This window comes from Triticum urartu, chromosome 5A (assembly GCF_056163025.1).
Source record: "Triticum urartu cultivar PI428250 chromosome 5A, HENAU_Tu73, whole genome shotgun sequence".
Taxonomy (NCBI): domain Eukaryota; kingdom Viridiplantae; phylum Streptophyta; class Magnoliopsida; order Poales; family Poaceae; genus Triticum; species Triticum urartu.
In genome coordinates, this window is record NC_141877.1 from 298,440,926 (window position 1) to 298,513,014 (window position 72,089).

At 46.8% G+C, this 72,089-nt stretch overlaps 1 protein-coding gene across 2 annotated transcripts; it reads left to right on the forward strand.

The window, feature by feature from the left end:
- Positions 1–12,679: 12,679 nt before the first annotated feature.
- LOC125508393 (uncharacterized) lies at positions 12,680–40,367 on the forward strand. 2 transcript variants are annotated; one of them, XM_048673099.2, is made up of 4 exons: positions 12,680–12,985; positions 13,371–13,639; positions 16,737–16,810; positions 39,545–40,367. In XM_048673099.2, exons 1-4 carry the CDS (start codon positions 12,948–12,950, stop codon positions 40,109–40,111), a joined length of 948 nt encoding a protein of 315 aa, XP_048529056.1. In that variant the 5' UTR covers positions 12,680–12,947; the 3' UTR covers positions 40,112–40,367. The 2 variants fall into 2 exon arrangements, with proteins under 2 accessions (XP_048529056.1, XP_048529055.1); XM_048673098.2 differs by having other exon boundaries at positions 12,681–12,985; positions 16,575–16,810.
- The last annotated feature ends 31,722 nt before the right edge of the window (positions 40,368–72,089 follow it).

A 72,089-nucleotide genomic window follows, 5' to 3' on the forward strand; every position in this document is an offset into this window, starting at 1 on the left:
GCAACTAGCAATGCTATAAGAGGGGCTGAGCAAAGCGGTAACATAGCCAAACAACGGTTTGCTAGGAAAGGTGGGTTAGAGGCTGAACGTGGCAATATGGGAGGCAAGATAAAGCATGTGGTAGGTATCGCAACATAGCAAAAGAGCGAGCATCTAGCAAGCAAAGATAGAAGTGATTTCGAGGGTATGATCATCTTGCCTGCAAAGTTCTCAGAGTTGACGAAAGCTTGATCCTCGTTAGCATACTCGACAGGTTCCTCGATCACGTACTCGTCTCCCGGCTCTACCCAAGGCAAGAACACAAGCAAAAGAACCGACAATCAATCACGGTGTAATGCGCAAGCAACATGATGCAAAACATGACATGATATGCGAGATGTGATATGCAATGCATATGCGTGCTTCGGAAGGGAAAGATAGAATCATGCCTCAACTTGGCAAACCAAGAGTGCCGCTAGAAAGATGAGATGATTCCGGTCAAAATCGATATAAAGATCGCCAGAATCGGAGACACGGTTTGCAAATGGAAGCAAAACAAGAATGGCACAATTCTGTGATTAACAGCACGATGCCATCTAGAATGCAACAAGAAACTAAGCTACTGCACCCCAACATAGTAACAAAGCCTATGGCAATAATCTACTCAAGATGCTTGACAAAATATGAAAACTGAGCTACGGCTAAATCACACAATAGCAGGTTCAAACAAGCATGGCAAAAGAGCAAAAGATATCAGCATCACAGACTTAGTGAAAATAACAACATGCCAGGAATTAACATCAGGAAGCAATGTTTAGAGAAAGATAACAACATGCTACAGGATCAGATCATAGCAAAGCAAGGCATGGCATGGATCTACTCAAAGCATATAACAAAAGTCCCTTACTGACCATAAGCCAAAAGGGCACAGAAAACATGATGGCACCCATGTAAACATAACAAGTTTCGTTAACAGTCAGACTTCGCAGAAAACTAGACATGGCAAAAACAGAGTTACGAAGGCACATTTGCGAGCTCGATACACTCAACACAAGGCATTACATGACAAGATAAGCATAGCATCAGCAATAAGACAAGTTCATGAAGCTAACCATGGCAAAAACAAACTCATAGCATGCATGGATCAACTACAACAACCTTGGCAAAATTGATTAACATGTAAACAATCTGCCAGGAACATTTTATAGCAAAAGTAGAGCAAGATTGAGTCATGCTAGGGCACTCCATAAATGCAAACAAGGGCATGGATGGATAGAGCTCAACCATATGCCCAAATTATCCTTACTGAACATACTCAAAAGAAGCATGGATCTCTCTGTAGCAACATGAATACATGGCATAAAAATAACGGCAGAGCAAAAAGTTAGTGAAATTCTAAGTCCCTGAAATCAGCAATATCACGAGAGCTACTTTGCATTCTTGTGCTAGTCACCACATTGATCACAAAAATACATGGCATACACCCCTGTAAAGATGGCATGGCATAGCCCAAAACACATGTAGGGCTCAAGTTCATATGCAGCACACGATAATCATGGCAAAAATGACAAATGCTCATAATCTGATAAGAATCAGGAACTAACATTTTATAGCACTCTTGCAACAGCATTTTAGGCATCAAGATGAAGTCAAACAAGCATGGTGCAATGGAACAAAATGAAGAAGCCATCCCGATTAACATTTTGGTATCTCATATGCACAAAACGGACCACCGAGCACAGAGTTATGATGCGATGAACATGGCTAAAAATAACAGAAAAGGACTTGAAAAATTCTTTCAACCCTAGGGTTTGCTGAATCCAGATCTGAGCATGCACGGAGTCCGAGGATGACCAGAATTCGCCTGAGGTGGCCGGAGCTTGGGGAGAGGAAGACGGATCTGGCTGGCCCGTCGCCGGAGAAGGGGTCGGCGGCGAGGCGGCGGACGGGCGCGGTGGCGCCGGGGCGAGCCGGTGGTCGGACGCGGTGGCGGCGGTGCGCCGGTGGGAGGGGACGCGGTGGCGGGCGAAGTCCAGCGAGGGGCGGCGCGGGGCGCGCGGGCGACCGGGCGACGGAGCGAGGACGCGGTGGAGGCGGGCGTCGGCTGGGCCCGCGGGGGCCTGATCTGGGCCCGGCGGGCCTCGGCAACGCGTGGGTCGGCGGCGGTGACATGGCGGCGCGGGAGTGGCTGAGGAGGCGGGGCGGACGCGTCCGGTCCGATCCAGACGTGTTCGGCGGCGCGGGGAAGAAGAGACTAGGGTTTTGGACCCGAAAATTCGGAGGAGTGCACATATTTATAGGTAGAGGGGGCTAGGAGAGTCCAAATGAGGTGCGGTTTTTGGCCACGCGATCGTGATCGAACGGCCGAGAGGATGGAGGGGGTTCAGATGGGATTTGGGCCACTTTGGAGGGGTGTTGGGCTGCAACACACACGAGGCCTTTACGGTTCCCCGCTTAACCGTTGGAGTATCAAACGGACTCCAAATGGCACGAAACTTGATGGGCGGTCTACAGGTGGTGTATCAAGGCCGCTTGGCAAATCTCGGTCCAGTCCGAGAATGTTTAACACCCGTGCACGAAAAGAGGCAAAAGGGGACGTCGGAGGACATGGGAGTGTCGGATTGCAAAACGGACAACAGAGAAAATGCTCGGATGCATGAGACGAACACGTATGCAAATGCGATGCACATGATGACATGATATGAAATGCATGACACGCAAACAAATGACAAGGCAACAACAGCGAATAACGGGAAGACACCTGGCGCAATGGGCTCGGGGCGTTACAACACTCCACCACTACGAGAGGATCTCGTCCCGAGATCTAGGATGGCACCGGAGGGAAAACAGAAGAAGAAGAAGAAGAAGAAGAAGAAGAAGAAGAAGAAGAGGAGGAGAGGTAAAACTAAGTTGCTTCTTTGACAAACGAGTGAAACCAAAGAACCTTGAAAGGTTAAACCACTTCAAGAAAAGAATACAAGGAGATGAACAAAGTTGACAACCTCCGTCAGAAAAGAGAAACAGGGAAGAACAAATTCGGACAACACTCCGGTTGAAAAGAGATGCAAGACTTGATAAGATGAAAAGAACTTGAGCAGAGGGCACAACACTCTGGTTAAATGGATAAGCATGAAAAGAACACAATCCTCACAACTCGAGATTATGAGAGAAGAGAGAAACATCACAATGCCTCCGAATGAAGGAATCAAAGGTAGATCGTCGGAACAAAAGAACGGAGAAGAAAATGACAACTTCTACCACAAATGAACTTGGAAAGCATCCTTGCAAGGAAGGATTGCACGGGGTTGTTAGGGAGTCAACAACAAAAAGAAAAAAAAGCTTGTAGTGGGCTTATGGAAAACATCTCAAAAATTTGGAGTGAAATTCTACCACCGAAAACAATGATTGATAGGGAACAATGAAGAGACGAAAAGAATCCTTGACGAACCACCATGTAGAGCCTCCATGAAGAACTCCGGTAATGAAAGAATGATCAAACGAAAAGAAAGAGAAGTTGAAAGAACAAGGTGAAGCCTTGTGATGATTTAGATGGAGCTTCGCGACGAGATAAGTGAAAATTTGGAACTCCTGATTAAAGATAAAGCATCTCGAACCGAGAACGTGATATGATGAACCACTTCGGAAAGAAGAATTAGATCACTTGGATGAAACAATAATAAGAATTACATTATGCGTATCCTTCACCAATTAAATTGATGACACACAATGGATTGCAAACAACTTATTCACGTTGAAAGGATTAAGAGAGATATGGCGCAAACTTGAGAAGGTCTTCGACGAACCACCGGAAGGATTGAAACAACGATTGAATCTGTATGATAACGAAGGAAGAGAAACTCTTGAACAAACCACCGTAAGAATAAAATGAAAGTCGCAAAGGCACAATTCACCGGGAAGAATTGGAAAACGAATGAAGATACTTGAAGGAATTTAGATACATGAGAACGAATAGCTCACGAGCTGATTAGAGAATACTTGAGCGATGCACCGGTAAGATTTGGAGAAGGACACTTGAAAGCTGAGAATGAATAAACCCGAAATGATGGCCTTCAGAGAATCAAACTGAAAAGACTCCTGAATTCCTCCGGATGGGTGAAAAGAATTCTCATAATCGAAAACAATTATGAGAGGATGGCACGAAGTTAGAGCCATGAATCTTTGAGAGAACGGATATGATTGAAGAGAAACTCTTCTTCGGTCTTCAAATCTGAGAATGACGACGAGAACACCATCAAGAATTGGTGAGGCACTCCGGAATGAAGAATATAAAGATTGAGCCAACGACGAAAGAATTTGAAAGAACTTGGAGAAAGACATATGACTGATGATAATTTATTCTTACGTCATACTTGAAAGGATTTGAGGATAGCTCCGGGAAAAATAGAAGATTCAGGTAAGATCCTGAGAAAAGACCTGTGGGTTAGGGCCCACTCAAAAGATACACCGTTGAACGATTACTTGAAAAGGAGATTGCACCAGTTGAGTTAAATAGCTTGTATGATATAACATCCTCGAAAGAGCTTGAACGAAAGCAGAGTGGAAACACGAATCTTCGAGCTATCTTGAGCACTCCGGAATAAATGAATAGCGAGAGGTGGATGATTTAGAGGTGCACCGGCATGAGAAAACATTTGAAATGAGGAAAGGATATGATCGACAAAGCTTGAATTGGATCCACTAGAGAAGAAAAGAATAAGGAATGACGAACTAGAAGCTCCGTTAGAATCTTCATGAGAATCACCGGGTAAGAACACTGAAAGAAAAGAATGAAGAGACTTCACATCCATAACATGATAGTTTATTAAGAAATCTGAATCCTTGAAGGAGAAAGGGTGGGAGGGCGGGAAAACAAAGGCAGCTTGGGACGGAAGAAATGAGCATCATTGAGAAGAACTGATAATAGATCTTGCGGATGTTGAGATGAACGGACCCGCTTGAAGAGAAACACGCCGGTTGAAAAGGATTGACATGACAATCTCGATGATCAAGAAGGATTGGTATTCATATAGAAGTATGAGAACACCACTTAGGGAAGGTATGGAATCAACATTTGACTTCGAAGCAACTCGAATACCACAACTCAAAACAAACAAAGGATTGGCTTGCAAAATAAGCCGGAAATACCCGCGTGATCCTAAAAAAATTTCGTGAAATTTGGGAAAAGGAGAGTCAAAACTCTACGTCAGGATGCCTCACCAGAGCGACGAAGGGACTAGGGAGTAAAAAGAATCCTACTCCCCGATATATATAATCCTAAGACTCAAAACATTTTCTTCTAGACTCAACAACGTCAGCGATTCGATCAAGCAGGGGGCTCCTAAGTCGGGGAAGGCTCTGATTACCAACTTGTAACACCCACGATGCGGCTATATCTCCCACGTGTCGGAGCATGACTTAGAGGCATAACCGCATAGTAGGCATGTCGCAAGAGGGGTAATCTTTACACATCCCATGTACTGAATAAGAAAGGGATAAAGAGTTGGCTTACAATCGCCACTTCAAACAATACATGAATATCATACATCATCCAGAATACAATCAAGGTCCGACTACGGAACCAAAATAAAGAAAGACCACCCCTATTGCTAGATCCCCGATCGCCCCAACTGGGCTCCACTACTGATCAACCGGAAAAGAAACAAAACAACGAACAAGATCTTCATCGAGCCGGGTTGCTTCACCTGCACTGGTATCATCGGCCCTGCAACTCTTTTGGAAGTATCTGTGAGTCACGGGGACTCAGCAATCTCACACCCGCGCGATCAAGACTATTTAAGCTTATGGGTAGGATAGGGTAGTGAGGTGGAACTGCAGCAGGCACTAGCATACGCAAAAGAGAGTGAGAAGAGAAGCGACGCACGGTCGTGAACTAGAAGTGATCAAGAAGTGATCCTGAAACTACTTATGTTCAAACATAACACAAGAACCGTGTTCACTTCCCGGACACCGCCGAAAAGAGACCATCACGGCTACACACGCGGTTGATGTATTTTTAGTTAAGTCAAATGTCAAGTTCTCTACAACTGGACATTAACAAATTCCCATCTCCCCATAACCGCGGGCACGGCTTTTGAAAGTTCAAAACCCTGCAGGGGTGTCCCAACTTAGCCCATCACAAGCTCTCACAGTCCATGAAGGATATTCCTTCTAGCGGGAAGACCCAATCAAACTCGGAATCCCGGTTACAAGACATTTCGACAATGGTAAAACAAGTCCATCAAGACCACCCGTCGTGCCGACAAATCCCGATAGGAGCTGCACATATCTCGTTCTCAGGGCACACCGGTAAGCTAAGTGTACAGGAGCCAACGTAACCCAAGTTGCCAAGGGACGACCCTGCACGGTGCTCTAGTTTGGACCAACACTCAGAGGAGCACTGGCCCGAGGGTTTAAAATAAAGATGACCCTTGGGAGCGTGACTCCCAAGGGAAAAAGGCTTAGGTGGCAAATGGTAAAACCAAGGTTGGGCCTTGCTGGAGGAGTTTTATTCAACGCGAACTGTCAAGGGGTTCCCATTATCACCCAACCGCGTAAGGAACGCAAAATCAAGGAACATAACACCGATATGACGGAAACTAGGGCGGCTAGAGTGGAACAAAACACCAGGCATAAGGCCGAGCCTTCCACCCTTTACCAAGTATATAGGTGCATTAAAGTAAACAAGATATAATAATAATATCCCAACAATAATCATGTTCCAACAAGGAACAAACTTCATCTTCACCTGCAACTAGCAATGCTATAAGAGGGGCTGAGCAAAGCGGTAACATAGCCAAACAACGGTTTGCTAGGAAAGGTGGGTTAGAGGCTGAACATGGCAATATGGGAGGCATGATAAAGCATGTGGTAGGTATCGTAGCATAGCAAAAGAGCAAGCATCTAGCAAGCAAAGATAGAAGTGATTTCGAGGGTATGATCATCTTGCCTGCAAAGTTCTCAGAGTTGACGAAATCTTGATCCTCGTTAGCATACTCGACAGGTTCCTCGATCATGTACTCGTCTCCCGGCTCTACCCAAGGCAAGAACACAAGCAAAAGAACCTACAATCAATCACGGTGTAATGCGCAAGCAACATGATGCAAAACATGACATGATATGCGAGATGTGATATGCAATGCATATGCGTGCTTCGGAAGGGAAAGATAGAATTAGGTCTCCACTTGGCAAACCAAGAGTGCCGCTGGAAAGATGAGATGATTCCGGTCGAAATCGATATAAAGATCGCCAGAATCGGAGACACGGTTTGCAAATGGCAAGCAAAACAAGAATGGCACAATTCTACGATTAACACCACGATGCCATCTAGAATGCAACAAGAAACTAAGCTACTGCACCCCAACATAGTAACAAAGCCTATGGCAATAATCTACTCAAGATGCTTGACAAAATATGAATACTGTGCTACGGCTAAATCACACAATAGCAGGTTCAAACAAGCATGGCAAAAGAGCAAAAGATATCAGCATCACAGACTTAGTGAAAATAATAACATGCCAGGAATTAACATCAGGAAGCAATGTTTAGAGCAAGATAACAACATGCTACAGGATCAGATCATAGCAAAGCAAGGCATGGCATGGATCTACTCAAAGCATATAACAAAAGTCCCTTACTGACCATAAGCCAAAAGGGCACAGAAAACATGATGGCACCCATGTACATAACAAGTTTCGTTAACAGATTCAGACTTAGCAGAAAACTAGACATGGCAAAAACAGAGTTACGAAGGCACGTTTGCGAGCTCGATACACTCAACACAAGGCATTGCATGACAAGATAAGCATATCATCAGCAAGAAGACAAGTTCAGGAAGCTAACCATGGCAATAACAAACTCATAGCATGCATGGATCAACTACAACAACCTTGGCAAAATTGATTAACATGTAAACAATATGCCAGGAACATTTTATAGCAAACGTAGAGCAAGATTGAGTCATGCTAGGGCACTCCATAAATGCAAACAAGGGCATGGATGGATAGAGCTCAACCATATGCCCAAATCATCCTTACTGAACATACTCAAAAGAAGCATGTATCTCTCTGTAGCAACATGAATACATGGCATAAAAATAATAGCAAAGCAAAAAGTTAGTGAAATTCTAAGTCCCTGAAATCAGCAATATCACGAGAGCTACTTTGCATTCTTGTGCTAGTCACCACATTGATCACAAAAATACATGGCATACACCCCTGTAAAGATGGCATGGCATAGCCCAAAACACATGTAGGCCTCAAGTTCATATGCAACACACGATAATCATGGCAAAAATGACAAATGCTCATAATCTGATAAGAATCAGGAACTAACATTTTATAGAACTCTTGCAACAGCATTTTAGGCATCAAGATGAAGTCAAACAAGCATGGTGCAATGGAGCTAAATGAAGAGGCCATCCAGATGAACATTTTGGTATCTCATATGCATAAAACGGACCACCGAGCACAGAGTTATGACCGATGAACATGGCTAAAAAAATAACAAAAAAGGACTTGAAAAATTCTTTCAACCCTAGGGTTTGCTGAATCCAGATCTGAGCGCGCACAGAGTCCGAGGATGACCGGAATTTGCCTGCGGTGGCCGGAGCTTGGGTTGAGGATGGCAGATCTGGCCACCCCGTCGCCGGAGAAGGGGTCGGCGGCGAGGCGGCGGACGGGCGCGGTGGCGCCGGGACGAGGTGGCGGTCGGGCGCGGTGGCGCCGGGGCGAGGCGGTGGTCGGACGCGGTGTCGGTGGTGCGCCGGCGAGCGGGGACGCGGCGGCGGGCGAAGTCCGGCGAGGGGCGGCGCGGGGCGCGCGGGCGACCGGGCGGCGGAGCGAGGACGCGGTGGAGGCGGGCGGCGGCGGGGCCCACGGGGGCCGGATATGGGCCCGGCGGGCCTCGGCGGCGCATGGGTCGGCGGCGGTGACGTAGCGGTGCGGGAGTGGCTGAGGCGACGGGGCGGACGCGTCCGGTCCGTTCCGGACGTGTCCGTCGGCGCGGGGAAGAAGAGACTAGGGTTTTGGACCCGAAAATTCGGAGGAGTGCACATATTTATAGGTAGAGGGGGCTAGGAGAGTCCAAATGAGGTGCGGTTTTCGGCCATGCGATCGTGATCGAACGGCCGAGAGGATGGAGGGGGTTCAGATGGGTTTTGAGCCACTTTGGAGGGGTGTTGGGCTGCAACACACACGAGGCCTTTACGGTTCCCGGGTTAACCATTATAGTATCAAACGGACTCCAAATGGCACGAAACTTGATAGGCGGTCTACCGGTGGTGTACCAAGGCCGCTTGGAAAATCTCGGTCCAGTCTGAGAACGTTTAACACCCGCACATGAAAAGGGGCAAAAGGGGACGCCGGAGGACATGGGAGTGTCGGATTGCAAAACAGACAACAGAGAAAATGGTCGGATGCATGAGACGAACACGTATGCAAATGCGATGCACATGATGACATGATATGAAATGCATGACATGCAAACAAATGACAAGGAAACAACAGCGAATAACTGGAAGACACCTGGCGCAACGGTCTCAGGGCGCTACAAAGCCATCATGGGTGGCCATCTTCATCATCCCGGCGCTCTCCATGACGAGGAGGGAGTAGTTCACCCTCGGGGCTGAGGGTATGTATCAGTAGCTATGTGTTTGATCTCTCTCTCTCTCTCTCTCGTGTTCTTGATTTGGCATGATCTTGATGTACCGCGAGCTTTGCTACTATAGTTGAATCATATGGTGTTTCTCCCCCTCTATCTTCTTGTGATGAATTGTGTTTTACCTTTGAGGTTTCACTATTATCGGATTGAATACTATTATGGATTTGAGAACACTTGATGTATGTCTTGCGTGGGATAACCGTGGTGATAATGGGGTGTTCTATTGATTCACTTGATGTATGTTTTGGCACTCAACCTGCGGATTCCCGAGGTGACATTGAGGTAATCTATGCATAGGGGTTGATGCATGTTTTCATCCTTGTTTCTCCAGTAGAAATCTTGGGGCACTCTTTGAGGTTCTTTGTGTTGGATTGAATATTATGAATCTGAAGTTGTTTGATGCATATCGTATAATTGACCCATGGATACTTGTGGTGACATTGGAGTATCTAGGTGACATTAGGGTTGATTGATGTGTGTCATATGGTGTTATTTTACTACAAACTCTAGGTCTGTTTGTAACACTTATAGGAATAGCTCAATGGATTGACCGGAAAGAATAACTTTGAGGTGGTTTCGTACCCTACAAGAAATTTCATCTTATGTTCTCCGCGATAGAAACTTTGGAGTGACTTTTTTTCGAACGTTGAGGGATTGCCATATGATTTAATTATGTTATCATCGTTGAGAGAACTTGCACTAGTGAAAGTATGAACCATATGCCTTGTTTTCGAGCATTGCAATACCGTTTTCGCTCACTTTTGTTACCAGTTACCTTGCTGTTTTTATATTTCAGATTACAAAAACCTATATCTACCATCCATATTGCACTTGTATCACCATCTCTTCACCGAACTAATGCACATATACAATTTACCATTGTATTGGGTGTGTTGGGGACACAAGAGACTCTTTGTTATTTGGTTACAGGGTTGTTTGAGAGAGACCATCTTCATCCCATGCCTCCCACAGATTGGTAAACCTTAGGTCATCCACTTGAGGGAAAATTGCCATTGTCCTACAAAACTCTGCACTTGGAGGCCCAACAATGTCTACAAGGATAAAGTTGTGTAGCAGACATCACACCTTGTTTAACTTATATTTGTACTCAGATATTGTTGCTTCCGCTAACTCGTTTATGGTTGAGCATTTGTATTCGAGCCCTCGAGTCCGCTGGCTTATAATATGAAGCTTGTATCCTTTTATTTGTGTTTAGAGTTGTATCGTGATATCTTTCCGTGAGTCTCTGATCTTAATCGTACACGTTTGCGTGTATGATTAGTGTACGACTGAATCGGGGGCGTCACAGAGAAACCGCGTTGGGATGCGGCGCTGCCGCTGGGTGCTATAGCGCGGCGGCTCTCCGGCCGTGCCTCGGCGGGGCATGGACGTGGTCCGTGTGCTGGGCGGCGTAGGGATGGTGATGCACGCCGGTGGGGGTGGCTTGCTCATCCCGATCTGGATTGGTTTGGAGAGCTCCTCGGCGAGCGGTGCGGGCTGTGGTCATCTCGGGCACCGGCGGTGCAGCCTGCTTGCCGTGGCCGCTGGTGGCAGCAGGGTCCGGGTGGCCGATGGTGGCTTTCCTCGCTGCTGGTTCTTCTCGGGCATGGTGGGTGGTGCGTGCTTGTGGCGGCAGCGGCGTCGTAGATACGGGTGTGATGCTTCTTTTATAGGCAGCATAGGGTGGCAACTCTCCTTCTCTTGGGTTCAAGCCGACGGTGCACGGGGTTGGGCAGGTGTTGGTGGTGCCGACCGCGCGTGCAACGGGGAAGGCTTGGAGCTAGGGTTCGTGCTCGGGCGGGCTAGATCTGTGCCTAAGGCAGATCGGAGCTGGTGCTTCGGGTAGGTGAGGTTGGTCTCAGGTCGGGATGTGCTCGCGAGCGGTGTCTTTCTCTCGCGGGTGCGGTGGGAGTAGGTGGTGGTCGTGACATCACTGCTCTTGCCGTCGGATCCGCGCCAAATACCATGGACATGGCGTTGTGCATGCTTGCTTGGGCCGAGGCCAGAGGGTCGAGTCTAGGCTTGCTCGACAACGACCGTTGGCAGTCATCGGTTCGTGCCCCCTTAGCCCACCGGGGCTAGCTGGGGATGCAGGTGGGCGCTTCCTACGGTGGAGGCGCTAACCCAGAATCGATGGCTGATGCGGGGCTAGGAGTGGATGGAGTCGTCGCTCTTCCTACCGTGGTGAGTATGCCGCGAAGTGGTTGGATGGCGGTGTGTCGGACTTGGTATGCCGGGGCGGCGGCCTTGGATGGCGGGCTGCATGTTTGGCTCTCCGACGGGCACTATGGTGGCGGCGGCGGCTTCCCTCTTGGTCCTATGGGCGACGAGGGGTAGCGTCAGGTGGCTCGGGCCCGTCCTCTGTTGTTGGCAGTGACGACGCCCAGATCTAGATCTGGGAACCTGGGATCGTCGCGCTTGTCTTGGTGACCTCGTGTGGCATGGTTGACCTGTGGAGTGAAAGCTCCGCGCTTTTGGCGGCAACGGTGGCGACGCCCGCGGGCGCCAGTCTCTTCTTGAAAAGACGTCGTCGCGATTCTTCTCACGATGTCAGGGTTCCGAGCGAAAGCTCATGTCCACCTTGGACTCGACAGTCGACTTTTCACGCCGTCTTTGAGCATTATCACGGAGTTTAAGTGTGCTAGGGCGTAGTGTGGCGTTGTATCCAATCTTCCATGTGTTCTTCTCTGGTAGCGTAGTTGTTCTGCGTGATCTGATTATCTTGGGATCTACTTTATAAGAGAATCACCTCTTCATCTTGTATCGTTCAGCCGCGTACTCTGTTGAGTTGTTGCTTTATACTCCCTCCGTTCCTAAATACACCATTCATCTTTAAATAAATGTCTCAACTTTGTACAGAGGAAGTATAAGTCTTTGTAAAGATTTTTTATGGACTACATACAAAGTAAAATAAGTGAATCTACAACTTAAAATCCATCTATACACGTCCATATTTGGTTTACAGTGGAAGACTTATATTTAAGAAGATAAGGCGGAGCGAAGCCTGTTTCCAGAAATATGAGCATCCGAAGTATAGCACCTCCCATGTACTGGCCGTACCCGTACCGGCTGTATCGAGCGGAAAGAAAGAACGGACGAGGTGGATGGCCTGATTGGTCGAAGCCTCGCGCATTCCGCGTCCCCAGTTCCGATTTCCGAACCCTAATTTTTTTCTGCCAACCTTTCCGCACCATCCAAACGAGCGCCCAGTCGCTCCACCGCGCGGCCTCGTCCGTCCCCAAATTGCTGCCCTCCTCTCTGTATCACCTCTGCTTCTCCTCGATTGGGTCCTCCGAAACTTGAGCAACAAGATGCTCCACTCGTGGCGAAATCTGGACCATGTTCCCCGGTGCGTCTTTATCTTGTGGATATTTTTGGCGCTGAATTGAGACAAACGTTGAACTTTGGGCCTTTGAACTCTTATTCGTCCTTGCAGTTATATTATTTTGAAGGGTTTCCTCCTCAACATTTGTTTGAATGATTTTTGTTTCAATACATCTGTCCTCGTCCCACCATACGGCTGCCAACCAATATCAAAGCACTTAAGCAAGGGGAAAGATTGGAAAAAACTGCAACTACACTCTTATTTTTCTTTTTTGCTGAATGGATAGATATTTTGGAACGGAGGTTCCCAAGAATGGGGACATATATAGTGAAACGATTGGAGTAGTATGATTACAATTTCAATCCACGTATCTTATTTTAGCCGAATTCTAATTGCTCTTTGGTGATAGATCTGCTTATCAATTCTGGATCATGGCCCGGAACATCATGGGAGTAAAAGACAAGAAGAAATGGGGTAAACCGAATTGGCTCTGCCACATCACCGAAGGGATAAGTAGAGAAGAAAAGAGGTGGGGAACCAAGGAGGTCCTTGTTAGACATCCCGCGGACAATGTAAGATCGACTTTCATCTTTAAGAACAGCAGCCACCGGGATGGTGCTATATACAAAAGAAGCTTTGCTCTTCGAAAATTATGTCGTGTTACTGACCGTGATGAGAGTAAGTGATGCGAATCTCTTTCCTACCACGTTCCAGTTGATTTATAGGATATTTGACAACATTTAGCTAATTGATTAAAAGCTTGAGGCTGAATGTGCATTATTTTTTAGCAGTATGCAATGTAGCTGATGCTTTAGTAGAGTGTTACTATGTTAGTTAAAAGAGAGTAGAAGTCCCAAGTATTTATTTCCGAAGTAGTTTTTTTTAATTCCAACATCTCTTTATTGTAAGCTGGTTGACTTTAGTCCTGAGGCCTTAGATCATATACCCAAAGTTGGTTGTCAACCTTTTATTTCAACATCTATTTTTTGGTGAACTAACACAACCAATGCATGTCAACATGGCTTGCCCATGTGCTGCCATTCTAGGCAAGTTCATTCATGTGTAAGACACTTAACTACATGTTGAAGGTCATTTTTTGTAGTATCTTTGACCTTGGCACTCCACTTGCTGGATCCATGCGGCTTACGATGGCCTATTACTCTAGGATAGACATTAACTCTTGTATGATAGCAGGTAGTATTTTACCTTTTACCTTGCTCTCCTCTGCTTAAAAAGTAACATAATTAATTAAAACTTGACTTATCAAGTATCAACTAGATGAACAATAGGCAAATCCTTTATATCCCTCAGCCAAGAATTAAGGTCTCAGCAAGATTATTAGTTATGCAGTCACACTTAATATTTGGGATAACCCCACACCTAAAAATTCAAGAGCGATTAAATGTTTGCAACAAGAGCATAAAAATGAATGAATCACTTGTGCAAGGGCTAGAAATGAACCTCATCCATAGTAAATTGTGGTGTTGTAGTAGGTATACTGCTACCTTTGCTTGCTGCAAATATCTTGGCCATGTGGTTATCAAATTTATCTTTTTCATATGCCCTAGCTGCAGCCCACATGTGGCCATACTTTACCAAGGAATTCCCCAACCAAGCTTGTGGTAAGTTGCTTAATGCACTTCCTGTGCTTGCCATTAGGGAAAGCGGCCTTCACTACATTCTCCAGATCCATGTTAGTTGGGTCCAGAAAGAAACAATGTGATAGCTTCCCCAACCTTCGACTCCTAGATTCTTCGCACAAAACATCTGTTGGTATTGTCAAAGGGAGTTTGTCTAGTTCAATGGTAGAGCTCTCATTTGACTTGGTTGACATCCCTCGTCTTCCTCTCTTGGATCTTGGCCATATAGAAGTCCCTTTTGCCTTCCTTCGTGTTTAAATGCTGGTAGAAGTCCTCATAAGCCTGACCCCACCCCTTGCTTCACCCATAACTCGCGTTGTTGTCTACACTCTTATCCAGGTGTAGGTGTCTGAACCAGACTTTCTTCTCCAGCGGCATACGCTGAGGAGGCTTGACTCAAGATTGATTGATTAGGGATGGTAATTTCTTTGTGAAGTGAGTTAAAGCGCAAGGTTAGCATTGGTACATGGATGGTAGCGCAATCCACTTCACAGCTGAAGTACGTCTTGTGGTGTTTGGATTGGGAGTTGTTTCAAAACTGCAAACTGCGTTATGCTGTGAGGCCACAACGGGTGCAAAACAGTTGTTTGTTTGGGCTTTAGCTTTTTTCATCCAAAGCTGCTCTCAGACGCCCAAACAAACAGAGCCTAAGTGTGAGACCAGTCTTCTTCCAACTTCTACTACAGTTCTACAACACTCGTTTTAGGGTTCTTCCTCAACATAGGCATTGCCCTCTCGGCAATCCAGCTTTGAGATGCCATACTAGATGTTCTCCCGCTGCTAGTAAGACATATGTGATGCTAGTAAAACATATGTGATCAGGCCCTACACCAGTCACTTGCAAATAAAAGTATAAGTAAAGAATGAGCCAATAAGTACCAAGTAAATGATAATGATAAAGAGCAGTACAAAGATTAGCATTTCACAACAAGATCTGTACCATGACAACTCCATGCTGCACTTTCTCAGCCTTAATGTGTCACATACATCCTTTGGCTTTACAAATGCCGTGAAACCTACCGATTCAGATCTTAGAGACCCCATGTCAAATTCCCCTGATTGCATATTGTTTGATTACTAGTCTAAATGCATCCATTGAAGGGAAAGTGCTACCTTCCTCCATATTTGGGCTATCCATATCACAATCAATGCTCCATGGGTACATGATCATCATCTGGAGTAGCCACACCTTCATTATCATTATCTTCATAATATTGTCTACAACATCAATATTAGTGCCATGAATACTCATGGGATTAGCACTTGTATGGTTCAAAAACGGTATATGAGCAAGCGTGTGGTAGCATTAAGGTACTGGGCTAGGAGTTCGATTATGTTGGGTAGTCCACTTATACAAATAGCCAGTTTCGCCATGTAATAATAAGCGTTAGTATTATGAGCATCTTGATTTTCAACAGATGTTGTTAGAGTTGGCGCCAGTTCATAATGTTATCTTTACTTTCAAATAGTATATTGCATTGTGTCCTAGCAATAATTGTTTTATTTTTCGAATCAGATAAATGAATAAGTCTCGTATGCACTTATGTATCAAAATGAAAATAGGCGATGAGAAAATTGTTTTTTGTCGATAACGAACATCTTATGAAGTTCTTTGAAGATCAAAAAGTTTAACATACTGTTTCGTTAAACGTTTTGCCATACACGAATTGAAGTCTTGTTAACCACTACTCTTATAGTCTGCTTCAGTATTTCCATCATGTAGCGTTGCGTCACTCTCCTCACTTGTTCAATTAGTATTTCTTTTGTTGTTATTCTATAATAGTAACATTGGAGGCATTTCATTAGATAATTGTTTTTGAACTCAGATATGTGCGTGAAAAGCATGATTATACTTTTTAGAGTACATCTTTATTTAATATTTTATATATATATATATATATGAAGCACAACTTGACATGATTATACTTTTAGAGTACATCTTTATTTAATATTATATATATGTATATATGAAGCACAACTTGAGCCAATGATGTTATCGGAGCCAACGGATTGCTTTCCTGACCGAGAAAGGTGCTGCGTGCATTATAAAAGGCCGATGATGCAAATTTTCTCATTAAAATTGGCTAGTGTCTCTATCAACACTAGCTCAGTAGAACTATATGGATATATTGCAGTGCGGGATTATGTGGACTCATTGCTTAATTATATTGTCAACCGTAGCAGGGATGACCCCATTATTGCGCAACAGGTGCACATCATTACCTCAATACCTCATGCAGTTTATTTTTAGCAATTCGCTTATTTTACAATGTAATCTCAATTTCATCACATTCATAGAGAAGATGAATTGAAATATAACATTGTTATGACATACTACAACTAATTAATCTCCTTTTCAGTAGTAGAATTTGGGACTGAATGTTGTATCTCTACCAATATCAAAAGACTCAAAGGGGCAGTTCCAACTAATCTTGACCATCGAACCAGGTCAATCCAACGACCTAGACTGCTTCAATGGCGAGCGCTCAACATGTTCAGTGTGTAATTAATATCATACAAATATAGCACTAAACACATAATTAACGCGCAAAAATATCCTATCTAATATACTGCCTAATATTAACGTGCATTTACTAGTACTATAATATAATCCACTTTATCTCTGATTTTGTGTAGATTGGTATACACAATGAAGATGCTCTTGATTGCATTCTTAGTTTTGTTTGAATGTTTTTTCCTATATAAAAAACATAAGCTTAGGTTATTCAGCGTTTAAGTATGTATAGTGTATACATGAACATTTGCGTATTTTAGTTATATTTTGGTTATGGCTAAATATTTGCTTCTATATGATTAAAATTCAATCCAAAGTTGTTATAATGGCATTTTGCACTGAAAATACATCTCGGGGAACCTGGGTGCGCGCGTACCCAAACTGAAAAACTTTTTTGACAAAATACATGGTCTAGCATAACTCACATTTAAAGTTTCGGGATAAAATGATTTATATCGTATTCCGAGCAAAATACAACAGAATCAATACTATATAAACACTACTATTCACGGTTTCTGTAGCTACACTTTTACTTTTTTACTCATATTACAACATAACTCATTTGTGACTGATACTTTAAATGTGATTATTATGCTAGACCGTTTCTCGCAAAAAAGTTTCACATTTTTTGATCTTTTACTATTTTTTTGCTTAACCGATGCGCGTAGACCCATCCCAGAAATTCACACCGCATTTTGCAACAAGAATTTAGCAGTCACTAGTCATTGCTTAATTATATTATTTTAGATGCCTACACCCAGATAGGAGTGCATACAACATAGAGAAATACAATATGGCAAAGAAGACTTCAAAGCGAGATGTGAGTTAAGCTAGGGGTCGGCCCACTACCAACACGTAGACACGAAGGAAGGTGAAAGGGGCATCTATAAGATGGTTAAGATCTGAGAGAGGAAGACGAGCGATGTCAACAAACTCAAATGCATCAAGGACGGAGCAGATAAGCTCCTGTTGAAGGGCAAGGAGATTAAGCATAGATGGTAGGAGTACCTCAACAAGCTGTTCAATGTAGAGAGTGAGAGCTCTATCATTGAGTTGGACGACTCCTTTCATGATACCAACATGTGTTTTGTGCGGTGAATCTAGGAGTTTGAGGTCATTGAGGCTTTAAAAGGGATGAAAGGAGGTAAGGCGAAGAGCTTTGATTGTATCCCTATTGAGGTGTGGAGAGGCCACTGCCTTCTCTTTATGCTCTTCCTCAGCTGTACTCTGCTGCGGTTGGCAACCCTCGCAAGCTAGCAAATCTGATGTTGATCTTGCAGAAGGACGAGCAACGAAGAATCGACACTTCTGAGATGGCTCTGCGCCGTTCCGCTCCCGCTCCTCCTCTAGCCTAGCCCCCTCCTACTTCTAGGCCTGCCGCCGTCGACCCCCGTCGGTAGCCCTCCTCCCCCGTCGACCATGGCCTCCCCCAGCGGCAGCTCCAGCGACCTCGACCTCGGCTCCGCCGGCTCGTGCCGCTGGCGAGTCCTCCGTGAGATCCTACAGCGAGGTTGCCTGGACGCCTCCTCCCGCCTCGGGCTAGACCCTCATCGCCTCCCTCCCCCTGGTGGTGCCCGCCCCCGCCACGCCGCCCCAGCGCGCCCCAGCCGCCACCTGCCTCGGGCCCCGCAGCGAGGTCCACCGCGTCCATGGAGGTCCGGAGGTCGACGCGGATGGCTTCCAGGCCCCCCACCGCAGGAATAGGTGCCGGGGCGCGCGCCGTGATGCCACCCTGTCGGCCCAGCGGCACCACCGCCGCAGCCCCTCTCCGGAGGAGGCCGCTGGCCTCTGCTTCCTCTGCCTGGACCCCATCAACCCCGTGCACGAGTGCACCAATGACATCCGCCGCCGTCGTTGCCTCTACCTTGGACACGGCTCGCGTGACTGCTGGAAGTTCCGCCGTGGCGTGCTGTGCACCCCCCCGCTGCCGCATTGCGCTCCTCAAGGACGACGACGCCAACACATCTTTCTTCCACCGGCAATGCACGTACCGGCGACAGAAGAATCGGATCCACAACCTCACTGTGGACGGCGTTTTGATCTTTGCCCCCTGCGACATGGCGGCCGTGGCATACGCACACTTCGACGCCTTGCTCGGCTGCGAGACGTCCCGCGAGTGCAGCCTCGACCTCTCCGAGCTGATCCCGCCCACCAACCTCGATGACCTTGACGCCCCTTTCTACGCCGAGGAAATTTGGCAGGCGGTGAAACGCCTCGTACGTAAAGCTCCCGGCCCGGACGGCTTCATCGCCGAGTTCTTACGCGCGTGCTGGCCCATCGTCCGGCAAGATTTCGTCGACGTCTTCCAGTGGCTGTACGAGATGCGTGGTCGGGGCTTTTGCTCCCTCAACCAGGTGCTGCTCACCTTGCTCCCGAAGCGCGCAGACGCTTGTGGCCTAGGCAACTTTAGGCCTATAAGCCTAATCCACCTCGTCGCCGAAATCTTTGCCAAGGTCTTATCGTTACGCCTCGCGCCAAAGCTCCACAACCTCGTTAGCACGTGCCAGAACACATTCATCCACAGCCGCAGCCTGCACAACAACTTCATCCTCGTGCGCCAATCCGCGCTCCTTCTACACTAGCTCGGCACCCCTTGCGTCCTCGTGAAGCTGGACTTGGCTCGTGCTTTCGACACCATTAGCTGGTCGTTCCTCTTCGAGGTCCTCCGCCAGTACGGCTTCGGCTCTCGCTTCCTGGACTGGCCGGCCATCTTGCTCTCCTCGGCCAGCACGAAGGTGATCAACGGAAACCCCGGCCCCACCATCTGGGACAGGTGTGGCCTCCGCTAGGGCGACCCCGTGTCGCCACAGCTCTTCATCCTCGCCGTTGACACGTTGGGCTGCCTCCTCCGCCACGCAACAAAACTGGGCGTCTTGCAGTGGCTGCACCCCCGGCGCCCGATCCCCTTGGTCTCACTCTACGCCGACGATGTAATCCTCTTCTGCCACCCCACCATTGGCGGCATCACCGCCTCAAGAGCATCCTACTGCTCTTCGGCCGAGCTTCAGGCCTCTAGGTCAACCTCTCAAAAAGCTCCGCCACCCTGATCTGGTGCTCTGCTGATGACGCGGCACCCGCTGCCAACCTGCCGGGCTTCCCCCTCGCCGAGTTCCCGATCACCTATTTGGGCATCCCCCTGACTCTACACCGTCCCATGGCTGCACAGTTGCCCGTCATCGACAAAACGGCCAGCATGCTACCCACCTGGATGGCGCATCTCATGAACAAAGCCGCCCGCGTAGCGTTTGTCAACGCCATCCTGAGCGTGATCCTGATCCATCAGCTCCTCGCTCTCGCGCCCCCCATGAAGACCATCAAGGCACTCGAGAAAATCTAGCGAGGCTTCCTATGGGCAGGACACGCGGAGACACGCGGAGACAAATGGCGGGCACTGCCGGGCTTCCCCCTCGCCGAGTTCCCGATCACCTATTTGGGCATCCCCCTGACTCTACACCGTCCCATGGCTGCACAGTTGCCCGTCATCGACAAAACGGCCAGCATGCTACCCACCTGGATGGCGCATCTCATGAACAAAGCCGCCCGCGTAGCGTTTGTCAAGGCCATCCTGAGCGTGATCCTGATCCATCAGCTCCTCGCTCTCGCGCCCCCCATGAAGACCATCAAGGCACTCGAGAAAATCTAGCGAGGCTTCCTATGGGCAGGACACGCGGAGACAAATGGCGGGCACTGCCATGTCAATTGGCAACGTGTTGCTAGGCCGCTCTCTCTTGGCGGCCTCGGCGTGCACGATCTCGCCCGGACGAGCCTCGCGCTTCGCACCCGATGGTTGTGGTTCAGCCGCACGGACAACACTAGAGCGTGGGCTGGCCTCGACCTGCAGTTCACAGTTGAGGAGCGTGCATTCTTCTTCGCATCCACCACCGTGCAAATCGGGAATGGCACGGAGACCCTGTTCTGGGTTGACCGATGGATCGACGGGCGCTCCGTTAGCGAGATCGCGCCACTGCTATACGCTTGCATTCCCAAGCGCCGCCGCAAGCTCAGGACCGCCGCCGATGGATTACAGGCCAACCGATGGGCACGAGACATACACGGCACAATTGGCATCCACGAGATCGGGCAATACTTACAGCTCTGGCACGCAGTCAGCTACACGACCCTCTCCGCCGAGCCAGACTGCCTCTCCTGGAAGTGGAACCCCCGCGGCGTCTACTCCGCCAAATCGGCCTACATCGCCACCTTCAATGGCTCCACGGGCTGCGACGCATGGAAGCTCACATGGAAGAACTGGGCACCCCTGCGCGTCCGATTCTTCCACTGGCTCGCCCGCCTGGACCGATGTTGGACGGCCGACCGCCTCGCCCGCCGCGGCCTGCAACACCCCGCGCGATGCCCCCTCTGCAACAAGGCCCCCGAGACCATGCACCACCTCATCCTAGCTTGCCCCTTCTCCCGGCAGATCTGGTACGAGGTGCTGCACTGGCTCCGAATCCCCTGCGCCCCGCCCGACAGCGAGACTTCTCTCGACAACTGGTGGCACACGGCGCGACAGCACACCCCCAAACCCATGCGCAAGGGCCTCGCCTCCGCGACCCTCCTCGTCCCATGGATGATCTGGAAGCACCGTAACGATTGCATCTTCAACAGAGGACGGCCCTCGGCGTCCGACCTGCTCATGAAGATCAAGGACGAGGCCGTCCTCTGGGCCAGAGCCGGCACCCTAGGGCTTCGAGCCATTGTACCGCAAACTTGGGACGTTCACTGATGTGCCTTTGGGCACTGTAATTCCCTCCTAGGAGGATTGTAACTGAAACCCTCTTTCTTTCCAAAGCAATGAAATGCAAGCTCTCTTGCGTTTTCTTGAAAAAAAAGGTGTGGAGAGGCCTCAGACACATAGCGATAGTATGGCTAACTAAGCTTTTAAACCTCATTTTTGTGCAAATAAGATGCCAGAAGAGTGGAGGCGGAATATATTAATACCAATCTTAAAGAACATGGGGATGCATTGAGCACCGCTTAAGAAGAATCACAAGCGTGACCTAAGATCAGTTTGGTTTCCTGCCAGGGAGGTCGACCGTGGAAGCCATTTTCTTGGTATGATAACTTATGGAGAACATGGAGCAGAAGGACCTACATATGGTATCACTGACTTGGAGAAGGCCTACGAGAAGACATCACAAATTGTCATGTGGCGGGCCTTGGAGAAACACAAAGTCCCAACAAAGTACATTATCCTCATCCAAGACATGTACGATAATGTTGTGACAAGTGTTCGAACAAGTGACTTCCCGATTAAAATAGGACTACACCAAGGGTCAACTTTGAGCCCTTATCTTTTTTGCTTTGGTGATGGATGAGGTCACAAGGGATATACAAGGAGATATCCCATGGTGTATGCTCTTTGCGGATGATGTGGTGCTAATTGATTGTAGTTGGATGGGGGTTAATAGAAAGTTAGGGCTATGGAGACAAACTTTCGAATCGAAAGGTTTTAGGCTTAGTAGAACTAAACCTGAGTACATGAGGTGCGGTTTCAGTACCACTAGGCACGAGGAGGTTAGCCTTGATGGGCAGGTGGTATCTCAGAAGGACACCTTCGATATTTGGGGTCAATGCTGCAGAACAATGGTGATACCGACTAAGATGTGAGCCATCGAATCAAAACTGGATGGATGAAGTGCGCCAAAATTCTGGCGTTCACTCTGGCAAGAGTGCACCACAAAAGCTAAAAGGCATGTTCTATAGGATGGTGATTCGACCCGCAATGTTGTGTGGCGCTAAGTGTTGGCTGACTAAAAGGCGACATGTTCAACAGTTAGGTGTATCTGGGTGATATGGATATGTAAATATGTCATTTCTGAAAAGTGCCAATACAACGATACATTTGACTACTTTTGAAAATAATATAAAAATATGTTATCAATTAAAGCACCAAGCCATTTAGCATATATTTAGTCAGTGCAATCCATTATCTTCTATCTTATCCATGATTCCAACAAAAGTAAGAACCAACAGCCAAAGGGTAGCAACAATTTACCAAACATAAAAATTCAGTTAGAGAGAAAGGGAGGAGGAGGAAATCAGCAGCCTTCCATTAGATTGAATTCTACAGGATAGTGGGGGAAGGGGAGCAGAGCACCGGAGAAAGGAGCTCACCACCGGCAGGAAAGAATCAGCCGGCAGGAAAAAGTCCAGTCTCTGAATGATGAAGATATAGTATCCGATACGGATACGCTGGTTGCTGGAAGTATTGGTGTTTTCTTGATGCCAGTATTCCTCATCTTCTTCCAGAGACTCACAAACACAACTCTGAATTTGACCCCTTCTTGCCATCTCTTCATCATTCAGAGGTTGGATTTCCTCAAGCTCTTCTAAGTCTTTCAGCTCATCAATCATTTCTGCCCTATTTTTTAAAACTTGTCCGATCAGATTTCTACCCCAGCCTTTTAGATATTTAGTAGCCTTTTTCGTCTTCTTCTGCATCACATCCAAACTGTCTCTTGCAACAATGCGCTCAGACCAAATTTTCTCGACTTTCTCAAATGAGATCTTCTCTTTGTAGCCAGCTGAGTTCAATCTAAAAGGTTTTGACCCTGATTCTTTTGCCTCCATAGTACTCCCTCCATTTCAAAATATAGTGCGCCCGCGCTTCCCGAGGTCGAACTTTGACCATAAATTTAACGAACAAGACCGACTGCGGCGGGAGAAAAACTTACATAATTAAAAACTTCTTTCGAATACGAATTCACTGATATAACTTTTGCTCCCGCCGCAATCGGTCTTGGTAGTTAAATTTACAGTCAAAGTTGAAGCACGGGGATAGAGAAAGCACTACATTGTGGAATGAAGGGAGTATCTACTATCTAGCAACAAAGGACTATGATCAGAATTGATCCTAGTCAATTAATCCATCGTTGCCATGGGGAGTAATTGTTCCCCGCCACTTCACATTAATAGCCTATACAATTTACCCATCACAGGATCCTCTTGATTGTTTGTCGAAGTAAAAGTGCCTCCTGACATGTCAGTTGCCAGGATCTTCTTGGCGCGTGAGGCAATCGCAAGGAGAGGCGCGAGCGCAAGGAGATGCCGAGAAGGTTAAGATGAGGCCGGTGCGAGCTCGTAGTGTCGGCACGGAGACAAAGCCCAACCCAACAAGCTGAGCTCGCGACTGAAGGAGCAGTGCACTGTAAAATAGATGGATCGGTACCCGTGAGCGACAACAAGGTGTAAACCTTTATTCCTCCTTCAGACCATCAGGTCTGAACCTCTCCACATCTCAGCGTAACACTGAGGAAGCTTGTATCTATGTTTACCATCAAGGCGAAGTTCGCGTCCGTGGACACCACTTTGGCGGCGCTGACCAAGCTCCTCTCCTCGGTGAATACTTGGGCACCAACAGTGGGCAGGAACTTGGCGGTGATCCAGTCCACTCTGGACAAAGTGAGTGCGCATGTCACGGTTCTGGAGGCGGAGCTACACCCTACTGTCCACGAACAATCGCCTAGGCCTGAAGGGCGCCATGAAGCAACACCATGCCAGGGTTCTGCAACAGAATTACGTGTGCTCGATCTCGGATGTTATGATATTATACTCAGCATGACTTGGTTATCTGGAATTGGTGCCATGTGGGTGAATTGGTTAAGAAAACCATGCGGTTTGGACACAATGGTGTAGGCATGATGAGGAACACTAGATGAGAAGAAAGAAAACACATGCCAGATCTGTTTGGCTACTTCTAGATGCTTCCACTCTAGTGTAGTATTTCTTTTCCTTTCTTTTCTATCCTACCTACTGTTTTCTAGAGTCTTCTAGTTGTGAGTAGCTATGAGTAGAATGGTGAAACTTACATAATGTTTTCTAGAGTATTCCAGTTATAAGTAGAAGTATGTGAAGACTTCCCAAAGCCCTATAAATAGAAGTCCTCACCTCTATTTTGGACCAAGACTATGTACCCCTACCTATAATAGAACTTGTTGTTCTTATCTAAGATCTTGGAGTAGTTCTTGTGCCCTAGGAGTTCTAGATAGAACTCTTGCTGCCCTATCAGCCTACATTCGCCTCTAGAGCGATATCTAGCGCAGCACGTTGAAGCTGTTCCTTCAACACTTGTGCTGTACACATTGTAGCAGCAAGGTGGAGTTGCTCCTCCACAACCTTTGTGCTGCTTCAGGTGGTATCAGAGCCTCGTTGACCCATAATCGTTCTTGCTGTCCTCTTCGAGAGCAAGTTGCAGCAAGCAATGGAGCAATTGGAGAAGAGGATGGATGCTGCTGAACAACAAATCAAAAAGCTACGTGAAGATCTTAATAGAAGATTTGACCAGCTGGTTGAGATGATAAGAAAGGGTGTCCCCCTGCTACCAATGAAGGAGATTCATCTAAAGAAGAGGAAAATGTTCATCAAGGAAGAAGGAGAGGTAATTTTGGAGCAAGACCGCCACAACAACATGTTGTTCAACATGCTTCAAGAAGGCCAATTTATGTTGAAGCTTCTGAAGGTAAATAATATGATGATGCCCTTGAAGAACCAAATTTCTACGCATATTGGAGAGCACCCAACCCTACATATGCAAGAGATACATACAAGGTGAAAGCTGAGATCCCAAGTTTTAATGAAAATGTTGACATTGAAGGGTGTCTGGATTGGTTGTATGAAGTGGAGAATTTCTTTGAGGTCATGGAGGTTCCGGAAGATAGTAGAGTTTCTTTGGTCGCATACAAGCTGAAAGGAGGAGCCGGTGCATGGTGGCATCGCGTTCAAGAAGAGCGCAGGTTGAGAGGAGAACCTCGTGTGAGAACTTGATGGCAAATGAAAAGTCTCTTGAAAGGGAGATTTTTGCCCGCTGATTATGACCAAATTATATTTATCCAATTTCAAAATTGTGCTCAAGGAAATAGGACTGTTTCAGATTACACGGAGGAGTTTCTAAGGCTACAAGTGAGGTGCAACCTTGCTGAAACTGAAGAGCAACAAGTTGCAAGGTACATCAATGGTCTCAATGATGCTATTCAAGATCGATTGATGATGCAACAAATCTGGTCTGTTGATCAAGCACAAGCTCTAGCCTTAAAGGCCGAGAGGTTTGTGAGGATAAAAAAGACAACTAAAGCTCCATATCCTCCATATCCTCATACCGAAGGCTCATCTAGGAGCCAACCTAATAGGGTGGAAGAGAAGGCCACTCCACCAACGACAAAACAACGCATCCCGAAACAAACTAGAGGCAAGGGTAAGGCAAACGAAGGCCCAAAGTGCTATAAATGCGGTAAAGAGGGACACATATCCAGCGGTTGCCCACTAAGGAAATTTGTTAACACGACTATCCATGATGGTGAAGGCGATGAGGAAGAATACGAATCTGAAGATGTAGACGGACAAGAGGTTTGTCAAGAAAAAGGTGAAGAGGTGGTATGTGTGATCCAGTGTCTCCTATGTTCCACACCACAACCCGATGACACACAACAGAAGAAAATATTTGAGAGCAAATGCACGGTGAATGGCAAGGTATGCAAACTAGTGATTGATAGTTGCAGCTGCGAGAATCTTATCTCCCAGAAGTTGGTGGACCATTTAAAGCTTGAAATCCATGATCATCCAAATCCCTACACTATTGGATGGATCAAAAAAGAAGTGAATATGAGGATCACCAAACAATGCAACTTGCCGCTTTCTTTGGGTAAGCATTACCGCTCAGATGTGTTGTGTGATGTGGTTGACATGGATGCCAACCATGTTCTTTTTGAAAGGTCTTGGCAATTTGATGTGGATACTACACACAAGGGCAAGGAAAATCCTTACTCTTTCATTTGGAACAATAGAAAGATCATTATCTTATCAAACAAAACTGAAGGTAATACCTCTAAGGAGGAGGGGAAAACTATGTTAACTATCTCCCATACCTCTCATGAGTTTATGGAAGACTTGAAGGAGGCAGATTTGTGTGCTGCACTTGTTGTAAAGGGAGAAGAGCACCCGACAGTTGAAATTCCAGCAAAGGTACGTGGTTTATTGGCAGAATTTCAGAACATACTTGGGGAGCCACATGGCTTGCCACCGATGAGAGGAATTCAACATAGAATTGACTTAATTCCGGGAGCAAGTCTTCCTAATCTTCCACACTATCGAATGGGCCCAAAGGAGCATGATATATTGAAGGAGAAAGTGGAGGAATTGCTGTAAAAGGGGCACATTCGAGAAAAGTATTAGCCCATGTGCTGTACCAGCCCTGCTCGCGCCTAAGAAAGATGGATCTTAGCGCATGTGTACGGACAGTAGAGCCGTTAACAAGATCACCATAAGGTATAGATTCCCTATTCCCTGTCTGGATGATATGTTGGATCAGCTTAGTGGGGCAAGAGTGTTCACAAAGCTAGATTTGAGAAGTGGATATCATCAAATCCGTATAAGACCCGGGGATGAATGGAAAACCGCCTTCAAGACAAAGGAAGGGTTGTTTGAATGGCTAGTCATGCCATTTGGACTCTCAAATGCACCGAGTACCTTTATGCACTTAATGAATCAAGTCCTTCGACCCTTCTTATCCCACTTTGTTGTGGTCTATTTTGATGACATCTTGATCTATAGCAAGGATGAGGATGAACACTTTGATCACATTCGGAAGGTGCTAGAAGTATTAAGGGAAAATGAGCTCTATGTCAACTTGAAGAAATGTGTTTTTCTGCAAACACAACTTCTTTTTCTAGGATTCGTCATAACATGTGACAGCATTCGTGTTGATGATTCTAAGGTTGAAGCAATCCGAGAATGGCCAACTCCGAAGACCATTTCTGAGGTATGAAGCTTTCATGGCTTTGCAACTTTCTATAGGCGATTTGTGAAGAATTTCAGCACTGTCATGGCACCAATTACTGCGTGTTTGAAGAAAGGGAAGTTTCAATGGACAGAAGCAACTGAAGCTAGTTTCAATGAGATTAAACAAAAGCTATCACAAGCTCCTGTCTTGATGCTACCTGATTTCAACAAGACTTTTGAGTTGGAGTGTGATGCAAGTGGAGTAGGCATTGGAGCTGTCCTATCTCAAGAAAGGAAGCCCATTGCTTTCTTTAGTGAAGCTAGACAGAAATGGAGTACCTATCAGCAAGAATTATATGTTGTTTTCAGAGTGTTGAAAATTTGGGAAGTCTATTTGCTGCCTAAAGAGTTCATTGTTTATAGCAACCATCAATCCTTGAAGCATTTTAGAAATCAAAAGCATGTTGACCGCATGCTAGCAAGGTGGTCTGCATATCTGGAGAGGTTTAACTATCTCATCGTGCATAAATCTGAAATAACTAACATGGTGATTGATGCTTTGAGTCATCGTGCATGCCTCTTGACTTCTTTTGAAGCTGAACTTCCGGGCATGAATCAAATAAAGGAGTTGTATGAGGGTGACGAAGACTTTGGCCATGTTTGGGTAAAGCATGCAAGGGGCCAACCATTAGGTGATGATTATTTGATGCAAGATGGATATCTCTTCAAAAATGATCGTTTGTGTATTCCAAGAAGTTCTTTACGTGACAAGCTGGTTAGAGAGCTCCATTCAAGTAATCTTAGTGGTCATGTTGGACGGGACAAGACTGTCGCTAGCTTGGAAGCTCGCTACTTTTGGCCACAACTAAAGAGAGATTCTGGAAAGTTTGTTCAACGATGCCCTATATGTCAAACCTATAAAGGCCAAGTCCAGAACGCAGGGTTATACATGCCTTTGCCTGTTCCTGTCGCTCCATGGGAGGACATCTCTATGGACTTCGTCTTGGGCTTGCCAAGAACAAGACGAGAGAGTGATGCTGTGTTTGTGGTCGTGGACAGATTCTCTAAGATGGCTCATTTCATTCCATGCCATAAGACAACGGATGCTCGTCATGTGGCAAACCTATTCTTTCGAGAAGTGGTCAGACTTCATGGAGTTCCAAGGTCCATCGTCTCAGATCATGATAGCAAGTTTCTTGCTGCATTTTGGCTCACTTTGTGGAAGCAATTCAACACTGAATTGGAATTTTCTAGCACTGCTCATCCACAAACAGATGGACAAACGGAAGTGGTGAACAAGTTTTTGGGTAATCTGATCCGTTGCATTTGTGGAGAAAGAAAGGGGCAATGGGATTTGGCTTTATCTCTTGCAGAGTTCTCCTACAATAACTCCAAGCATAGATCCACAGGAAGGAGCCCTTTTTCCATTGTCTACACTAAAGTTCGAACACATGTGATGGACCTGGTGAAGCTGCCATCAAGGGGAGACTCAAAATCAGCATTGTCCTTTGCTGATAATTACACCGAGTTATTTGAAGAGATTCGCGGCGCTTTGGAAGCATAAAATCAGAAATATAAACAACTTGCTGATTGCAAAAAGAGGCCAAAATCATTCCAAGTCGGTGATAAGGTGATGGTCTACCTCCGAAAAGAGAGGCTGCCTTTAGGTGTTAAAGGGAAATTTAGGCAGCGAAGGTATGGGCCCTTCTCTATCGTGAGGAAGATAAATGATAATGCTTATGTGATAGATCTTCCAAGTGACATGGGTATCTTCAACACTTTCAGGGCTCCTTTGATTCAAAGGATTTGCATAGGAATTCTGAAGGATTGGAATCCTTAGGAATTTTTCCTTGATTGTTTGATTCATAAGATTGAATCCTATAGGAATTTTTTCGAAGGAATTTTTTGTACTATTTCCTATAGGATTTCTAGCATCCACTCAAACCTTTTTGAAAGAATCCTTTGTGTTTTCCTATGATGCTCAAACAATCTAAAACCCTATAGAATTGAGATGAGCATGACATTCCAATCCTATGTTTTTCCTATTCCCATGCTTTTATAATCCTGCAAATCAAAGAGGCCTCAATGTTGCCGACTTGACTCTCTACCATCCAGAAGAAGCGCTCTATGAAGATAACTCGAGGGCGAGTTCCAAACAACCAGGGGAGAATGATGAGGAACACTAGATGAGAAGAAAGAAAACACATGCCAGATCTGTTTGGCTACTTCTAGATGCTTCCACTCTAGTGTAGTATTTCTTTTCTTTTCTTTTCTATCCTACCTACTGTTTTCTAGAGTCTTCTAGTTGTGAGTAGCTATGAGTAGAATGGTGAAACTTACATAATGTTTTCTATAGTATTCCAGCTATAAATAGAAGTATGTGAAGGCTTCCCAAAGCCCTATAAATAGAGGTCCTCACCTCTACTTTGGACCCAGACTATGTACCCCTACCTATAATAGAACTTGTTGTTCTTATCTAAGATCTTGGAGTAGATCTTGTGCCCTAGGAGTTCTAGATTGAACTCTTGCTGCCCTATCAGCCTACATTCGCCTCTAGAGCGATATCTAGCGCAGCACGTTGGAGCTGTTCCTTCAACACTTGTGCCGTACACATTGTAGCAGCAAGGTGGAGTTGCTCCTCCACAACCTTTGTACTGCTCACTCTTAAAGGTCTCAAAGACAATGTGAGCAAGTGTTATGAAATATCTATGGTGCAACTTTCCGAAGGTGATTCAGAAAGGAGAATTGGCACATCTCATTCAGTTATGCATGATGTTTGACGAAACTAAACCAACTGAAACACTGTCTCAGACGGTGCTAGCCTCTGTCGGATTTCAGTCACCAGTTGTTGTTGGAAACAGACGCGTGTGATGCTGGGATAGGCTCGGTGCTAATGGAAAGAGGCCATCCAATGGCGTTTCTCAGCAAGGCGCTTGGGGCGAGGAATAAGCTCTATAGACATACAACAAGGAATCGTCTTGCTATCTTACTGGCAATTGACAGGTGGCGCTCATATTTATAGGCTGGGGAGTACACATATCATCGTAGTCTGATACATTCGGTGGATCACAAAGCACATACTCCTATGTAACAAAAGGGTTTTATCGCTTACTAGGATTCCAGTACAAGATCATGTATAAAAAATGGCTGGACAATGCCGCATCAGATGTTTTGTCACGCTGAGAACATTCAGAGGAACTAAATGCTCTATCTTCTGTCCAGCCACGCTGGTTGGGGATCATAGGAGAAGGTTATCAGCCCCAATGCCCAAGCTCAACAATTGCTGGCCGAATTAGCCCTAGCCAGCCCTACTGTGCAAGGGTTTTCTCTTTAACAAGGCATCATCAAGCTGAATGGAAGACTTTGGCTAGGAAATCACAAAGAAGCGCATGAAGCCGTGTTACTGGCACTCCATAACAGTGCCTGGAAATGTTTCTGAGGTGCTTTGTTGCTGCAAATTCGAAGAGATGGTCGCAATGGCTGCCACAAGCTGAATTTTGCTACACCACATCATTTCATTCTGCAGTGGGACACTCAATTTGAAGTGCTCTATGGGCATAAGCTGTGGTATTTTGGTATTCAACAACCAGTTCTGTCAGCTGTCCTGAATTTGCAACTGTGGCTGAAGGAAAGAGCTACGATGGAAGAAGTTATTCGTCAACACTTACACGGGCCCAACAACGGATGAAGCGACAGGCTGATAAAAAGTGTACAGAACAACAATTCACTTTAGGTGAATATGTTTTCCTACTACGACTGTATGTTCAACAAACCGTGACGCAACGGGCATCTCACAAGCTATCGTTCAAGTTCTTCATGTTAGGAAAAGCAACTTAGTATTATCATGAGGCAAAAGCCACCATATATACATGTATAGGGGAGGCCAAAGGCCAGAATACAAAAGGCCAAAGGCCACCATAAATATAACTCTAACACCCCCCCTCAAACTCATGGTGGATCCACAACACTGAGTTTGGAGAGGTAAAATCCATGTTGCGCTCTGGTCCGGGCCTTCGTAAGAAGGCCGCTAGCTGTAACTCGGAAGGCACATACTGAAGAGCAATAACATGGTCCTGCACACCAACGCGCACAAAGAAAGCATCAACACCAATATGCTTGGTAAACTCATGCTTCACTGGGTCCCGTGCAATACTGATAGCACCTGTACTGTCTGACAAGAGTGTAGTAGGTGTAGTAACAGTGACACCAAAATCCTCAAGTAACCAACGTAACGAAGTCACCTCTGCCGTGAGAAGAGCCATAGCTCGCAACTCAGCCTCTGCACTCGAACGAGAAACTGCAGTCTGTTTCTTCATCTTCCAAGCAATAAGGGAACCACCAAGAAAGACACAATAAGCAGAAAGTGAACGGTGATCCGAAGGATCACTAGCCCAGGTAGCATCCGAATAGGCCTGGAGTTGTAACGTGGAAAGAAGAGACGACGAGAGATCGTGCCACGAAGATATCGTAGAACACGAAGAAGGTGACTATAGTGAACTGAAGTGGGAGAAGAAACAAACTAATTGAGGATATGGACAGGATAGGAGATATCCGGACGAGTGACAGTGAGATAGACAAGACTCCCAACAAGATGACGATAACGAGTCGGATCAGACAAGGGCTCACCATCAGAAGCACGAAGGTGAACATTAAGCTCCATAGGAGTCTCAACGGTGCGTTCATCACTAAGAGCCGCACGAGCAAGAAGATCCTGGATATACTTTTCTTGGAAAATAAAAAAGCCATCAGAGGTGGACGAAATCTCGATCCCAAGAAAGTAACGAAGAGGACCAAGATCGGACATAGAAAACTGCTCACTGAGACGGGCCTTGACAAAGGCAATGTACTCAAGATCATCACCGGTGATGATCATGTCATCAACATATAGAAGAAGAAGAGTGCGACCACGAGCAGAAAGGTGGACAAACAACGCTGGATCATGAGCACTGGCGAAAAACCAGCTGAAGTGACCACCGAGGCAAAACGCTCAAACCAAGTGCGGGGGGCTTGTTTAAGGTCATAGAGAGAGTGACGAAGATGACAAACCATGCCATTAGGAACTGAATACCCAGGTGGTGGCTGCATATAAACTTCCTCACGCAACTCACCATTAAGAAAGGCATTCTTAACATCAAGCTGGGACACGGACCAGTGGTGAACAGAGGCCACTGCGAGGAGTGTGCGAACATTGGTCATATGGGCCACATGAGCAAAAGTCTCATTGTAATCACGACCATGCTCCTGCTGAAAGCCACGAGCCACAAGACGAGCTTTATAACGCTCAAGAGAACCATCGAAGCGAGTCTTAGAGCTAGTTTGGTTCATGTCCTCAAAGTGTCACGCCTGGCGTGGAGCTAGCCTGAAAATTGTTTGGTTCGTATCCTGGATGGTTGAGCGCTCGCCTGGCCTGGACAGCAAACCAACATCATTAGCCTGCGAGGCAACGGCCAGGCGTCCGAGCCAGAAAATGAAGCCTGGGAGCCAGAAAATGAAGCCTGGGATACTTAATTACTAATTAAGAGAAGAGTCCAAGGCCATGTGCACTGCACCAGGGGACCCAGCCCGATGTTGACACCAGTTGATAAGACATCACCCCAGGCAACCAACCAAACATACTTGTTTCCAGGCTGCCTCACCAGGCAAAAAAACACCACCTACCCAGGCTCACGCCAGGCACCAAATTTCCCCAGGCACAACGCCGTGGACGTGAACCATACTAGCTATTAATCTTAAAGACCCACTTACAAGTGATGGGGCGAACATGGGGAGGAAGAAAAACCAGATCCCACGTGCCAGTGCACTCAAGGACAACAATCTCCTCTGCCATGGTAAATTGCCATTCAGGATGAACAATAGCATCTCGATAAGAAGTCGGCTCAACAACGGTTGAAAGACCATAGCGAGAAGGAGAATATCGATCAGGGGGCGGACAAGGCCGAGAACGAAGACCATAAGTCGACCGTGAGGAGGAAGATGACACATCAGAAGTAGAGGGCACAACAGTAGACTCGTTCACAACACGTCGACGACGAGTATAATGGAAAGGAAAGGAGGGGAGAGGTGGAATCACTGGAGGTGGAGACGGGGAATGTAGCGGTGATGCAGGTGGAGAAGCGGAAGGTATCGGTGATGAAGGTGGAGAAGAGGAAGGTATCGGTGTCGAAGGTGGAGAGTCATGTGATGAGGAAGGAGAAGAAACCATAGGAGAGGACGACGTCGGATCCGCAACAGCGGGACGAGGAGTAGGAATACTAGGCACGAAGGGAGGTGTATCCGGAAACGTAAGAAAAGAGATGTTCTCCATGGAAAAGGCCGAGGACGATGGACGTGGGTAGAAGGGATGAGACTCATCAAACGTGACATCCCGGGAAATACGCATCCGACGACTGACAGGATCCCAACACCGATAGCCCTTATGCTCATCACTATATCCAAGAAAGACACACTCAACAGACTGAGCGGTTAGTTTGGTGCGTTCACGAGGGGCAAGCAAAACATAGAAAACACAACCAAACAAACGAGGTGCCGAATAATCGGGAGAACGGCCAGAAAGACGCTCAAGAGGAATACCACCTTGTAGAGCAGCAGATGGCTGAATGTTGATGAGATAGGTGAAAGTGGTAACAGCCTCAGCCTAGAAGTGAGGCGGAAGAGAGGCGGCAATCATCATCGCACGCGCCGTCTCAAGAAGGTGACGATTCTTGCGCTCAGCCACACCATTTTGAGCATGAGCACCAGGACAAGAGAACTGAGCTAGAGTACCCTGCTCAGCAAGGAATCTTCGCAGCGCATGGGAGATATACTCACCAGCTGAATCTGCACGAAAAACACGAATAGGAGTCGAAAACTGGGTATGAACCATGGCAGCAAATTTTTTGTATATAGATAAGACCTCACTACGAGAAGACATGAAATAGATCCATGTGTACCGAGAAAAATTGTCTATAAAAATAATATAATATCGGTGGCCCCCTTTCGAAGCGAAGGGAGCCGGACCCCAAACGTCAGAGTGAACGAGATCAAAAGGGCGCTCGGACACTGACTCACTATGAGGATAGGGTAGCTGAATCTGCTTGCCAAGCCTACAACCTAGACAATCCAACGAAGCATTACCGGAGACAGACCCCAGAACACCGCGATGAACCAAAGACAAGAGACGAGAACCACATAAATGGCCAAGACGATAATGCCATTGCTGAAAAGAGCTGGTAGATGAAGCAACATGGGCTGTGAGACTGGCGGCGGTGGTAGCAGAGGGAAGACGAAGCCAGTCAAGCTCCCAGAGACCCTCAGAGCGTCGAGGGCCAGCACCAAGTAGAACGCCCGTGTGACGATCCTGAACAGAACACGAATCAAAGTCAAGAATGACTCTACAACTAGAGTCAACAATCTGACCACCAGATATGAGCTGCATGGTAAGTCGAGGAACATGAGCTACAGAGGGAACATGAGCTACAGAGGGAACATGAAATGAAGAAGTGTTAAGAGTGCCTCAACTAGCTACATGGAGGGGAGTGCCATCGGCCGTAAGAACACGAACATGGGACTCGACAGGTCGAACGGAGGTCAAAGTGGAAGAATTATAAGTCATATGAAAAGACGCTCCAGTATCAAGAATCCATGGGGATGTAGCTTAATGGGTAGAAGGTGGTTTCTCATTGCCAGAAGAGTCAGCCACAGAACCAGCAGAAACTGTCGGTGAAGAATCCCAAGCATCAAGCAGGCATCGCAGCTGTGCAATCTCACGCACAGACAATGACACGTCAGAAGAGGTTGAGGTAGAAACGCTTGCCGGCGATGAGCAATCGCCATCACCCTTGGAGGCTGTGTGGTGAGTCGACATAGAACGAGTCGACATATAGCGGTCACCACCGCGAGCAGAACCCGTAAAGGGAGTCGGCGTAGGGTGACAATCACCCGGGGCGGAAGTTGTGAGAAGAGTCGCTGAAGAACGACCAACATCATCGGCAGAAGACACCAAGAGAGTCGATGTAGAACGACTAGCGCCATGCACAAAAGTGGCTAGAGGAGGCGGTGCAGCTGCCGAAGGAGTCGATGTAGAGCGGCCAACAACACCGGTGGATGTCGCAAAAGGTGTCGAAGTAGTGCGACAAACATCACCTCCAAACGGGCGAGCACCAAGCACCGAGGGAAGGCGCATGTGCGAGACTGGATCAATGTACGGAATACCGTCGGAAAACACCGGATGGCAAGGGAGAGACATAACCGACAGAAACATTGTGCCTTTTTTTACTCCTTTTTTTTACCAACAGAACTCAGGCTGCCGAATGAAGCAGGCCAACTCAAACTAGGCAGCCGGATGAAGCAGGCCAACTGGCTGCCCACCAGCAGCCCAAAAGAAACGTGATTGACGGGCCGTGCAGCTACGCACACAGCCAGGCAGTTGGATCGATTCACATCCCCACACTCAGCGTACGCGGGTCTGAGATAGATCCAGTGGCCGGCGGCTGATCTAGCATGGGAGTCGGCGGGAATCAGTGGCCGGCGAACGAAGACGGCAGCGGGAACCGGCGGCCGGAGGACGAGGACAACCGGCGGCCAGCGGACAAGGACACAAGCAGGAACCGGCGGTGGTCGGCGGCCAGCGTACGCAGCCAGCAGCGGGAACCGGCGGCCGGCGGACGAAGACGGCAGCGGGAACCGGCAGACGAATGATGAGGACAGCAGCGGGAACCCGTAGCTGGAGGCCGGCGGACGCGGATGGGCCAAGTGGAGTTGGACCGATGGCGTGCTGCTCGCGCGGACGAACACACAAAGAGGAGAGTAAATACCAGAACACAGCGTATAGCAGAGTAGCCTCAGCAATCGGCCAGAGACAGGAGCTGCGACGACCGACGCGAGAAATTGGATCGGAAGAGCACGAGTTGCCTAAGGCTCTGATACCATGTTAGAAAAAGCAACTTAGTATTATCATGAGGCAAAAGCCATCATATATACATGTACAGGGGACGCCAAAGGCCAGAATACAAAAGGCCAAAGGCCACCATAAATATAACTCTAACACTTCGAACCATATCAAGTGATGCAGAAAGTAAGTGCTGTAGCTTACAAATTGCAACTGTCTCCATCCAACCACATCCATCCAGTGATCCATGTGTCACAACTTAAGAAGGCACTGTGTCTAAGTGAGTAAGCGCAAACTGACCTCCCCCCTCTATCACCTGATGCCATTGCTGAGTTGCAGCCATTGATTGTGCTGGATGAGCGACATATTCGGCACATCAAGAAACTGTCGGCACAAGTCAAGATTTCCTGGCAGAAACTACCAACGCCATATACTTCCTGGGAGGCTGTTGATTGTGCTGGATGAGCGGCAGATTCGGCGTAACAAGAAACTGTCAGTCACAAGTCAAGGTCTCCTGACAGAAACTGCCAACGTTATATACCACCTGGGAGGAGCTCGATTCCATCCATCGTCTTCACCCGGTGGCACTAGCGTGGGGGCACGTTGCGTCCCAAGGAGGGAGGATTGTCACGACCTTCCTGGCACGTGAGGCAATTCGCAAGGAAAGGCGGGAGCGCAAGCACGAGCTCGTGGGGCCGCCAGAGAGAAGCCCAACCCAACAAGCTGAGCTCACGACTGAAGGAGCAGTACACTGTAAAATTGATGGATCGGTACCCATGAGAGGCAATAAAGTGTAACAACGAAGGCTGATTTTTCCCTCTCTCTGAACCTTCTTCCTCAAGACCATCAGGTCTGAACCTCTCGACATCTCAACGTGACTGGGGAAGCTTGTATCCATCTTTACCATCAAACAGAGGATATCTACTGGAGTGTTACATCAATCTCCTAAGTTCATAAGCATTGATGGAGTTAAAAGTAGAAGTATGACTGTTACTGTGGAAAACACCATTGTTTTCCTAGCAGACCTAATCAAGCTGAAATCACCACCAACAAGATCAATTAGAAAATCTCTCTTGTTCTCCTCTTGAGCAGCTTCATAGACAATGATCACGGCCCAATGTTATCTGCAGCTTCACATCAAAAAACTGAATTTTGATGTGAAATCTCCCTTGAGAAGTATCAGTAATGTTAAATCTACAGGGTTCCAACAGAGGGAATCTAGTGCCAAGAAAATTGATCAGTATGATCAATCTTCCTGAAGAAACTTGCAGAATAATTTCTCTTCATTGTTTCCTGTAGCCCCATAGAATCCACTTCATTATTGCTTAATAATTCCTGCAAGTAATTAGCCAAACCCTTCTTACCACACCCTCTACAATTCCATATCAGACCTATCATTTATACTTACTATTTTTTTTCTCCTGGGTCTAGTTCCTGGAAGATCACCATGCGTAATTGCATAGGATGGGATTCAGCAACTTTGCCCCCATCAGTCTTCTTATTTCTCAACATACATCTGATTTGCACAGTACCTTGATTCAAATTTACTCCCTCTGTTCCTAAATATAAGTCCTTGTAGAGATTTAATATGGACTACATACGGATGAATATAGATGTATTTTAGTGTAGATTCACTCATTTTGCTCCATATATAGTCTATATTAGAATCTCTAAAAAGACTTATATTTAGGAACGGAGGGAGTATGTGATTATTCTTCCTTCTGCTCTGTAATTTTTCCATTTTCTTCTGCTTTTTCAAAGTGTTTCTAGAGATCTGGAGACTACCATGGTAAAATCATCAACAATATCATCCATTTTATTTTCCCAGTCCAGGAATTTTACTGGACTATTTTTCTCCACCTCATCATTACAGTTCTTATGATGCAAGTTATTGACCTAGCTATTTCTAGATCTCTCATAATATCAAATGTTTCCAGAGGAAGTAAATCACAGTCAATCCCTATTTCTAAAGCTTTAACAGATATCATCATCAGATAAAACAGAAAAGGAGTTTTTAGTGGAGATAGTATTACCTTCCAAATTCTGTTCAGCCACCCTCCTAGCAGCTCTCTTTCTTCAACCCTCTCATAGTCTCACGACCCACTCCCATTTGAGCAATTCTGGCACTATTTCTTGTTGCTTGAGCAGCTCCCCTTTGAGCTTCAGTACCATTGCGTGGAGCAGCATCATCTCCAGTAATGTCATCAGTGGATTGGACAAGCACACCCTGTGAACCAACAATAAGTAAAGAGATTCCTGGGAGCCACCTCCTCCTTAATCTTTCCACATTAGTACCATCAAGCACAATTGCTTGTTGACACTCTTCCTCTGCATCATTTTTGTTGGAATTACTATTAGTAGAATGATCACTAGATTCATAATCAGACAGACCTCCCTCCTGTTCTTCCGGTTCCTCCATTGGACCCAGGTGGTCCTGATATTCTTTCTTCGACATCTCTGTTTTGTCACTCCCGGACTTAACCGACTCTTTCATAAATAATTAACCAACTTCCCTTTATAATAAATAAAGAACAAAGATCTGCGGCGTTGGTGATGGTGATTCCACTTTGAGGACTTTTATATGTGCGTACATGTGCCTTCGAGGATGTTAGACAAAGATGGGGTTATCCTTGCATATATTGGGCAAGTTTATGGTTAATTATCTTGCGCGATTTATCAAGTGTTAGGTTTCATGTTCAGCCAGATTTATGTTTGTAGGGAAGACTTTAAATTATTCTATGCTGCCATGTATTTGAGATCCTTTTTCAATTGGCTAGAAAGACAAGTATACGCTTTAGGTAATTCTTACTTTTACTAGGAGCTACTAAATAATAATGGTTTTGCAGGGTTCTCTCATTGAGATGACTGGCCCTAAGCGAGGCATTGCAATGAATTCCCCTGTTCTAGTTGAATTTGACATGAGGATCAAGACAGGAGAGAAAGAAGAAGATGATCTAACATTGATCGACGGCGCAACAGATTATTGTGACCTAACCATACCTTCTGTGTCATTCACACATCGCATTCATGGCAATTGTGGTGCGGTTGACATCACTTTAGCACGTGTTTACAATGCAGTGGAAGCAACAATAGATGTTCTCGTATTGAAAGTGCAGAATGGATTCAATTTATCGCTCAGTTCGTTTGTGTTTGTCGGCGGATCAGATCAGGAAATTCCTCTCTTTCGTGGCACTACTGCTGAGTCATGTGGCTTAAGAAGATACGTGATTGCTGTGAAGATGGATACTTGGATGCAGTTGAAGTTCAAGGTAGGTCAGAACGGCTCTAAAAATGATCATCTTGAACGCAGTTGCTACTTCAAAGCAAACATTCATGGATGTGCCTGTCAACAAATAATGCTTCAGCATGCCGCCCTCTCTGTGAAGGTGACTTGGTCGACCGTGCCAGTATAAAGTCATCGTGTTTCAAATTCGAATTTAAGTTGCAGTATTTGATCTTGGACGTGGTCTGTGTAATTTTCGTTCTTTGAGAAACAGATATATTTTACTCTGCATTGGATGGATGTTTTAGTTAATTTTTGTGTGCTAGAAGTCGGTATTGTATGCGCCTTCACTAGTTCAGTGAAAAGCAGGCAATGTGTTTTACATGTTCCCTAAGCATGGCTTATCTTTACTTGGAAGATAGTATCATGTTTTGATTTTGTAGTTATGTGATTTGTGCGCACTTTTTTTACAAGGTCAGGAAGTTCTGCTGAAACAAAATGTAGATAGAAAGCATCCGGACACATTGTATGAATTTGATTCAAATTAGCATAGCTAATATTTAGTCATGTCTTGTCAACCAGGTGAGATGGGGCTACCCCTGTAACCTGGAAACAATCTGGGCACCACGGATGATGACTGCCATGTCATTCAAAATAATTGTCACACTTAACGACTGGGTCATTGCCATGATCACTTCTATTATGCGTTCGCAGATGTAAGATGTTTTGGATATTTTAATTAGATTATGACAGACTGAAATAAGTGAACAAACACACTAAAATGTGTATATACATCTGATTCAGAAAAAAGTTGGTACATCTTACGCTTGTGAACAAAGGTAGTAACATGATAACTGGAGTATTACAGTGACGGCAAAAATGATTTTTTTATATTACATCAGCATGCTAAGTATCTGCTGTGAAAAAAAACATGTTCTTTTAGAGGGAAAAAAATATGTGAAGTAGCATGTAGTAATTTGTTTGTTTGATTACCTACGTACATCTACACCCATCGAACTCGGCGTGTATGCAGAAAAATTAAAAAAAATGCTTGTTGCAAAAATTTTTCAGCAGTTTTTTTCTGAAAGACCCAGTGTACTGCTGGCGTTTCATTGATAAGCAGAAAGCAATGGAGAAAATACATAGGGTAGGATGAGGGTCCTAGGACCAGTCGGTTATAAAACTGATGAAAGAGAAAAAGGAAGAGGAAAACTCTCTTCATCTAACTTCTCATGTGGATTCCAAAAGGGTCTCTCTAGGTGCGTTGCTCCCGCTTGTCGCCAAAGTTCAATGGAGTGCTCAATGGCCTGTGTGATGTCTTGCACTGAAGGTATTTTTCTCCTAAACACACACCGGTTCCGCTCTTGCCAAAGCTCCCAGCATGTTAGGAGCATGATGGCATTGCTGGCCCTCTGCAGCACCGGCTGGGTGTTTGCCGCTATCTGCTGGAAAACAGTGATGATGCTATCTTCCTGAAACTGTTGCCCTGGGTGAAACTGTTGGCAGCCTCGTCTTGCAGCCACCCTCTCCCAAACCTCACGGGCCAGTGGGCAGGTCCAAACTAGGTGGTGTGTTGTCTCCAGGTTGCGGACGCAGAGCGGGTAAAAATAGTTGTTCGGCCAGCCGCGCCGTTGCAGTCTATCGCACGTCCATAGACGGTTCTGCAGGAGGAGCCAGTTGAAAATCTTAATGCACCCCGGCACCTTTGCTTCCTAGATCAACTTCTGCCAGTCAACATGAACTCGTCCCTGAAATTGCACGGCATAAGCCGACCTTGCCGCGTATTGGCCGCTCGCCTCAAGAGTCCATCTAATCTTGTCCCTGCTCCCGTCAGTTAGCACAGTCAAGGAAATAATGCGGTGTAGCCTGATAAACTCTGGCAGCAGTGGTTGTAGATTCCCGTGTCGTAGGTCTTTTATCCAAGTTTCGCCTGTAAGCGCCTCGCGCACCGTCCTATTTTTTTCGCCTGGAGTGCGAATAGAGGAGGGGGTATGAGGCGGCTAAGTTTTTCGGCTCGATCCAGGAGGAGTGCCAGAAGAGAGCCATTGCGTCGTCGCCGATGGTGACCGTGGTCACAGCCCTGAAAAGGCTTTTGTCGATGTTGCTGCACGGTGGTTCTGTACCAACCCATGCTCGCTCCGGACTGGTCCAGGATGTCCAGAGCCACCGCAATCTAAGGGCTCGGCTGAACCGCTCGAGGTCGAGGATGCCCAGCCCTCCGTGTGAAGTGGGAGCGCACACTGCTGTCCAGTTGACCTTGCAGCTACCACCTGTGATCTCCTCATCTTGCTTCCATAAAAATCTGCGCCTGCACTTGTCAATCTCCTTTAGAAGCTTCTTCGGCACTCGAAGGACAGTCAGTGTGAACGTAGGCATGGCACTGAGGACGCATCGAACCATCACACGTCGACTAGCCAATGGCAGCAGCTTCCCTTTCCATCCCGCGAGACGGGCTTTGATCCTATCTATGATGAACTGTAGGTTCGCGAGTCGCAGCCTGGCTAGCGTCAGCGGCAAACCCAGGTAAGTCGTTGGGAAATGCCCCACTGTTCCTCCAAAATTTTGCAATATGTGCCCTAGGTCGATATTTTCACATCTAATGGGTAAGGCCATCGACTTTGAGGGGTTGATGTGCAGCCCCGAGGCTGCGCCAAAATCGCGAAGAATCTCCATGAGTGCATCAATCTCCTCCCTAACCGGGTTTGTGAAGATAACCGCGTCGTCAGCGTAGAGGCTAATCCTAACCTTTATCTCTCGTCCTGGCAGCGGGGCGATGATGCTTTGCTCAGCTGCGGCCTGAAGAAGGTGGTGGAGTGTGTCGATCGCCAGGATGAAGAGGAAAGGTGACAGTGGGTCGCCCTGCCATAGGCCGCGCCGGTGCCAGACCTTCTTTCCGGGGACGCCGTTGAGGAGGAAGGATGATGATGAGGAGGACAACAACAATGCTATCCAATCACTCCAACGCGCACTAAAGCCTCTTTGTTGCAGAAGCTAAGGATGTACTCCCATGACACATTATCGAAAGCCTTTGCTATGTCCAATTTGAGAAGAAGAGCCGGTGTTCTCCGTCGATGCAGGGCCTTGATGCAGTTTTGAACATATAGGAAACTATCGTGAATGCACTTAGTCCTAAGAAAAGCCGATTGCACTGGTGAGATGAGCGTGTGGATCACACTAGCAAGCCCGAGGGAGAGTACTTTGGAGATGAGCTTTGCTATGGAGTGGATGAGGCTAATCGGCCTGTAATCGTTGATTGTCGTCGCTCCGTCTTTCTTTGGCAGTAGTGCGACGACCGTAGTGTTGAGGGCTCCAAAGTTGCTGCCTACTAACTTGTAAAACTGATTGAACGCCGCCATGATGTCGTCTTTGATAGTTGCCCAGCATGCCCTGAAGAAGGTGCCAGAGAAACCGTCCGGGCCTGGCGCTCGATCTGCCGGTGACGCCTTGATAGCACGCTACACCTCATCCTCCGTGAACGGGTTGTCCAGACCTCCCCCCTGCAGCCTGGGCATGTCAAGTGAGCGCCAGCCAATGGCTGTGCCGCGGTGTGCTGCCGTGCCCAGCATGGAGGAGAAGTGGTCGTATATCAAGGTTTCCTTGTCCTCCTGCCTAGTGACTACACCGGACGGACCATGGAGCGTGTGAATGAATGCTTTCCGTCTCCTGGCATTTATCTTCGCTTGGAAGAAGGCGGTTGGCGCATCCCCAGCACGCAGCCAAGTAATCCTAGATGCCTGGCGCTTCCGTGTTCGATCAATTGCAGCGAGGCCTAAAATTTTGAGTTTAAGCATTTTCCTAAGGTGAAATTCTGCGTCAGAGAGGGCTCTAGTTTCTTGAGCTACGTCGAGGCGTAGGACTACTTCAGTTGCAATGTGCATATGAAGCTTGGCCCCTCCAAACTGAGATTTGCTCCAGATTTTGAGATCCCTAGCTACCCTTCTCATTTTCTCATGTAGCCTCGCAAAAGCGCAGCGCGTTGGCGTTGGGCGGCTCCAGGCATAATGCACCGTTTCCTGGAAACGCGGGAACCGGGGCCAGAAGGACTCAAATTTAAATGTTGTTGGACGGCGAGGGGCTGCTGTAGGCGCGAGGAGCAAAGGACAGTGGTCTGAGCATGAAGTTGATGCAGCATGCAGGAGGAAAGACGGGAAGAGCCCTTCCCAAGTGATGGTGCAGAAGAATTTATCGATGCTAACTAAGGTGGGGTTTCGACGCTCATTACTCCAGGTGAAGCGTCGGTTTTTGCACTTGATCTCGCGTAATCGATTGCTGCTCTAAATTTACCCATGAGCCTGCGGTTGATGTTGGTGTTATTCTTGTCTCTAGCCTCGTATATAATGTTGAAATCGCCGTTGATGAGCCACGCTTGGCCAATTGGCGGGGCGACTCTAGCTATTTCCGCGAGGAAGTCATCTTTCCTATCCTCATTAGAGGGCTCGTAAACCGTGGTCAGCCAGAATTCTTTGCCTAATCCTCCTATCTGTACTTTTGCTGTGATAGAGAACTGTCCTATCGAGTGAGATTGCATCGTCAGCATGCTGGAGTTCCAGAAGATGGCCGCACCTCCCCTAGTTCCAATGGCGGGGAGAACTATACACTGGTCGAGCCAGGTGCCTCCTATTTCTCTAGCTAAGCTGGTGGACCAGCAGTCAATTTTAGTTTCCTGTATGCAGAGGATTGCTACTTTGTGTGTGTGGGCAGCATCGCGGATGACCGAGCGCCTCGCCGGCGTGTTTAGTCCTCTCACGTTCCAGCTCATGATTGGTATGTTTGTGTCATCCATGGGGTAACCGAGAAATGCTCTTGCTACGGTGGAGGTGATCAGGGTGGTGCACATTAGATTGCTGACGACTAACTACTACAGGATTCATAAAACACAGGAACACCTTCCGTACAACCTAGGGTCGCCGACGGCCACCAATAGGCCCAAAACCCCGCCGGCGAACAGCTAATCCTCTAACCTGGCTACTGAGGCAGCGCATCATGTAGGAAATAAACCCTAACTCTACCCAGCTAACTGCTGGTCGTCGTCGGCCGAACACTAAGCTACAGTCCTCTAACATGGGGACTGGGGCACCGCGACATCTCCTTGCTGGCTGGGCATGCCAGCGATCGCCTTGAGCGCGTGGGCGTCGAGGCAGGTGAGCTTCGCGATGGCCGCAATGTCGTCGTCAGACAAGGGCTCGTTGAAACGGCGGATGAGGGCCTCAGCAGCCCGTGCCGTCATCTTCTCCTTTGGCCCAAGGACGCCGAGGCCCTGCACCAGACGGAGCGTTGCCCTCTGAGAGACCGGCACCGGGGAGGGGTTTGCAGCTTGGCGGGCACTCTGCCTGACCGGCGTGGTGTGAGGCCGAGCCCTGGCAGGCGTCTTGTTTCTTGCCGGTGGCCTCCGAACGAGCGCCGGCGCCGGCTTGGAGAAGAGGGCCAGCCGAGGCTCGTCGTCAGCTCCATCCTCTCTGAGCTACATCTCCGTCACCCTCTGCGTGACCACGCCCAGCCCAGCTGCATCTCGTGCGTGTCCGCAACCAGCAGGGTATGGCGGGTCAGGGAAAGGGCCGGACCCATGTCGAAAGAGCTGCCGCTGCCTTCGTCTTCCACGTCGTCGAAGCAGAGTGGCTTGTCGAGCTTGGCGGCGATCGCCTCGTCAATCTTTGAGGCCATGGCGTCGGGGCGGGGAGGGGGAGGGAGGTTCTTCTTTGCACCTTGAAAGAACACCTCGACGGGGTCCGCCACCGCCACCGGCTCCCCAGCATGGTCCTGGCTGAGCGGGCGCGGTGGAGCAAGCAGCGAGGGGCCGCCCGACGACTCCGCCACCATCGAGCCACCGTGCGTGCGCCGGGCCATGCTCTTTCCCCGGGCTTTGGGCTAGCGGGAGGGTGCAGCTGCTGCCTCTTTCCTCTTGGTGGGCTCGACCGCGGCCTGCTTGTCGATGCACATTTGCCGGCCCCCCAGTACGCCCTGACGGTGGCGCGAGGCGGGGGTGCGGCTACACAAACACCCCATCGGTGGCGCCGGAGCAGGGGCTGAGCCGCGGTCGCTGGCACACCCCCTGCCAAGGAGCGTGTCCTTCCAGCTCCGCCTCTGGTACCCGGGGTCACCCCCGTCGTCGTCGCGCCGGCCCTTAGTGGCCGGCATGCCCCTGCACCCTGTCGAAGCGACATGGGGTTGGGGACGCAGGGTAGGTGCCGGGGCAAGCGCCGACCGGCCGTCCTCCACACGCTCCGCCCAGATGCCCGGCTCGATCCTTGGGAAGGGGCGCTCGTCGGGCTCGTCGTCATCGGAGGGGATGCCGCTCTGCGGCGAGCTGGATGAGCGCGGTGAGACCGGGGTCTAGTCTTCTACGCGGTCCAGGTGGATGAGCAGATCGTACTGCAGCAGCTCCGGCGGTGGCGCAACGGCGCGACTTGGCGGGGAGTAGCCCACCATCTCGTTGACGCGTCCCGCGCCCCGGGCGTGCTTCCAAATTGTGCGCTTCGTGGGGATGTGGGCAACATCCCAGCACCAGACCCAGCAAGCGAACAGCTTGGTGTAGACGTGCTCGTGGGTCCGGCTGTCGAGGCGGTCGACGATGACCTTGTCGCCAATGGCCTCCACCGCGCCCTCTATCGTCCAGAGCTGCACGGGGAGCTGCTCGATGACGACACAAGCGTGCAACATCCACTTGAGCCGGACAGCATGGGCGTCCTCCCGCCATGGCTCGAGCAGGAACGGCACGCCGTCCACCGACAGCGAGCCGGGCCGCACCGCCAAGTCCTTGTGCGCCGACATGGTGAAGTAGACGAAGAAGTCTTCAGGGTCGTGGTTGGTGATGCGGAGCAGGTGTGGGGGGATCTTGAGCTTGCGCTCGATCACGCGGCCGAGGGAGAGCGGGCTCGCCGCGTGCGCCTTTGTGCCCATCGCGGTGACCACGACCGCGTGCTGGTTCAGCAGGAAGAGCTGATGCTCCATTGCCGGCGAGGAGGCGATGACCTTGTGGCTGTTGCGTGGGCGTCGGCCGTGGTTGATGAGGGTGCCCGGCTCCATAGCTTGGCGCGGAGGTGCAGGCGGAGGTGGAAAGGTCGGGCGCTCGCGGACTGGCCGACGCGGGGAGCGCGGAGGGGCAGCAGCCACCTTTTTGCGGGGATTCTCAGAGCACTCGCGGCCGAAGTGGCCCTGACGTTTACAGATTATGCACCGGAAAGGGTCTCTACAGTCTACTCTACGGTGGCAGGGGCTGAGGCAACGGAAGCAGAGGCCCTTGAATCTGCTTAAAAAGGCGCCCCTGCCCACCGAGTGCCCGTGGGAGCGGCCGTGGCGAGGTGGCCGGCTCCTCCCTTTCTGCCTAGCACTAAACGGATCCTGGCTGGTGCGGCGTTTCTTGCGCGATTGCTAGGTCTCCCATCCAGCTTCAATGTTGTCGGTGACCGGAGAGGGAGGGGGATTCACACTTACCACAATGGATTTTAGGCGGGGGCGCTCAGATGGGGGAGCCACGCCTCCAACCGCCGGTCCGAAGCCAGCGTCTTCGAGCCCCGCCCCGGATCCAGACGGGTGACAGCTTGGGCTCCGGGGAAACCACGGTGACGGGGTGAGAGGGGTCGCTGGCACCTCCGACGGACCGTTGGATCCGCCCTGGATCTCCTCCTTTTCGGGCGTCTCCTATCCAGCACTCGCAGTCGGCGAAGCCGGAGCATTCACAGGGGAGCGAGGCGGCATAGCCCCTAGGCCGGCAGCCGGAGTAAAGGGGGTAGGACGGGTGGGTGGCCGCCGCGGCCGGAGTGGCCCGCGGCACGTTCGGTGGGGAGGGAGGGTTCTGTCGCTGTGTTGTTTATCGTATGGCCATTGGGCTTTGGAACTGGGATTGCTTATATGACTCTTCAGCAGTTTTTTGATTTTCTTCGTCTGATTTTACTCTTCACGGGGGTGCATTTGAGATCGAGCGTAGAAACTTTCCTTTATGTTTTTTCGTACGTACGGGGCTGACATGGCGCCTCCATTGGTTTTTGCATTTTGCCTTCTCAGCAACCTCCATTGGCCTTTGCACTTTGCCTCCTCGGCAATCTCCACTCACTCGTCTCGATCTCACAAACCTGTGACGATGTGTTCGATACAGTGAGGAGGGAAACTTTTGAGGCAGCCAAGAAGCGAACAGGAGGTGGATGAAGCTTCGGTTAGCAGAGGAAAAATATTATTGGCGTGATGACTGCTGATGTAAATATCATCAGAACATAACAACCATTAGAGAGTATAATAAAGTGATGTAAACAGTCTATGAAGATTTAAATAATATGTTCTTGTCGAGTTAGAAGAGAGAGAAAAGAAAAGATAAGAAAAGCGAGCTAAATATTAACAGGTAGCTGCAGGTGCAGCTGCAATAGTGAAAATGGACAAAAATGGCCCTTATCTGAAACTTCAACACAAAATGGTCTCAATCTGAAAATATTTCATGAAATGGCCCCTTTTGCATGACGCCCGGAGCTAGGGCGCCATGCTAGATAGCATGACGCCCCGGGCTAGGGCGTCATGCTATTTGGCATGGCGCCCTAGGCCGGGGCGTTATGCTACATGTCGCTACCATGGAGCCCTATCCCGGGGCGTCATACTATCTAGCATGGCGCCCTAGCTCCGGGCGTCATGCAAAAAGGGCCATTTCATGAAATATTTTGAGATTAGGGTCATTTTGTGTTGAAGTTTCAGATAAGGGCCATTTTTGTCCACTTTCACGCTGCAACACGTGCTCACAAAAACTTTATGAGAGTGTAAGATGAGTAATAGGTTAATAAAGCAGTACTTCATTATATCTATTTACTATACTTGTTGGCTATTAGGTTGATTATAAATGACATTGTAACACCCTGATAGTTATGCTACAGTAACCTCACCCTAATGATGCCATGTCACCATGCTTGCTAAGCCTAATTATCCCTTGCTAAAAACCAAAGTCAAATTCAAATTGCAAGTCAAATTAATATTTCTTCAAATATTAAAACTAAAATGTTTGCATTACTCAAAAAATTCCCTTGATCATTTGTCATGTTGAAACTAGCATCATTTGACTCATCAATTAATCCCTAGGAGATTATAAAGTGGTCCAACTACAACTAAAATAGGTATTTCAAAATAAACAAATATTTATCATTTCAAAGTGACTTGAAACTTTGAGTGCATTTCCAAAATATAACCTAGTATTTATGTGACAAATTTCGTATGTAACAAAAATCATTGGGAGTGGCTAGAACTCATCTAGATGAGATATAATTTGGTCTCATCTATGTGATGTCATCCTCCCTATTGTTGCAGCCCGTTTAAGTCCCCCAAAAAACTTGTTTACTCCATTGGCCTAGTTTCTAGTTTGGGTTGCTTTCTTTGTTGTTATCCTGTTTGGGCCATCAGTTTTCAGTGTTGTTTTTCTGTTTTGCGCTATCGGCTATTGTACTGGTTGTACAAATTAGCATGGAGTAGCCCCCAAAAAGGTTTATCCCTACACACAATTGCTTAGTTTCAACCCCTCGACCCCTCACGTTGCCTCCCCTCGGGCGACGCCAGGGGGCCCCCGAACCCTAGTCGGCAGACTCCCCTCGTTCCCTCCCCAGCCGCCGCAGCCACCGACAAGGGCTGCGGTGGCGGCGGGCCCGGCGTAGATCCAGGATGGGCAGGCGTCGCGGCATCCCCGTGAGGCGGAGGAGGCATTCCATGCGGGGAGGCTGGGGGCGGCAGTCAGGGCGGCGCCCCTGCTGCACGGCGGCGATTGAAGCCTCCATGGCCGACGGTGACCTGAGGTTTGGGTGTTGGCAGTGATGGCGCTCCATTCAGCGAGGGTGGTGGCTGCTTGCAGATGGCTGTCGGTGTCAAAACCGGCGGATCTCGGGTAGGGGGTCCCGAGCTGTGGATCTCGGATTGATGGGTAACATGAGACAAGGGACACAATGTTTACCCAGGTTCGGGCCCTCTCGAAGAGGTAAAATCCTACGTCTTGCTTTGATTATATTGATATGTGTATGAAGGTTACAGAGTTGATCTATCATGAGATCAGATGAACTAAACCCTACATGAGTAGGATGAAGGTTCTTCTAGCCTCTACAGACTAAACCCTGTGGTTTATATAGACACCAGGGGTACCTAGGGTTACACATAGTCGGTTGTCAACAGGGGATAAACATGCATACACCATCTATATTGTCTTAAAGTACACGCCAAGTCTTCGGAGCTGATGTAGGGTGAAACCCTAGATGGCCGATCTTTCACGAAAGGAGCGGATCCTGCGAGGAACACGAGGGGAAACATGAGAGAATCACTCAAACCAACAAGAACGATCACACATGTGCTAGATCCTCGAAACACAAAGAGATACACGATCCAAATCCAACAAAGGACGATACAAGAGGTAACCGGTTCTTCTCCGTAAGGAGGTCTTGAATCCACGAGGGGATCTTCCCGTGAGGGGTCTTGAATCCAAGGTGGATCTTCTCTGTAGAGGCCGCGGTCTCTCTCGTGGAGTAGATCTGATATGGATGAGCAAAGCTCTATATCTAATGAGCTACTACTTTGCTAACCCTAACTAGAAGGAGGTGGAGGAGTATATATAGTTCTAGCCCACGAAGGGGTAAGTGAGAGGGGGGATACATGGGCCCTTGGCTCGTTCACTATGCGCAGACAGGCACCGGATGTCCGGCGGCTCATGAGGAGCTGGATGTCCGGGCCTCGGGCCGGATGTCCGGGCTGGAGTGGCCGATTCTTCTGCTCTCTGGATAGCATGCGCCGGATTTCTAGGCAGGCGGCGGATGTCCAGCCAGTCGCGGGGCGCCGGATGTCCGGGGGTCGACCGGATGCCCGGCCGCTGTAGAGTCGCCTGGCGTTCGTCTTCTCTGGTCTTCTTCTGGTTGGTGGCGCCGGATGTCCGGCCGCTGTAGCTCCGCGGTGACTCCACTTGAGGCGCTTCTTGATCTGCTTCCGTGTGGACTTGTTCTATGCTTCGAGCATCTCTATGGTTGTCTCCTCGGTTCCTAAGCACATGTAGTGTCTTTGCATGAGGGAGCAACCATGTCTCGCACGAATGGAAAGAGGAAGCATTTAGGAGCGGGTTCACCTTGTGTCCAATGGCGTATGCTTGACGTCTCGTCGTATGTCCACTTGGGGCTTGGGGAGTAGTCATAGTGTACATGGGGATGATCGTAGGATGCTCTGCATCATCTCCCCTCCCTTGGGAAAGATCCGACCTCGGATCAAAAACCTCATCACCATGGAAACGGTTGTCATGGACGGATTGGAAAACATGGCGCAATCCAAGTACTCCGAGGTGTCGCCGGAGGGGTATACATGCAAAAAGAGCAAACACAAACGACACTCGGAAATACAATGGTTAGCGCACACAAAGTGTCCATCATGTAAGAATGAGTCCGTGCGACAAGATTGATCATGACAAAGCGCATGAAGCTTAGTAAGATGATATAGAATGATATGCAAAGCATTCATGGGAGCAAAATCATTCATGTGCACACAAATGTATTGTGAATGTGATCAATGCAACCACAGTGCAAAATGATGTCATAGTGAGACGGTTTATCAGTAGCATGAATATGGTAATGGATGCTCAATATGAATAAGTTATCATGCAATTGATGGTAGGTAATATGATCATGATGTATGAATATTCCATCAAGAAAGATCACAAAAATTTTGCTAAGAAAGTGCACAAGCTTATATATCATGGATGACATGGAAATAGATGCAACCAGACAATCATAATGTGAGTCAATCCATGCATAAGATGCAAATTTGTCGTTTGTATGATATGTCCATTGAGCATGACATGTGTGAGCACAATCAACAAATATGAGGTGTTGGTGTACCAATGCTCGATGTCGTGGCATGAGTGGAGGTTCGAAGGTGCATCCAATAAGTCCGAGCGCTCCTCACTTGAAGGTCGATAGAGCCAATCTCCAATGTTGGTCCTCCATCCAATATGTGCAACATGTAGACAAGAAGAAGGAAACAACAATGAAAGAATGACCCATCCAATATGCGTATGTGAGGATGTCTCAAAGGGAAGGAGGTCACCTTTAGGAGATTCTCGCAAATGTTGGTGTTGCACATCGTGTATGTCTTCGCATGACCAAGTTGTCGCATAACGACACCGCCTTGTGAATCCTCCAAAATGAAAGAACATGACAAACACTTGGAAAAACAAATGAGGTTAGCGGAAGTGCAAAACCTATCATTCATGTTGTAAGATACCCAACAAGTGTATTCATCATGCTCATCATAAGAAAGGACAAGGGAGAATTTCATAGTATGGAGGCATATGATGCGAGAACAACCAAATACAATAGGCTCAAGTAAACGAGCATGCATCACAAGTAATATGTCCAAGTCTCCGAGATCAATAAGCATAGATGCAACAATTAGAGGCAAGCGACAATGAACAAGATGTATCATGTGAGAGGCATGAACATATATGTCATCAACCCAAGAAAGCGAGTAAGAATGGAACATGGGTGATGCGACAAAGCAATCAATCATAGTGATCAAGTCAAGCAAGCTAGTAGTGCGAAGATGCAACTTACTAGGAGTAATCATGGCAAGCATGTCATATGTGCAAATGGTGGGCATACATAATGCACATGACATACCACAAGTATGGAAGCAAGATATGAGCAAAATAGGTTCATGGTACACATGACAATAGCAACAAGGATCTCCACCAAGCATGCAAATACACATAGGAGTAGCATAATGGTGAATCATGGGTAGATGCAAGCAAGGGTCACAATTGCATGGCAAAATCATGTAAAGATGCATAACATGCAAAGTGAGCACGATAGAATGGGCATAATGTAGCAAGTGGTAAATAGCCCATAGCCGTGTGAGAGCCAAGTAGAAGAGATGCGCGTAGTCCTTGCACGAAGGGAATGGTGGTAAGGATAGTCCACGGGATCCCAAATCATCGTTGCTCTCAAGAGCTCGTTTCGTCAACTCTTGGGATTGAGAGGTTGACGAGTATACGTGAGTACCTACACAAAACAAAGACAAAGGGAAAATTGTGTGTGCGTGGTATATGTACACATCATCCATCATGATGCACATGTGCTTGTGTCGGTTAGCACAAAATATCCAATGCTCAAATAAATGAGATGCATGATATAGAAACATGTCATCCATCATGAGAGGTTTGTTATTATGTATAGCATAATGGAGACTCAAATTGTGTAATGCATCATGAGAAATATGTAGAGCATTGTTATTCATGGAATGCATATGGTGCATGCAATTATGGGAATCATGAAAAGTATGGAATGCATCAAAATCTCCTAATATGTATGAGGAAACTATGGGGGGTCTCCTCATGAGCATTAATGGAAACATCACTTGGAGAATATTGACAACATCCAAAACAAAGCATATTTGGAACAATGTGATCATGGCATGGTATAGTAGATGAATTGCGCAAATCATGTAAAGGAAGCTTGGCAATATCATCACATGAAAAACAAAAGCCAATGACCATCATCTCATCATCTATGCCATAAGTGCAAATGGGGTTTATTTTAATTGGACATGCATAGTTACTATGTTGAGATTGAAATGATGCAATGTGGGAGATCTCACTCATAGCATATGACAAGTTTAAAGGATTGTCAAACATGACGTGACCAATAGAATTTTCACATGATATCCTATGGAGCATAGAATCACAACTAGGCTACTCAACATGCTCATCATCATATTCATCATAAATAGGTAAGTCATGACATGAAGAAGTCGCACTAGCATGAAGCATGGGAATAGGTGGATCAACATCATGCAAGCAATCATTGGTGAGATAGTCCACTAGTGGGACAAGAGAAGCACCATCACCTATGCGACCTTTGGAGCATCGCTCATGTGTTGTAGGTGAGGTGTCGAAGACCAAGTCGTGGTCATCTTCATCTTGATCGAACCATGTGGGGGGTGCATTATTGTCCACCATGGCCATCATAGTTGTTGGAGGTATGGACTCGTCGAGGATAGGCATGTCGTCATGTAGGAGACCTAGCACCAAAGAAGAAAACACACTCGGAGTAGAGGTTAAGTCGTTAGAAATCATAGTGGTCTCACATGCCGTGTCAACTACGTCACTCACTAAGTGTTCTGGCTCACTCACTCCGTCTCGGATGCTCTCACTCATATGGTTGGTGGAGTCACTCAAATGGTTCTCAACCTCACATAGGATGTGTAGCATGCTCCCATGTGTGGGGGTTGGAGAGATGTAGGTGCAAATGTCTCCATGCTCATTCATGTCGTAGTCATAGCCGTGGACGAAGGCCGAAGATGGAACATCATCACTCTCCTCTAAGACCAAAGAGAAGGTCTCATGTGCGGTCTCATAGCTTGACTCGGAGTATGAGTCCAATATGGGCGTCGTCTTCATGTTGTTGAAGAGGTTCATGCTCGTCGCCGTGGTCGAAGGGGATGGTCCTTGCTCGACCTGCTTGCCACCGTCTTGTTGTTAGAGGCCCATATGATGTGGCACCTCGTAGCTCGACTCCATGGTCGAAGGGAAATTCCCATGCTCGGCCATCTTCCTTGAGGGGCTTCCAAAAATGGAAGTGTCACCCTTGCTCGTAGGTGGTCGCCTTTGAAAGGATTGAGATGGACCTAGAGGGGGAGGGGTGAATAGGTACAATTATAAAATTTTAATTATGACTTAGCAATTTTAGGCAATAATGCGGAATATGAAAGTGAGCCTAACAATTGTAAGAGTAGTACTAAGTGCTATGCAAGTAACACAAGTATGTAAGTAAGCAACCACAATATGATATAAGTAAGTGCTAAGAGCCAAGTAACTACAAGTAGAGAGTTAGGGTTAGGAATAACCGCAACTCCGGGGGACGAGGATGTATGCCGATGTTCACTTCCTTGGAGGGAAGCTACGTCACCCTTAGAGAGGTGGATGTTACCACGAAGGCTCACCCTATTCTCCCTTTGAGACAACACCACGGAGGCGTTTCTCAACCACTAGTGGTAGACCTTGGGGTGGTCTCCAAACCCTCACAAACTTATCCGGGGGTAATCACAAAGGTCGATTCCTCTCCGAAAGACTCCTACCGCCTAGGAGTCTCCAACCTCCAAGAGTAAGAAGATCCAAAGGGAAAAGCTCAAAACTTGCTCAACTCACGATTTGCTTCGGTCACAAGGAGGAGAGGGGAAAGATCTTTCTTTTGATTGGAACAACTCTTGAAACTCACAAGAATCAAACTGGGATCTAAGATTTAGTGTGTGAGCAAGGTAGAGGGAGCACTGGTGTTCTTGAGGTGTGTTTGAGTGAAGTGTTACCTTATCTCGAAGAGGTACGAGACTATTTATACAACAAGAAAATTAGAGCCGTTTTAGACAGAGATTGACCTGCCCGGATGATCCGGAAGACCATCCGGATGATCTGGCTCAAGGCCCGGATGATCTGGCACAGGGCCGGATGTAAGTGGCAGTAGAAGAGCTGTGAGGAGCTCGGATGATCCGGGACAGGATCTGGACGATCCGGGCACAGCCCGGACGATCCGGGCACAGCCCGGATGATCCGGTCAAAGCCCGGACGATCCGTAAGATCCGGCTTCAATTCATCATGGTTCTGGGATGGAGGGCATACATTACCCGGATGATCCGGAGTAATGTCCAGACAATCGGGGCTTAGCTCGGATGATCTGGGCCTCTGTCCGGATGATCCGGGGAAGGGTCTGTGTAGAGAACCAGTAGTAGATTTTGGGCAAGGGGTTTTGCTAGGGATTTATTTGGTCCTTTGTGAAAAGTTCTTGTGAGACAAAGTATGAGCAAGTCTTGAACCTATACCTCGGATCCCCTCTTAATAGTGCGGGATCCCTATTACTCAAGAAATATAAAAGAGCATAATGCTTCATCTTTGTTTGCTCCTTTCCTCACTGATAATCTGCTTGAGTAATATCTCATATGATGTGATCATGATGCATATTAGAAAAGACCAGAGAACTAACAACCTGTGTATATACTTAGCAAACACGGTTAGTCCCCTATATGTAAATTTGTCATCAATATCAAAAATAATCTTTAAGAGCAAGATTGCACTTTCAATCTCCCCCTTTTTTGGTAGTTGATGACAAACTACATATAGCACTTAACAAGTGAAATGTGATGCAAATATTTTTAGGAAGAACTCCCCCTTAAAGTATGCATAGGAATGAAATGATAACAAAATGATAACATACAAAATCATGCACATATGATGAGGTACACCATTACAATTAACATAGGCAATGATAGCAACGAATGAAGATAACCACAGGAGATAGCATACTTAAGCCCATATAAGGTAGCATAACACATGACTAAGGATCATTACAATAATAATACAGAATCCAATAACTAGAGCTCACTAGACATAGCAGACTCACACTTATACTCCTAAGAATTACATCTCCTCCTTGGCAGCAAGTATCGAAAAAGAAAAAAACGTCCGAGAAAGTAGGAGGATCACTCAGCTTCCTCCTCATCATCATCACCATCACTCAGGTCAGCAGGTGCAAGGAAGAACTCCGGAAAGTCAGTGGCAGAAGGAAAGTCGACCTCCGGAAGAGGAAGCCGATCAGGAATGGGCTCATCAGGCTCAACAGGACTGCCCGGGCGTGCACGGAGACGAGCCCTAAGTGCATTTGCCTCCGAGATACGGCGAACCTCCTCAGTAGCAATGTGAGTAGCATTGTAGCGGCAGGTATCAAATATAGCTTTATGGGACTTCCCAATAAAGCGAGCCAGGCAGTCAAAAGGCTTCACGAAAGGTTTAGTGTGGCGAGAAGAGATCTCAGCAGGCGGAGGAGCAGAGGCCTTCCCCCTGGAAGACTCATCACGCGGAGTCCATAAGGAGTGCGTGGAAGTCTTGACAATGGAACACGGATAAACTGAGTCGATGAGTCTCTGAATGAAGGGGGCATGAGGAAGTGTACGAACCTTCAGACCACTAGCCATGAGAATTTCATGCCATAGGAAATCTTCCATGTCAATGGGACGGTTGGGAGCCTTCCTCGAGTAGTACATCAAGTCAATGCTATAGGCCCGAACCATCCCACGATCCCCTTTCTTGGGAGCAATGGAGTTGAGGATACACCGAAACATCCATCGGTATTTGAGACGGAAGATGGAGATATCATTAAGCTCCTTGATTTGCTGCACCGTGGAGAGCTGAGAGGTAGGCATGGCGAGGCAAGCACATGCACTGATGGGCATGGCCTCAAACTTGGGATTCACCTCATGGATCCGGAAAAGAGAGGCCTCAGATCCGGGCATGCCTAAGGCAGTAGCAAAAGCCTCGAAGGAGATGATGAACTGAGAGTGGTGAGTCATCCAAGTGATAGAGCGATCCGGATGGAAGAAACACGTGGCATAGAATTGCCGAATGGCAGCCTCATTCCAATCACAGTGCAGAGACATAGCATGACGCAACCCCATGCCATCAATCTTCTCCAACACACCTTCAAACTTGGTTGGATTCTTCTCAATGTAATCCAAGTTCACATAATGCTGAGGAGAAAAACCTAGATGAGCAATGACTGATTGATAGATGTCTTGTTGAACCAAAGTGCGAAAATGAGGATCGGTTGCATTCGCCGGGGCGTCAAATTGATTGACATCACTCCATAAAGTAGCATACTCAGAGGGGTCCATGGACTGATAGTTGACAACACGACGGCCACGGTTGGTGGGATTTGCCATGGACAAGACGAGGCCAGATGGTGCCGCAGACTTGGAGCTTGAGGCACCAGCTGCTTTTTTCTTCTTGGACTTAGTCGTGGAACGAACAGGCACGAGCTCCTCATCGTGGAGTTTGGCCTCGTAGTCAGGGTCGTCCAGCCCGGCATAGGACGGACGTGCACGACCCGACGCCTTCTTGAGGGGACGAGCGTCTTCCTTGGAGTCCATCGATGCATGACGACGCCCGGCTGCGCATACACATAACAGAAACAGAGCCGACTGAATATATGACCGAACCTTGATAGGGAAAAACGGAGATAGAAGAGAGAGGAGCAAGTGAGGTACCACGAGAGGGAGCCGTGGTCGTTGACTTGAAGCGCAGACCGCCGCGTCCATGTTCTACCACCATGGCGATTTTTGGGGACAAAAAGGCACTATACTGAAGAACCAATTGGCCCCGGGGAAAAACGGTGCGAGGAGGGGGTGGATCAAGGCGATGGCAAGGCGAGGTGGTGAGATCCGGCCAAATGGCCGGTCGGTCCGGCGGGGCAGCCCACGAGCCGTCGGCGGTGGGGGCGAGTGGATGGGGGTCGATGGGGGGGGGGGAGAACAGAGGAATAACCCTCTACTCCCCCACGACCCGAAGGTTAACCGCTTAGGGCGAAGACCCACCCGGATGTCCGGGCGTAGCCCCGGATGATCCGGATAGATCCGAATGACCGAAAAGGATCCCGGATGTCCGGGCATACAGTTATAGCGAGGGGGATTACCCAGACGTCCGGATGGATATCCGGATGATCCGGCCAACTAGAGTGCTGATATCTTGAAATGGCGATGATGTATATGAGTATAGATATATAAGTGTAAGAATCAGTTGTATCCTAATCAACACAGTACCCAACACAGAGCACAAACTCAAATGAACAACTGAGAAGTGTTTTAGCCTAAGCCACCATGTTTTAGTATACATAACTTGAGATACCAAAGATTTGAACGTTGGACTCAAGATTACTACTCCATCATTTTAAAGTACTATGGACACAAAAAAACATGTCATAGTGACTTTGAGAGTGTTGGTTTTATTTATGCATTACATAGGAAAGAGAAGATTCATGGATTGAAGTTCTCCCCCTAAATATATGCCTACATCAAGACAAGACAGGATGTTCATGCATGAATGAGTACTAGATTTCACATAATGTTGTCAAGCTCCAAGATACCAAGTTCACACCTAAGTTGACAAAACCTTGCTTCATCCAATGGCTTGGTGAAAATATCTGCAAGTTGCATATCTGTGCCAACATGAGCAATGTCAATATCACTCTTCTCCACATGATCTCTCAAGAAGTGGTACCTAATGTCAATGTGCTTGGTGCAGGTATGATCTTTGGGGTTCTCAGCAATATTAATGGCACTTTCATTATCACATAGAAGAGGCACATGTCTGTAGGTGATACCGTAATCCTTCAAAGTTTGCCTCATCCATAGTAACTGAGTTGCACAACTGGCGGTTGCAATATATTCAGCTTCGGCGGTGGAGAGGGCAACACAATTTTGCTTCTTCGAGGACCAACTTACCAAGGAGTGTCCAAGAAATTGACATGCACCGGAGGTGGACTTACAATCCACTTTGTCTCCAGCCCAATCCGCATCCGTGTACCCAATGAGATCAAACCTAGCATCCTTGGGGTACCATAGACCCAACTTTGGGGTGTGAACAAGGTATCTAAGAATATGCTTAACCGCCTTATGGTGGCTTTCCCTAGGGGAAGCTTGAAATCTAGCACACATGCATACACTGAACATGATGTCTGGTCTAGATGCACAAAGATAAAGCAATGAACCAATCATAGAGCGGTATTTAGATGGGTCAAAGGGGATACTGTTTGAGTCCTCAGTGAGTACAATTTTGGTTGGCATGGGTGTCTTACATGGGCTAGCCTCAGTCATGCCAAATTTTTCTAGGATATCCTTGAGGTATTTTGCTTGAGACAAGAAAATTCCTTCTTGAAATTGTTGAATTTGAAATCTGAGGAAGAACTTCAAATCCGCATTGAGTGACATTTCAAAATTCTTGGTCATTGATGCCGCAAATTTCTTGCATAAATGAATGTTAGGAGAACCAAAAATGATATCATCTACATAGATTTGGCATAAGATCAAATCACCTTTGTCCCTCTTAGTAAAAAGAGTGGGATTGATCACCCCTCTCACAAAGCCATCACCGAGTAAAAACTTCTTAAGATGATCATACCAAGCACGAGGTGCTTGTTTGAGGCCATACAAAGCCTTATGAAGTTTATACACATAGTCTTTGTGATCGGGGTCAACGAACCCAGGTGGTTGTGATACATATACTTCTTCTTGTAGAGGACCGTTAAGGAAAGCACTCTTGACATCCATTTGATGCAATGTAAAACCATTGAAAGCAGCATAAGCAAGTAAGATGAGAATGGATTCAAGACGAGCAACGGGGGCAAAGGTCTCACCAAAGTCCAAACCTTGAACTTGTGAGTACCCTTGTGCCACTAACCTTGCCTTGTTGCGAATGATTACACCATTCTCATCTTGTTTGTTCTTGAAAATCCACTTTGTTCCAATGACGTTGTGTTCCGTGGTTGGCCTCTTGACTAATGACCACACTTGATTGCGCTCAAAACTATTCAACTCTTCTTGCATAGCAATGAGCCAATCGTTGTCTATGAATGCTTCTTGTACCTTGAGAGGCTCAACACTAGACACAAAAGAGAAGTGAGCACAAAATTTTGTCAATTGTTTACGTGTGACTCTACCTTCCGATATGCCGGTGAGGATTTTATCAACATCAACACGACCGGCCACACGAGGCATGATGGAGGTTAAGGTTTTGCGAGGTTCAACTTCATGTCCATCATCCACATCCTCAACATACGAATCATTAATGTGTGGTGGAAAATCTTCTTCTTCTTGCATTTGTTGAGGTTCATTTTCAATGATTGCACTTTCTTGTTCTTGCCCTTGAGGATGATCTTGTTCTTGATGATTAACATGAAAAGGAACTTGATCATCATCTTGTACTTGGACTATGGGTATTGGTTGAATAATAGGGACTTGTGGTGGTATGGGTGTTGAAGTTGTTTGATGATGTGTGAGGCTTTCATCTTCTTCTTCATCATCATGAGGTTCTTGTTCCATTGGAAGAAGTGCACCAACACCCATGGTCAAAATATCTTGAGACGAATCTTCTTCACCTACATCACTTAGATCAACTTGCTCCCCATGGGAGCCATTAAACTCATCAAACACCACGTCACAAGTTTCTACAACACATCCATTGGATTTGTTGTAGACTCTATAGGTGTGAGAGTTTGATCCATAGCCAACAAATATACCCTCGGTTGTTTTGGATTGAAATTTTCCTAACCGTTCCTTTTTGTTGAGGATGAAACATTTGCACCCAAATACACGAAAGTACTTGACATTTGGCTTGTTCTCGGTTAGGAGCTCAGATGGAGTCTTTTCCAATATTTTGCGTAGGAAGAGTCGATTTGATGCATGACATGCGGTGTTGACAGCCTCGGCCCAAAAACTGTGTGGAGACTTGTATTCATCCAACATGGACCTTGCCATCTCCACAAGTGTACGATTCTTCCTTTCTGCAACACCATTTTGTTGAGGGGTGTATGGTGCGGAATATTGATGTTCAATCCCTTCATCACTAAGAAATCCTTCCAAGGTGTAATTCTTGAACTCGGAACCATTATCACTTCTTATTGCCATGATTTCTTTGTCAAACTTGCGTTGTGCTTGCTTGGCAAAATCAATGAAGGTGATCTTCGTCTCGTCTTTGGACTTGAGGAAAAACACCCATGTGTATCTTGAGTAATCATCCACAATGACAAGTCCATACTTTTTCCCACCAAGACTATCCCATGAAGGAGGCCCAAAAAGATCCACATGATTAAGCTCCAAAGGCCTTGAAGTAGACACAATATTCTTGGGTGGGTGCTTTGATTGATGTTGCTTCCTGGCTATGCATGCACTACACACACGATCTTTCTCAAAAGAGACATTTGGTAGTCCAAGGATGTGATTTCCCTTTAAGAGATCTTGAAGATTTCTCATGCCGACATGGGCTAGCCGGCGATGCCATCGCCACCCCTTGTCGGCCTTGGCCATTAGACAAGTTGCATGGAATGTGCTCCTTTTCGAGAAATCAACCGTGTAAAGGTTGCCATACAACTCTCCAACAAATGCCACTTCGAGAGTATCTCTCTTAAATAATTTCACATCCGTTAGTCCAAATAGTGTATCATAGCCAACAGAAGCCAATTGGCGAACAAAAAACAAATGATATTTGAGGGATTGGACAAGCATGACATTTGCAAGAGACATGTCATTTGTGATAGCCACCTTACCCAAACCGAGTACCTGTCCTTTTGATCCTCCACCAAACATAATGCTCATAAATGGTTGAATAGCTTCCATGAAGTCGTAGAGCAATTTGCTATCTCCGGTCATATGATTTGTACATCCACTATCAATCACCCATTTTACTCCACCGGAGAAGGCAACCTACACATAATTATTTCTTGGTTAGAGGCACCCATTTTGCAATGGGACCTCTCAAGTTAGTCACAAGGGTCTTAGGAACCCAAATAGCATAAAACCGAAATGCATTTCGAGGACCAACAAACTTTGCATAAACTTCTCCATCCTTAGTCTTACGAAGAATATAGGATGGAGGCATGAACTCTTTTGGCTTGTTGACAGTGGGCATGCCCCTTGTGGCCTTCCCACAATCAACCTTACCCTTCTCCTTGTTCCCTTCTCGTACAAAAGTTTCTTTTAGAGAGGTGGTGCACTTTTGAGAGGATTTCTTCTTCTTGCTTGTGCTCGGGTCAAACCCGAGTCCCTCTTTGGCAAACACTTCATTGTGTTGGCTCAACACCTCATTGAGGTTCTTTTGCCCTTGAGCACATGTCATGAGCCCTTTCTCGATTTGAGCTTTGAGAAAGTGATTCTCCTCAAGAATAGATGCTAGATCACTACTAGAGTTAGTAGTACAAGCATCAACATTAATAATAGGAGAAGAGTAAGCCTTGGCTAGAGTTTCAAGATAAGTAAGCTTGAGTGTATCAAAACTCTTTGTAAGAAGGATGATCTCTTCTTCCTTGGTCTTGAGGGACATGGATAGAAGCTCACAATCCTTAGAGAGAGAAGCATTAGACTTTACAATCTTACTTTTATCATTCATCAACTCTTCGCAAGAGTCGATAGCCTTTTTCAAGGAGGCAAGATCTCTAGTATGAACATCAATGTTTGCACCAATTTTTAAGCATAGTTCATCATCGCGTGCTTCCTCATATTGGACTTTCTGCTCAAGGACTTCATGTTTTTCCTTTTCCTCGATGACGAGGGTTTCGAGTTCCTTAATGGACGAACTCGAAGATCTTCGCGTGGAGAGGTCAAATCCGGGAAAATTCGGAGAAATTTGTGGATGGAAATTGGGGAAAAGTGGATGGAAAGCTAGATCTACCTGCAACACACGAAATCCGCGGATCAAATCCAACAAAACTTCATCACACCAACAAATCACAAAAAAAATTGGGGCTATTTTTGTGGGGAAATTTTCGAATTAGGGACAAAATCAACAAAAAACAAGGCTAGAAACACAATGGGGAGGCTCCGAAATCGTGATTAACATGGCTCATGATACCAAGATGATGTAGGGTGGAACCCTAGATGGCCGATGTTTCACGAAAGGAGCGGATCCCGCGAAGAACACGAAGAACACGAGGGGAAACACGAGAGAATCACTCAAACCAACAATAACGATCACGCATGTGCTAGATCCTCGAAACACAAAGAGATACATGATCCAAATCCAACAAAGGACGATACAAGAGGTAACCGGTTCTTCTCCGTAAGGAGGTCTTGAATCCACGAGTGATGAGGACATCAATACCATTGTTACACCCACAACCCCTGCTGCTATACACACTGGACCGATTACTAGAGCTCGCGCACGCCAATTGAATTATCAGGTACTTTCGTTTCTTGGTAACGATTCTAATGTTCATGAGAATATGATGCTGCCTAAATTGGATACATTTGTTTTGCTTACAAATGAAGGGCCTAGCTTGGACAAGAAAGATGAACCTTGGAGCAAGTTCAAGCATGGAGATGATGGCATGCGCAAGGGGAACAAGAACGGAGTTACAAGTGATGATTCCAGGACTTTGAAGCCACCATAATGAGTGCATGAAGCATGGGACGAAATATACAAGATGCCACTTCATAAATTTCGTCCCGAGGCTATTTTAGGTGCTGCGTCACCTTATTATTGGGCCAGGCCCATGTATTTTCGAAGTACTTAAGTATAGGCTGTTTTTAGAGTCCGTATGTGTGGGGAAACAAGAGTTAGGGTTGGTTTCGGACCCCTCCACCAAGGGCCACGAAATTCCCCCTCTCTCCTCCATATATACAGCCCTTAGGGCATCGTTTAGGCTTTGGGTTTTGTTTAGATTAAAAGTTCGCCATAGCTACAACTTCTCGTACTTTGTTTGTGTCCAACGACCAGACCAAGACGTCACAGAACCCCACCTTGATCAATAAAGTTTTCATCTTATATTCGCAATATCCAGATTGCAATCTCAGTTTCTTGCTTGTTCTTCGTTTGCTCGCAGGAAACAGGCCCTCGTGGTCAGGTTGATCGTGCTCCGGCGTGGTCAATAACCCCTCGGAAGTTGGTTTAGCGATTGCTAAGGCGCGACGTCTCGCACGTTTGTAGTCGGATCGTCAAGGTCGACTCCCACAGAAAACGATAGCCATCATCTCATCGAAACATCGGGACACCTTTGCCTCTATCAAGTGGTATCAGATTTCCAGGTTGCTCGTTGAGATTTTACAGTTTTTTTCATAGATTAGACCGAGTCTGTTCTTCATACCTACAGTCCACGAAAAAGCCACAAAAAAAAATTAGGGTTAGTTCATCATATCCGAACCAATCTGAGCCTTTGCATAATCTTTTTAGGGTTTTTGCTTTGTTGAATTTGCGGTTGCATCGTCGTGTCAAGTTGCTGGTCTTAGAGTCTAGTTTTTTAGAGTTTCGAGTTCTGGTCATAAGTTGTCACGCCGCCGCCGCACCATCATCATCGCCCATCTACCACCATTGCTTATCCGCCACCGCTCTGAATCCGCATCCATATACCACCACCAATCCGTATCCATATACCACCACCAATCTGTATCCATATACCACCACCGCTACCATATACCACCACCGCTGCCATATACCACAACCATATATCCACCACCAATCCGAGTTCTTCTCATATTAGGTTTGTTCTTGAGATCAATCTAAATTCTGATTCGTGTTTCCTTGCCTGCGTAGGTCTCGAAAAAAAAAGAGTCTGGAGACCCCCGGGCAGTTTTTAGGCCAAAATTTTCACGGGCAAAAATATTTTTTCCCTATCCTGTTTTTAGGCTTTTCTGAGTCTTTTGAGCCACGTGCCATCATAGTGATTTTTTGTCGCACTTTTTCGTCGTCGCTGCCCTGATTTCCAAAAAAAAATTGAAATTTTTTTCGTGCCCATCCTATCAGTTTGACGAGGGAAGAGTTTTGAGACACTCGCCATTATAGTGATTTTTCGCAAAAAAAAGAGCGAAAAAAGGAGCGCAAAAAAAGAGTGAAAAAAAGAGAGTTCCAGAGTGTGCTTTTCCCTTATTTACGTGCAGCACCGTGATTTTGTTAGTGTTCTAGGCTCGCGTCTCTAGCACGGTCTAGCCTAGGACCAGCACAGTACCGTCGTTGAGCGTTTATTCAACTTTGCATCTCTGAATTGATTATTGCTGACCCTTTTTGCTACCATACTATAAGCCTTCCCAGCTCCACATACATCTACATCGTGCGTTTGACTCTCCCTGGCAATCGCTCTATCCAAGCTTTTGAGAGTTTTGACTACAACGGTTGCCGATCACCGCCTGCTGCTGGGTAAGAACTGGTAAGAATTTGAGATTTGCTTGATGGATTTGTGACACCCGCCACCACCACCACTTGTTAGTAGTCTGTAGGATCATATTCTTGTGTGTTTCTATTGCTGCTAACCATGCTAGGATCACAAGCCGACGAGACTGACTGGGAGAACTTGACGAACAAGGAGCTTCATGATAAGTTTCAGCAAATGATGAGTGGACAGGTGCAAGATGTGCTAAACAGATTTGAAGAGGCCATGGAGAAGATAGATGACATGGAGAAGACATTCGAAACAAAGCTCGATAACAGGTTTAATGAATTGCTCACGCGTCTTCCACCACCACCACTGGCTGCTCCTAACGCACCTCTACAACAACAACAACAACAACAACGACTACCTACACATCGTGAAACAGCCCTCCGCCGAGCGAGCCGTCTCCCTCTTGCACCTGGCCAAACTGTTGGTGCTGCTATTGCTACTTCTGTGGCTCCTGCTGCTGATGCGGAGGAGGATGATTTTGCTGGCGATTACCAGGATGAGGTTGATCAAAATCAAAACTACGTGCCACCACCAGCACAGCAACCACCAGGTCGTCCACATGCAAATAATGGCAATGGTAGGGCTCACCCTCAGGTACGAGATCATGACCATCTCCCTAAATTAAAATTGATTATTCCACCATTTGAGGGTAGATATGTTCCTGATATATATCTTACTTGGGAGTTAGAAATTGAACAACGATTTACATGTTTACAATATCCCGAGGAGAGACGTGTTCCTGCTGCTGTTTGTGCATTCACTAGTTTTGCATGTGTTTGGTGGTCTGAGCATTGTAGATTATATCCTATTCCTGCTACTTGGGATGCTTTGAAAACTGCTATGCGTACTCGTTGGGTTCCACCATATTATCAACATGAATTACTTCAAAAATTGCAGCACTTAAGACAGGGAAAAAATTCTGTAGAAGAATATTATCAGGAATTACAAACTGGCATGATTAGATGTGGTATTGTTGAGGAGAATGAAGCTATGCTTGCATGTTTTATGGGTGGATTAAATAGAGAGATTCAGACAATTCTAGAGTATAAGGAGTATACTAATATCACTCGTTTATTCCATCTTGCTTGTAAAGCTGAACGTGAAGTGCAGGATCGACAGGCATTGGCGCGGACTAACTTTTCTGCAGGTCGACCTTCATCATGGACACCACGTGCATCATCTACTTCCACACGTTCTGCTACACCGGCGCCTCCGTCGGCTTCCACCTCCAACCGTGATACAATAAAGCAGGCACAATCACCACTATCTGCCAAGAGCACACCTTCTGGGCCTGCAAAGAGCTCTTCTTCATCCATGGCATCAACAGGGCAAACACATGATATTATTTGTCGACGTTGCAAGGGTGGAGGTCATTATGCGAGAGAATGCCCATCTAAGCGTGTGATGATTGTTACTGAGGATGGTGGGTATGAGTCCGCTAGTGACTATGATGAGGAGACTTTGGCTCTTATTACACGTGACGAACACGGTGGAGACGATTCTGATCATGAGACGCAATACATGGCTCCTGAAGATGCTGACAGGTATGAATGTTTAGTTGCTCAACGTGTTTTGAGTGTGCAGGTTACACAAGCTGAGCAAAATCAGAGGCATAATTTGTTCCATACAAAGAGAGTTGTGAAGGAACATTCTGTTCGCGTGATCATAGATGGAGGGAGTTGCAACAACTTGGCTAGCATGGAGATGGTGGAGAAGCTATCTCTCACCACAAGACCACATCCACATCCTTACTACATCCAATGGTTCAACAATAGCGGCAAGGTTAAGGTAACACATACTGTTCGTGTGCATTTTAGTATCTCTACATATGCTGATTATGTTGATTGTGATGTGGTACCTATGCAAGCATGTTCCTTATTACTTGGTAGACCACGGCAATTTGATAAAAATTCTATTCACCATGGTAGAAACAATCAGTATACTCTTGTTCATAAGGATAAAAATATTACTTTGCTTCCTATGACTCCTGATTCCATTTTGAAAGATGATATTAATAGAGCTAATAAAGCAAAATAGGAGAAAAATAAGAGTGAAAATCAGATTGTGGCAAAAGAATTTGAGCAACAAATGCAGCCTAATAATAATAAACAATCTAGTGTTGCTTCTGAAATTAAATTGAAAAGTGCATGTTTACTTGCCACCAAATCTGATATTGATGATCTAGATTTTAGCAAATCTGTTTGCTATGCTTTTGTGTGCAAAGAGGCATTATTTTCATTCGAGGACGTGCCTTCCTCTTTGCCTCCTGCTGTCACTAACATTTTGCAGGAGTTCGCTGACGTCTTTCCACAAGACGTGCTACCGGCATTACCACCTATTCGAGGGATTGAGCATCAAATTGACTTAATTCCCGGTGCATCATTACCCAACCATGCACCATACCGTACCAATCCAGAGGAGACGAAGGAGATTATGTGTCAAGTACAAGAATTGCTCGACAAAGGTTATATACGCGAATCCCTTAGTCCTTGTGCTGTTCCTATCATTTTAGTGCCGAAAAAGGATGGTACGTCGCATATGTGCGTTGATTATAGAGGCATTAATAATATTACTATTCGTTATCGTCATCCTATTCCTAGGCTAGATGATATGCTTGATGAATTGAGTCGCTCTACAATATTCTCCAAAGTTGATTTGCGTAGTGGATACCATCAAATTCGTATGAAATTAGGAGATGAATGGAAAACAGCATTTAAAACTAAGTTTGGATTATATGAGTGGTTAGTCATGCCTTTTGGGTTAACTAATGCACCTAGTACTTTCATGAGGTTAATGAACGAAGTTTTACGTGCTTTCATTGGACGATTTGTGGTAGTTTACTTTGATGACATATTGATTTATAGCAAATCTTTGGAGGAACATTTGGAACATTTACGTGCTGTTTTTATTGCTCTACGTGATGCACATTTGTTTGATAACCTTGGAAAGTGCACCTTTTGCACCGACCGAGTATCTTTTCTTGGCTATGTTGTTACTCCACAGGGAATTGAAGTTGATAAAGCCAAGATTGAAGCTATTGAGAGTTGGCGGCATCCCAAAACGGTCACACAAGTGAGGAGTTTCCTTGGCCTCGCTGGTTTCTATAGGCGTTTTGTGAGAGATTTCAGCACCATTGCTGCACCTCTCAACGAGCTTACAAAGAAGGATGTGCCTTTTGTTTGGGGTACCGCACAGGAAGAAGCCTTCACGGTATTGAAAGATAAGTTGACACATGCTCCTTTACTCCAACTTCCTAATTTCAATAAGACTTTTGAGCTTGAATGTGATGCTAGTGGAATTGGATTAGGAGGTGTGTTATTACAAGATGGAAAACCTGTTGCATACTTTTCTGAAAAATTGAGTGGGCCTAGTCTAAACTATTCTACTTATGATAAAGAATTATATGCTCTTGTTCGGACCTTAGAAACATGGCAACATTATTTATGGCCCAAGGAATTTGTTATACATTCTGATCATGAATCTTTGAAACACATTAAAAGTCAAGCAAAACTGAACCGTAGACATGCTAAATGGATTGAATTCATTGAGACTTTCCCTTATGTCATTAAACACAAGAAGGGTAAAGAAAATGTTATTGCTGATGCCTTGTCTCGTCGTTATACTATGCTTTCACAACTTGACTTTAAAATATTTGGTTTGGAGACCATCAAAGACCAATATGTTCATGATGCTGAATTTAAAGATGTATTGCAGAATTGTAAGGAAGGGAGAACTTGGAACAAGTTCGTTCTTAACGATGGATTTGTGTTTCGTGCTAACAAGCTATGCATTCCAGCTAGCTCTATTCGTCTTTTGTTGTTGCAGGAGGCGCATGGAGGAGGATTAATGGGACACTTTGGCGTCAAGAAGACGGAGGATATACTTGCTACACATTTCTTTTGGCCAAAGATGAGACGGGATGTTGAGCGTTTTGTTGCTCGCTGCACTACATGTCAAAGAGCTAAGTCACGACTCAATCCTCATGGTTTATATATGCCTTTGCCTGTACCTAGTGTTCCTTGGGAGGATATATCTATGGACTTTGTTTTAGGTTTACCTCGAACAAATAAGGGGAGGGATAGCATATTTGTTGTCGTGGATAGGTTCTCAAAAATGGCACACTTTATACCATGTCATAAAAGCGATGATGCTGTTAATGTTGCTGATTTGTTCTTTCATGAAATTATTCGCTTACATGGTGTGCCCAATACTATTGGTTCAGATCATGATACTAAATTTCTTAGCCACTTTTGGAGATGTTTATGGGCTAAGTTGGGGACTAAGCTGCTTTTTAGTACTACTTGTCACCCCCAAACTGATGGACAAACTGAAGTAGTCAATAGAACATTGTCTACTATGCTTAGGGCTGTTTTGAAGAATAACAAGAAAATGTGGGAAGAATGCTTGCCTCATATTGAATTTGCTTATAATCGTTCATTGCATTCTACTACTAAGATGTGCCCTTTTGAAATTGTGTATGGTTTCCTACCTCGTGCACCTGTTGATTTGTTGCCTCTTCCATCTTCGGAGAAGGTTAATTTTGATGCTAAAGAACATGCTGAATTTATTTTAAAAATGCATGAGTTAACTAAGGAAAACATTGAGCGTATGAATGCTAAATATAAACTTGCTGGAGATAAGGGTAGAAAACATGTTGTGTTTGCACCTGGAGATCTTGTTTGGTTACATTTGCGTAAGGATAGATTTCCTAATTTGCGCAAATCAAAGCTAATGCCACGTGCTGATGGTCCTTTTAAGGTGTTAGAGAAAATAAATGATAATGCATATAAACTTGAGCTGCCTGCAGATTTTGGGGTTAGTCCCACTTTTAACATTGCAGATTTGAAGCCTTATTTGGGTGAGGACGATGAACTTTCATCGAGGACGACTTCATTTCAAGAAGGGGAGGATGATGAGGACATCAATACCATTGTTACACCCACAACCCCTACCGCTATACACACTGGACCGATTACTAGAGCTCGCGCACGCCAATTGAATTATCAGGTACTTTCAGTTCTTGGTAACGATTCTAATGTTCATGAGAATATGATGCTGCCTAAATTGGATACATTTGTTTTGCTTACAAATGAAGGGCCTAGCTTGGACAAGAAAGATGAACCTTGGAGCAAGTTCAAGCATGGAGATGATGGCATGCGCAAGGGGAACAAGAACGGAGTTACAAGTGATGATTCCAGGACTTTGAAGCCACCATAATGAGTGCATGAAGCACGGGACGAAATATACAAGATGCCACTTCATAAATTTCGTCCCGAGGCTATTTTAGGTGCTGCGTCACCTTATTATTGGGCCAGGCCCATGTATTTTCGAAGTACTTAAGTATAGGCTGTTTTTAGAGTCCGTATGTGTGGGGAAACAAGAGTTAGGGTTGGTTTCGGACCCCTCCACCAAGGGCCACGAAATTCCCCCTCTCTCCTCCATATATACAGCCCTTAGGGCATCGTTTAGGCTTTGGGTTTTGTTTAGATTAAAAGTTCGCCATAGCTGCAACTTCTCGTACTTTGTTTGTGTCCAACGACCAGACCAAGACGTCACAGAACCCCACCTTGATCAATAAAGTTTTCATCTTATATTTGCAATATCCAGATTGCAATCTCAGTTTCTTGCTTGTTCTTCGTTTGCTCGCAGGAAACAGGCCCTCGTGCTCAGGTTGATCGTGCTCCGGCGTGGTCAATAACCCCTCGGAAGTTGGTTTAGCGATTGCTAAGGCGCGACGTCTCGCACGTTCGTAGTCGGATCGTCAAGGTCGACTCCCACAGAAAACGATAGCCATCATCTCATCGAAACATCGGGACACCTTTGCCTCTATCAATGAGGGGATCTTCCCATGAGGGGTCTTGAATCCAAGGTAAATCTTCTCCGTAGAGGCTGCGGTCTCTCTCGTGGAGTAGATCCGATATGGATGAGCAAAGCTCTATCTCTAATGAGCTACTACTTTGCTAACCCTAACTAGAAGGAGGTGGAGGAGTATATATAGTTCTAGCCCACGAAGGGGTAAGTGAGAGGGGGATACATGGGACCTTGGCCCGTTCACTGTGTGTAGACAGGTGCCGGATGTCCGGGCTGGGGGCCGGATGTCCGGCGGCTCATGAGGAGCCGGATGTCCGGGCCTCGGGCCGGATGTTCGGGCTGGATTTCCGGGCAGGTGCCAGATGTCCGGGCAGGCGCCGGATGTCCAGCCAATCGCGGGGCGCCGGATGTCCGGGGGTCGGCCGGATGTCCGGCCGCTGTAGAGTCACCTGGCGTCCGTCTATCTCTAGTCTTCTTTTGTTTGGTGGCGCCGGATGTCCGGGCTCCTACCGGATGTCCGGCCGCTGTAGCTCCACGGCGACTCCACTTGAGGCACTTCTTGATCTGCTTCCATGTGGACTTGTCCTATGCTTCGAGCATCTCCATGGTTGTCTCCTCGGTTCCTAAGCACATGTAGTGTCTTTGCATGAGGTAGCAACCATGTCTCACACGAATGGAAAGGGAAGC

What these genes read in the sequence shown, in the direction of transcription:
- LOC125508393 (XM_048673098.2), top strand. Translation starts at nt 12,948, where the DNA reads ATGCTCCACTCGTGGCGAAATCTGGACCATGTTCCCCG. An exon ending in AATCTGGACCATGTTCCCCG is followed by an intron (nt 12,986 to 13,370) that starts GTGCGTCTTTAT and finishes CTTTGGTGATAG; the next exon opens with ATCTGCTTATCAATTCTGGA. An exon ending in TGTTACTGACCGTGATGAGA is followed by an intron (nt 13,640 to 16,574) that starts GTAAGTGATGCG and finishes GTATATATGAAG; the next exon opens with CACAACTTGAGCCAATGATG.